The following is a 72,089-nucleotide window of genomic DNA, read 5'->3' as shown; positions in this document are numbered from 1 at the left end:
GCCATGTTGGTATTTCCTTAAATGAGCATGTGGACACTGCCACTAAGAAGGCTATCCACACTTGTCCCATTTCCTGAAAAGGCGTTTCTTATTCTGATTTCTACCCAGTCATTCGTTCCTCCATCCTTGCCAGTTGGCAGGGTTGTTGGTTGTCTGTTACTGGTAACAAACTGCGTGCTCTTAAGAGTTGTGTGTCCCTGTGGCTTCCTCCTACCACCGTAGCCAGCGGTGGACAATAGCTCTGGCAATGTTACGTATTGGTCATACACATTTAACACACGGGCACTTAATGGAGCGCCGCCCTGCTCCTTATTGTCCAAACTGCATTGTCCCTCTTATGGTCATGAATATCCTTGATGAATGTCCTGACTTCCAGGACGAATGTGTGTCTTGCTTCCCGATCGTCCCTCGCAATCACTTGTCCCACAATAGAATCTCTGGTGAATCGTATACATTTCATATCGTTCGCCTTATGCGCTTTTGTTCTCGTATTGGCAGATTTAGTGATATTTAGCACCTTTTAAGCCTTCTGTGATTTTCATGGTGCAACATTGTCTCCCCGACTTGGTGCCTTCTTTTGATAATTACTTATGCCTGATCTACTCCTAGCTTAGATAAAGTTAGACCTAACATAAGTTAAGCTCCCTGGCAGTGCCACTTTTATGGTATGCTCCCCGACAGCACCAGCTATACGGTATGCTCCCAGGCAGCACCACCTGTACGATATGCTCCCAGGCAGCGTCACCTGTACAATTTGCTCCCAGGCAGTGAAACTTTTGTAGTATGGTCTCAGGCAGTGTCACCTGTACGGTATGCTGCCTGACAACGCCACCTATACAGTATGCTTCCAGGCAGCACCACCTGTTCAGTATGCTCCCCCGGCAGCGCCACCTGTACGGCATGCTGCCTGGCAACGCCACCTGTACGGCATGCTGCCTGGCAACGCCACCTGTACGGTATACTCCCAGGCAGCGACACATGTACGGTATGCTGCCTGGCAACGCCACCTGTATGGTATGCTCCCAGGCAGCGCCACTTGTACAATACGCTCCCAGGCAGCGCCACCTGTACGGTATGCTGCCTGGCAACGCCATCTGTACAGATTCGGATACATGACCAAAGATTTATTGAGGATGGAAGATCGCACAACCCTGCTCCTGTGCCAGGTAAGTCCACTACGGGCTCACCATAGCCCATGCTACTTGCCCTTCCTGTGCCAGATAAGTCCATTACGGGCTCACCATAGCCAGTGATACCTGCCGCTCCTGTGCCAGATAAGTCCACTACGGGCTCACCATAGCCCGTGCTACTTGTCAAGTGGATTAAGGCGTCTTGTACATACCAGTTGCGTGGCTCCTGGGAGTATGGGTTCGAGTCACTTCTGGGGTGTGAGTTTTCAGTTGCATATTGTCCTGGGGACCATTCAGGCTTGTTCGCATTTGTGTTCCTCACGTGTGCCCCAAAGAATGAGGTGATTTGGTAAAATGCTATGCCCAAGATTACTATCCGAGTGCCGGCGGTGGGGTGGTTCAAATAGCCTCGGCTATCACCTCATTTTGTCCGGTCGTGATGGTCAAGTGGATTAAGGCGTCTTGTACATACCAGTTGCGTGGCTCCTGGGAGTATGGGTTCGAGTCACTTCTGGGGTGTGAGTTTTCAGTTGCATATTGTCCTGGGGACCATTCAGGCTTGTTCGCATATATATATATATATATATATATATATATATATATATATATATATATATATATATATATATATATATATATATATATATATATATATATATATATATATATATATATATATATATATATATATATGTCGTACCTAGTAGCCAGAACGCACTTCTCAGCCTACTATGCAAGGCCCGATTTACCTAATAAGCCAAGTTTTCATAAATTAATTGTTTTTCGACTACCGAACCTACCTAACCTAACCTAACTTTTTCGGCTACCTAACCTAACCTAAACTATAAAGATAGGTTAGGTTAGGTTAGGTAGGGTTGGTTAGGTTCGGTTATATATCTACGTTAATTTTAACTCCAATAAAAAAAAAATTGACCTCATACATAATGAAATGGGTAGCTTTATCATTTCATAAGAAAAAAATTTGAGAAAATATATTAATTCAGGGAAACTTGGCTTATTAGGCAAATCGGGCCTTGCATAGTAGGCTGAGAAGTGCGTTCTGGCTACTAGGTACGACATATATATATATATATATATATATATATATATATATATATATATATATATATATATATATATATATATATATATATACATAATTTTTTTTTTGGGGGGGTGACCACTATCATCATCCAAAAGTGAAACAATTTTCTTTCAAACACTTTTTTTTTTATTTCCAAATCTAATCTTATCTAATGTATATCCGTAGTTTTCTTCTTTCTAGTTGATGTTTGAATACCAGCTTGATATCCTTGTTATGCCCTCTCATTCATTATTTACCTCATACATTTATGTCCTGCTTCGGTTTAATCTTTCTCTTTCTTCACAATGTAATTTAAACTTATTTTGTCCTTTATTTTGGTCTGTGTGAGGAAGGTAGTGGACTTACCCAGTGGACCTGACAGCTCTCGGGATTTATAGTCCTTAAGTTCCGGGTTCGATCCCTGGTGGAGGCGGATACAAATGGGCAGTTTTTCACCCTGATGGCCCTGTTCACCTAACAGTAAATAGGTACCTGGGAGTTAGACAGCTGCTTCCTGGGGGTGTATAACAAAAAGGGAAGCCTGGTCGAGGACCGGGCCGGGGGGGGGGGGGGGACGCTAAACCCTGAAATCACTTCAAAAAGGTCCTAAATTTCAGGACGAACTTCGTTCTTCTCGGGGCAGTTCAAGAAAATTTAGGTCCATTTTTAGGTCTGGTATCCAAAACAGGAATTAGGAATAACAATATAATTAGCATACAAAGTTAAATATACAAGTGAACTGGTAAATAAAAAAAATATAAATGCACTACATACATTATGCTCTATTTAAGGAAGACTTGAAAAGGGACAAAGAGAAAGTGGTCCAGTGTAGCATCTTAATTGTTTTATTGCCAGGTATGAGTAGAGTATGAGTGGTGGCACCCAGGCAGCCCAGGATGGCACCCAGGCAGCCCAGGATGGCACCCAGGCAGCCCAGGATGGCACCCAGGCAGCCCAGGATGGCACCCAGGCAGCCCAGGATGGCACAGCTACGACCCCTCACACGCCACATGAGACTAGGTATAATAATGATATATTTTCTCTGTCCTGGAGGAGACCGGAGGAGTAAGGGGGTTGAGCCTTTGGTGTTAATGGTAGAGCCCGGCTTTCTGGGCTACATAGGCGGCGCCATGGTGAGCTGCGGCATTTAGAGAGGCGGCATTGGCGTGGTCCGTCAAGTAGTTAACAGTGTTGGCGATACTCGGGTCGTTAGCCTGTGCCACAACGCCATGGGCGGCGCTGGCGGCCGCCGCATCTGCGGTCTGGATAGCGTAGTTACCCCCTCCGACAGCCTTAGCAGCGTAGGGGTCTCCAGCGGCGAGGGCAGCGTGGTAGTACCACTGCTGTTGTGCTCCGTATGTTGATGGTTCGAAGGGGAAGCCTCCTGCATTGAGGACGTGAGATCTGGGTCCCGCGCTCAAGTATCCGAAGCCGCCATTACCAGCCAGCAGGACGTTGACGCCGCCGGAACCTCCACCGTAGCTGCCGGTGGAGGCGGCACCATAGCTGCCTCCGAAGCCACCTCCGTGGCTCCCTCCACGACGAACCTGCCAAGAATCACACCTCAAGACTAACAGCGGTACACAAATTGTTTGCACAATGTATATGTATAGATATATTGTATATGAATATTGTTGAATAGTGGGGGAACGTGAGAGGTAATACTCACCCTGGCGGCAGAACTCGCGCCCATCACAACAGCAACTGCGGAAGATAACAAGACACGTTACTACAGCTTAACACACCTTCTGCAAAGGGGAGGGTGCACGGGAAAGTGTGCACGTGGAAGGGTAATGGTTGAAGTAGAGGGGTGAAGGTGCTCATGGAGGGATGAGAGTGAATGTGGAGGGATGAGGGTTCACGGGGAGGGAGTGAGGGTGCACAGGGAGGAATAGGGGTGCACGTGGATGGGGTGAGGGTGCACGGGGAGGGGTGAGGATGCACGTGGATTGAGTGAGGGTGCATGGGGAGAGATGAGGGTGCACATGGATAGGATGAGGGTGCACGGGGAGGGGTGAGGATGCATGTGGAAGAGTGAGGGTGCACGGGGAGGGGTGAGGATGCTCGTGGATAGGGTGAGGGTGCACGGGGAAGGGTGATGATGCACGGGGAGGAATGAGGGTGCACGTGGGTGGGGTTAGGATTCACGGGGAGAGGTGAGGATGCACATGGAAGAGTGAGGGTGCACGGGGAGGAATGAGAGTGCACGTGGATGGGGGTGAGGGTGCACGCGGAGGGGTGAAGATGCACGTGGAAGGGTGAGGGTGCACGGGGAGGAATGAGGGTGCACGTGGATGGGGTGAGGGTGTACGGGGACGGGTGAGGGTGCACGTGGATGGGGTGAGGGTGCACGGGGAGAAGTGAGGGTGCACGGGGAGGGGTGAGGGTGGACGGGGGAGGAATGAGGGTGCACGGGGAGGAATGTGGGTACACGTGGATGGGGTGAGGGTGCATGGGGAGGGGTGAGGATACACGGGGAGGGGTGAGGATGCACGGGGAGGGGTGAGGGTGCACGGAGAGGAATGAGGGTGCACGGGGAGGAATGAGGGTGCATGGGGAGAGGTGAGGGTGCACGGGGAGGGGTGAGGGTGCACGGGGAGGGATGAGGATGCACGTGAGAGTGTAAGGGTGCACGGGGAGGAATGAGGGTGCACGTGGATGGGGTGAGGGTGCACGGGGAAGAGTGAGGATGCACGTGGAAGAGTGAAGGTGCACGGGGATGGGGTGAGGGTGCACGGGGAGGGGTGAGGATGCACGTGGAATAGTGAGGGTGCACGGGGATGGGGTGAGGGTGAACAGGGAGGAGTGAGGATGCACGTGGAAGTGTAAGGGTGCACGGGGAGGAATGAGGGTGCACGTGGAGGGGTGAGGGTGCACAGAGAGGAGTGAGGATGCACGTGGAAGTGTAAGGGTGCACGGGGAGGAATGAGGGTGCACGGGGAGGGGTGAGGGTGCACGGGGAGGAATGAGGGTGCACGTGGATGGGGTAAGGGTGCACGGGGAGGGGTGAGGGTGCACGGGGAGGGATGAGGATGCACGGGGAGGGATGAGGGTGCATCGGGAGGAATGAGGGTGCACGTGGATGGGATGAGGATGCACGGAGAGGGGTGAGGATGCACGGGGAGGTGTGAGGGGTGCATGGGGAGGGGGTGAGGGCGCAGGTTGTTTCTAACCACTGTAGTATTGGCCTCACATTAGTGGTATACAATATCTTGGATCTTTATTAATTGTTTTAAATGTTCTAATGTTTACTAGCGGCCTATCACGGGCTCACCATAGCCCGTGCTACTGGGAACTTTTTGTTCCAGCTAGCGAATCTTAAACAACAACAACAAACAAGAGCGGCCTAAATGGTGGCAGGAATCACACCTCAAGAAGCACACCTAAAGAATCACACCTCTAGAACCACTCTAGAACCTCTAGAACTAGGGCGTCTGACAGCTGGATGGACAACGCTTCGGATTCCTAATCCTGAGATTCCGGGTTCGATCCCCGGTAGAGGTGGAGACAAATGGGCAAAATGTTTCTTTCATCGTGATGCTCCTGTTCACCTAGCAGTAAATAGGTACCTGGGAGTTAGACAGCTGCTACGGGCTACTTTAACCTCAAGAATCACACGTCTACAATCACACCTCAAGAATCACCCTGGAGGAGAGAATCACACAGTATAAGATGGGCTCAAGACGAGGGGGAGGAAGACACGATACTACTCCAATATGACCCACACTGCTCCAATATGACCAACATTGCTCCAATATGACCAACACATCAGCTCATCACTTCCCAGCAGCTAATACTCGCTCACAACAGTGGGCTGCGTCCTGGCATCGTACACACAAGGTTCCAGCTTAGATTTTCGCGGCATGATTCAAGTGTTTCGACAACGTTTCTTCTCACCTGATGCTTTGTTCACCTAGTGGTAAATAGGTACTCTGGTGTAAAGCTACTTTTTTAGGTTGCTTCCTGGTGCAGGTTAGTAGTTGGCTTAGGGTAGACGTCGATAACAGGCATCCTCTCCCAGGCAATGGGAATCAATTTGTGGTCAGTTTTAAGAGCAAGAGTCATGGTAGTACATGTAGATGAGCAGTTCTGAGGGTAAGAGTCATGGTAGTACATGTAGAGGAGCAGTTCTAATGGTGACGAACTGTTGTGGGCCTCTTTAACATCTAAAGATTTAGGACCTCTTGAACACCTGTAACGCTAGGCGGTGCTTCGTAGGCTTTCTGCCTTCTTCCGATAATTACTTGTTTACTTTTAATTAAAATACTTATTTTAAAGATTTTCAATGTGATAAAGACTCATTATGGGAAGACTCGCTTAAAATACTCGAGGGTGATAAGCACATGGGAACACTCCGGGAAAGACATCCATGACTCTTGGAAAGACATCCATGACTCTTGGAAAGACATCCATGACTCTTGGAAAGACATCCATGACTCTTGGAAAGACATGCATGACTCCTGGAAAGACATCCATGACTCCTGGAAAGACATCCATGACTCTTGGAAAGACATCCATGACTCTTGGAAAGACATCCATGACTCCTGGAAAGCCATCCATGACTCCTGGAAAACATCCTTGACTCCTGGAAAGACATTCAAACACACCACTCTCAGAACACAACCCAGGACACACCACTCTCTGGACACAAGAGGGAGCTGTGGGCAGCTCTCGACCACTCTCAGGACACAGCCCAGGACACACCACTCACAGGACACACCATTCACAGGACACGGCCCAAGACACACCATTCACAGGACAGCCCAGTACACTATGCACTGCCCCAGACACTCACCAAGAAGAAGGGTCGGCCTCATGGTAGTGTTCTCAAGCTGGGAGTCTGCTCAACTGACCACAACTGGCCGAGCTGCCTGGTTTTAATGGTTCCCTAACAATGGCACGACCAGAGTTACACAACATTAAGAATGGCGGGTGGGAAAGCTAGCGACTGAATCTTTTATTCTTGTTCTCCTTTTGTGGTGCTCGGCCGCGACGCACTCTGAGGCATGGACGCCGGAAGTGCCGTCAACCCGGCCAGATGGTGGACAGCATTAGGTAATGGCATCATGTGTGGGTGTACCTAAAGCCCATAGGCAATACACCAGGAGCACAGTAAAGCGTGGGTCAGGCAGCCGGACCTCAATAGAGGCAATAATGAGCGTGGAGTAGCTGGCATTGTGGGGTCAGCTGCCCCGCCTCACACAGCTGCCCCATCACACGCAGCTGCCTAACGCCTGGCCCACCTCCTGCCCCACCACACACAGCTGCCCAGCGCCTGGCCCACCTCCTGCCTCACCACACACAGCTGCCCAACGCCTGGCCCACCTGCCCCACCACGCACAGCTGCCCAGCGCCTGGCCCACCTCCTGCACCACCACATACAGCTGCCCAACACCTGCCCCACTATACATAGCTGCCCAGCGCTTGCCCCACCACACAAAGCTGCACAGCGCCTGGCCCACCTCCTGCCCCACCACACACAGCTGCTCCGTGCCTGCCCCACTACACACAGCTGCCCAGCGCCTGCCCCACTACACAGCTGTCCAGCGCCTGCCCCACCACACACAGCTGCTCAGCACCTGCCCCACTACACATACGCCTGCCCCCCGTGGGTATGAGTGATCACAGTGTACTGTTGTTTGAATATATGGTCGAAGAAGGGTTAATGTACTGAAGGAAGGGACCAGAAAGCAAGAGGCCGGCATTCCGGAAGGGAAACTATGAATAGATGAGAAAATTCCTAACTGAAATAACTTGGGAAACAGAGCTCAGAGGAAAGACGGTTCAAGACATGATAGGCTACATCACACAGAAGTGTAAGGAGGCAGCAGACAAGTACGTCCCAGTCCGAAAGGAAAAAAAGAAAATGGAGATGAGAAACCCATGGTTTAATCAGAGTTGCAAGCTAGCAAAGCAGCTAAGTAAAAGGCCGTGGAGAAACTATAGAAACAACAGAACACTAGAGAGCAGAGAAAGATACCACAGCGCCAGGAATGAATACGTCAGGGTGAGAAGAGAGGTAGAGAGGCAATATGAAAATGACATAGCGATCAAAGTAAAGACTCAACCCAAACTGCTACATAGCCACATGTTGTGGCTATGGGGTCTGCTGTGGCCACATGTTGTGGCATAGTACAATGTTGGTCCAAACATTCAGATCTGATAGGAAAGAACTTACTGACTCCCAACGACCTGAAAGTACTAGTATAAAAAGCTATGATTTGTTCAGATCTGAAACCTACATCTATGGACAGCACAAAACGTCCACTAGACTGTGCGACACAGTGGTTGCAAGGATCAGGTTGGGTTACCGTTACCTGTGGCAGGTGGCTGCAGGTGACGGGTCTCCCAATCCTGAGCACTCCAGTTGCAAACTCTGTGAGCAGGAACTACGGCATGATCTCCCGCACTACATCACTGAATGCCCAGTTATTAGACCTTTCAGACCAGTTGGCATGAGGTACCTGGAGCTTTGCAATTACTTTATTCACTCTCGTATTCTTGAAGATATCCTCACAGTATACCCAAAATTTGCCAGTGCAGGCTATTAAACACATGGCTCTGTATGACTAACCATCCTGCGAGATGGGGACTTGTATTACCACTGCTACCTTATTCAATCTTGTGTTGTTGATATCCCCAAAATGCATCCGGAGTCTGCCAGTGCAGACCGCTTATCACATGCCTCTGTATGACTAACCATCCTGTGTGATGGGGATTTCTTAGCATCACCTAGTTAGCTTTTTTGACACACTGTACTCCACTTCATATAGTCTAGGGTAGCTGCACTAATGCAGATGTACCTAATATGTTAATAAAAAAAAAAATACATAGCCACATCAGGAGGAAAACAGTGAAGGAACAGGTAATGAAACTGAGGATAGGGGTAGAAAGATTCACTACAAACGACAAGGAAGTGTGCGAGGACCTCAATAAGAAATTCCAGGAAGTCTTCACCTCAGAGCAAGGAGAAGTCCCAGAGATAAGGGAGGGAACATCAAACCAGACACCACTAGAGGAGTTTGTGATTACCAGTGGGGAGGTGATGAAGCATCTGCTAGATTTGGACGTGACAAAGGCTATAGGCCTGGATGGAATATCACCATGGACTCTAAAGGAAGGAGCAGAAGCTCTGTGCCTACCACTCTCCATGGTGTACAACAAGTCACTGGTAACAGGTGAACTGCCAAAAATTTGGAAGACGGCCAATGTAATCCCAATATACAAGAAGGGTGATAGGTAGGAGGCACTGAACTACAGGCCAGTGTCCCTAGCTTGCATTCCATGCAAGATGATGGAAAAGATTGTGCGAAAAAAGCTAGTGGAACATCTAGAGCGGAAGAACACTGTAACACGACATCAACATGGGTTCAGAGATGACAAATCATGCCTAACATGATTAATTGAGTTCTATGACCAGGCAACAAAACTCAGGCAAGAGAGAGGACTGGGCAGACTGCATATTTCTGGACTGCCAGAAAGCTTTTGACACAGTACCACATAAGAGACTAGTGCACAAACTGGAGATGCAGGCAGGAATGAAAAAAAAGGTACTCCACTGGATAAGAGAGTACCTAAGCAACAGGACACAGCGAGTCATCGTGAGAGGTGAGGTCTCCGAGAGGCGGGGAGTCACCAGTGGAGTCCCACAGGGATCAGTCCTTGGACCTATACTGTTTCTGATATACGTAAATGATCTCCAAGAAGGAATTGACTTGTTCTTCTCGATGTTTGCTGATGATGCAAAAATTATGATGAGGATCAGGACACAGGAGGATAGTATGAGGCTACAAGATGACCTAGACAAACTGAAGAAATGGTCCGACAAATGGCTACTAAAGGTTTTGGCTACATTTACTTTTAGCCTACATTTACTTTTAGTAAATGTAGCCAACCTAAAAGGTTGGCTACATTTACTTTTACTAAGTAAATGGCTACTTACCTTACATTTACCCAAGTAAATGTAAGGTAATGAAACTAGGAGGCCAGTCACTGGATACCGAATGGGAGATGAAGTCCTTCACGTAACGGGCAGAGAGAAAGATCTGGGAGTTGATATCATGCCAAACCTGTCTCCCGAATCCCACATAATAAGAAGGCTGGCTAACATCAGAACTGCTTTCTGAAACCTGTGTAAGTAATCCTTCAGAACCTTGTATACCACATATGTAAGGCCAATCCTGGATTATGCAGCCCCAGCATGGAGCCTTTATCTAGTCAAGCACAAGAAGAAGCTGGAAAAAGTTCATAAGTATGCCACTAGGCTAGTCCCAGAACTAAGAGGGATGACTTACGAGGACAGACTACGTGAACTGCACCTCACGTCGCTGGAAGACAGAAGAGCTAGGGGAGACATGATCACCACATGCAAAATTCTCAGAGGAATTGACAGGGTGGACAAGGATGCGGGTGGTACACGCACAAGGGGACACAGGTGGAAGCTGAGTACCCAAATGAGCTGCAGAGACATTAGAAATAATTTTTTTAGTGTCAGAGTAGTTAGTAAATGGAATGCACTAGGAAGTGGTGTGGTGGAGGCTGACTCCATACACAGTTTCAAATGTAGATATGATAGAGCCCAGTAGGCTCAGGAACCTGTACACCAGTTGATTGACGGTTGAGAGGCGGGACCAAAGAGCCAGAGCTCAACCCTCGCAAGCTCAATTAAGTGAGTACAGCTGCCCAGCGCCTGCCCCACCACACACAGATGCCCCAACCCAGTCCCACCTCCTGCCCCACCACACGCAGCTGTCCACCTCCTGCCCCACCACACGCAGCTGCCCACCTCTTTCCCCACTGCACACAGCTGCCCAGCGCCTGCCCCACCACACACAGCTGCCCACAGCTGTCTGTGCGGGAGTGTGGAGGTTACTTCTCGACCCCGGACCTCTACGGGAGTGTGGAGGTTACTGCTCGACCCCGGACCTCTACGGGAGTGTGGAGGTTACTGCTTGACCCCGGACCTCTACGGGAGTGTGGAGGTTACTGCTCGACCCCGGACCTCTACGGGAGTGTGGAGGTTACTGCTCGACCCCGGACCTCTACGGGAGTGTGGAGGTTACTGCTCGACCCCGGACCTCTACGGGAGTGTGGAGGTTACTGCTCGACCCCGGACCTCTACGGGAGTGTGGAGGTTACTGCTCGACCAGGGTCTCGACAGTCCCACAGTTATAGAGAGACTTGTTATATAGAGACTCGTGCTATTAGGTTGTTAAGAGGCGGAGATGTGTTTCCCTTCAGTGTAGAGTAAGTGTCTTTGTCCATTGTTCCTCGTTACACCTACACCCAGAGTGTATACACACTGAGAAGTGTGTCTCACCTCTCAGTGTGTACATACTGAGAGGTGTCTCACTTCCCAGTGTGTACACACTGGGCACCTTACTCATGAACTATGTTCAAGGGTACAGTATTCCAGGTGGGTGGTGAGTATGGTGGTGTTGGCGTCATAACCTTCCATGGTTATGCGTCAAGCCCACCACCAAACATAGACGCAGACCCGGCTCATCGTGATACAGATTATAAGCAGTACGGTGTTTCAGGTTTGTTAATGTTATATAAACTCACATCTCAGCCTTAAACTAGCCTCTCTGCTTGCTGATTCTCTCTACAGTTAATTATTTTGACTGTCTATGATTATCTATGAATAATTTCCCTTCTTTCGATATTCTTATTTAATGAAGGAAAGTCCTCTGTTTTAACCCAGCAAGTCATTACACAGGCTGTGCCTAACTAGCCGAGAACATGATGAGAGCGAGTGGTTCACCTCTGGATGTCTATTAACCGCATTCATTTACTAGCGAACCAGCTAACCAAGTGAAGTTAAGTGAACAAGGAGGCGGTATAAGTGCGATATAAGTCTTAGAGAGTTGAGCAGGTGAAGCAAGAGTTAGGGACACAGATTTCACACACACACGATCATGCATGTGTGGGATAGTTAGGGCCAAGACCAGAATAGTTAGGGCCAAGGCCAGGATAGTTAGGGGCCAAGGCCATTATAGTTAGGGGCCAAGGCCAGTATAGTTAGGGCCAAGGCCAGGGTAGTTAGGGCCAAGGCCAGGACAGTTAGGGCCAAGGCTGGGATAGTTAGAGGCAGTGTCAGTATAGGGCCAAGGCCAGGATAGTTAGGGCCAAGGCCAGTATAGTTTGGGCCGAGGCCAAGAAAGTTAGGGCCAAGGCCAGGATAGGGCCGAGGCCAAGATAGTTAGGGCCATGGCTATGATAGAGGCCAAGGTCAGGATAGTTAGAGTCAAGGCCAGGATAGGTAATGGCAGTGTCAGTATAGGGCCAAGACAAGGATAAGGGAAGTGACAGTATAGTTGGGGCCAATGCCAGGATAGTTAGGACCAAGGCCAGGATAGTTAGGACCAAGGCCAGGGTAGTTAAGGGCAGTGTCAGTATAGGGCCAAGGCCAGGATAGTTAGGGCCAAGGCCAGGATAGTTAGGGCCAAGGCCAGGATAGTTAGGGCCAAGGCCAGGATAGTTAGGACCAAGGCCAGGGTAGTTAGGGCCAAGGCCAGGATAGTTAGGACCAAGGCTAGAACAGTTAGGGGCAGTATCAGTATAGGGCCAATGCCAGGATAGTTAGGGCCTATGCTAGGATAGTTAGGGCCACGACCAGGGTAGTTAGGGCCAAGGTAAGGATAGTTAGGGCCAAGGCAAGGATAGTTAGGGCCAAGGCAAGGATAGTTAGGGACAAGGCCAGGATAGTTAGGGCCAAGGCAAGGATAGTTAGGGCCAAGGCAAGGATAGTTAAACCCAAGGCCAGGATAGTTAGGGCGAAGGCCAGAATTGTTAGGGCAAAGGGCAGGATAGTTATGGCCAGTATAGTTAGGGCCAAGGCTAGGATAGTTAGGGCCAAGGCTAGGATAGTTAGGGCCAAGGCCAAGATAGTTAGGGCCAAGGTCAGGATAGTTAGGGCCAAGGCCAGTATAGTTAGGGCCAAGGCCAGTATAGTTAGGGCCAAGGCCAGTATAGTTAGGGCCAAGGCTAGGATAGTTAGGGCCAAGGCCAAGATAGTTAGGGCCAAGGCCAGTATAGTTAGGGCCAAGGCCAGTATAGTTAGGGCCAAGGCCAGTATAGTTAGGGCCAAGGCTAGGATAGTTAGGGCCAAGGCCAAGATAGTTAGGGCCAAGGCCAGTATAGTTAGGGCCAAGGCCAGTATAGTTAGGGACAAGGCTAGGATAGTTAGGGCCAAGGCCAAGATAGTTAGGGCCAAGGCCAGTATAGTTAGGGCCAAGGCCAGTATAGTTAGGGCCAAGGCCAGTATAGTTAGGGCCAAGGCTAGGATAGTTAGGGCCAAGGCCAAGATAGTTAGGGCCAAGGCCAGTATAGTTAGGGCCAAGGCCAGTATAGTTAGGGACAAGGCTAAGATAGTTAGGGCCAAGGCCAAGATAGTTAGGGCCAAGGCCAGTATAGTTAGGGCCAAGGCCAGGATAGTTAGGGCCAAGGCCAGTATAGTTAGGGCCAAGGCCAGTATAGTTAGGGCCAAGGCCAGTATAGTTAGGGCCAAGGCCAGTATAGTTAGGGCCAAGGCCAGTATAGTTAGGGCCAAGGCTAGGATAGTTAGGGCCAAGGCCAGTATAGTTAGGGCCAAGGCCAGTATAGTTAGGGCCAAGGCTAGGATAGTTAGGGACAAGGCCAGGATAGTTAGGGCCAAGGCCAGGATAGTTAGGGCCAAGGCTAGGATAGGGCCAAGGCTAGGATAGTTAGGGACAAGGCCAGGATAGTTAGGGACAAGGCAAGGATAGTTAGGGCCAAGGTCAGGATAGTTAGGGCCAAGGCCAAGATAGTTAGGGGCAAGGCCAGTATAGTTAGGACCAAGGCCAGTATAGTTAGGGCCAAGGCTAGGATAGTTAGGGCCAAGGCTAGGATAGTTAGGGCCAAGGCTAGGATAGTTACGGGCAGTGTCGGTATAGGGGCAAGGCCAGGATAGTTAGGGCCAAGGCCAAGATAGTTAGGGGCAAGACCAGTATAGTTAGGGCCAAGGCCAGTATAGTTAGGGCCAAGGCCAGTATAGTTAGGCCCAGTGCCAGGATAGTTAGGGCCAAGACAAGGATTATTAGGGCAATGCCAGGATAGTTAGGGCCAAGGCAATGGTAGTTAGGGCCAAGGCCAGGATTGTTAGGGCCAATGCCAGGATAGTTAGGGCCAAGGCAAGGATAGTTAGGGCCAAGGCAAGGATAGTTAGGGCCAAGGCAAGGATAGTTAGGGCCAAGGTCAGGATAGTTAGGGGCAGTGCCAGTTTAGTTTGGGCCAAGGCCAGGATAGGTATGGCCAAGGTCAGGATAGTTAGGGACAGTGCCAGTATAGGTAAGGGCCAAGGCCAGGATAGTTAGGGCAAAGGTCAGGATAGTTAGGGTCTGTGCCAGTAGTTAGGGCCATTATCAGAGGCAAGAAGGGAAACAATAAGCCCATGAGGGTAAACAAACTCATCTCCAAGAAACATAAGTTATTTATTAAATAATTAAATTATGTATATACATTGCTAGCATGTGGAAGCTGTAGCGACTCTTGTTGATAATTTGGCAACGGAGATGACCTGGACACTTCACGGAAAAGGCTCTTGAGGTATACTGTACACCCACAAGGGGACTGTACACTAGCATGTTATACTCTTTATAATATATCATTGCTAAAGACAACTCTTCGCAAATCTCAGAGATATAATTATAATTTTTGCTATTATCAGATGTCTTCATTTAACAGACGCTGTATTGTGAGGATGTGTTCTGTACCTAAGACTGTCAGCAGTCTCCAGGAAGCTCCAGGCAGACCCTAGTAGCCTTGGGAAGCCTCAGGCGGCCCCAGGCAGCTTTAAGAAGCCCCAGGCAGCTTTAGGGAGCCCCAGGCAGCTATAGTGAGCCCCAGGCAGGTATAGTGAGCTCCAGGCAGCTTTAGGGAGCCCCAGGCAGCTACAGTGAGCCCCAGGCAGGTATAGTGAGCCCCAGGCAGCTTTAGAGAGCCCCCAGGCAGCCCCAGGTAGCTTTAGGGAGCCCCAGGCAGCTTCAGGAAGTCCCAGGCAGCTTTAGGGAGCCCCAGGCAGCTTTTGGGAGCCCCAGGAAGCTTTAGGGAGCCCCAGGCAGCTTTAAGGAGCCCTAGGCAGCTATAGTGAGCCGTAGGCAGCTTTAGGGAGCCCCAGGCAGCTTTAAGGAGCCCTAGGCAGCTATAGTGAGCCGCAGGCAGCTTTAGGGAGCCCCAGGCAGCTTTAAGGAGCCCAAACGCAGCTTTAAGGAGCCCCAGGCAGCTATAGTGAGCCCCGAGCAGCTTTAGGAGCCCCAGGTAGCTTTAGGGAGCCCCAGGGAGCCCTAGGAATCCTTAGACAACTCTTGGCAACCCCGTGTTGCTTGAGACATGACCAAGGTGTGTGTTGGATAGAAGTGTTCACAGACTGAGCCGAGTATTGCCACAGCTCCCACAGGTGGATCTATCTAGGAATATCATTAAATAATTTGATTTTCTAAAAGTCAACCTGACGCTCCTTGATATGTTTTGATATAGTTTTAATGCCAAGGTTTCTTGCTACGATGACCTGCAGGTTGTCCCTGGGTGCAGCCTCATCGTTGCAACACCGTTGTCATGATGTGGTCAGTTATATTATAATCAGCTGGAGAATTTATGCAAAAAGGAAAGCACTGGTTCTGATGGAAATGTACTCTGGCCCAGAATGACGGCAAGTACCTTCAACTGCAGATACTGTTCTCGGCACCAACGAGAGGACGAGGCTGTATAATCGTTTATGAGTGGTTGTGTGTGAGCGTGTGGGCATCATTCAAGAAGTGAGGAAGTGTATGGCACCAGGGTGACGGCGGGTCCGGGTTAGTGCTTGTTGTAGTGGGGAGACGGACCGCCCCGTGCCGGGTGGGCCTTGTACAGGGCCTTGGTGGCGGCCGCCTGGGCCTGCTCCGCTGCGCCCTGGGTCCTCGCTAGCTCCGACACAGCCAGGGTTTGTTTATGTATTATTTTATTGGCTACGGATTGTGCCTGGCTTAGCATTTTGTTCTGTTGGTAGTAAGCCTCAGTGGCTGATGTCAGTACTTGCTGCGCGACCGCTGCCTGAGCCTCGGCGGCCCCCAGGGCCTGCTGCAGGATGGCCACCTGGGACAATGCCAACAGCTGAATGTTGTCGGCTGCCTGCACAGTGCGTCTGGTTTGTGCAGTCTGGGAGGCCTCTTTGAAGACAATAGCTTGTGCAAGTTGAGCGGCCTGAGTCAACTGCGCTGCCTCGGCGTATTTGGCCGCTGCGGCTGCCTGAGCTTCTTGTGCTGCTGATGACGCCTTCGCCGCTACTTTTCGTGATGCCTCTTGTGCTGCATTGTACGCTGCCTCCGCTTGTGACTCAGCAGCAGCTGTGGCCTTACCAGCGGCCCGGCTGGCCAAGTCTGCCGCTGAGTGGCCATGATGGCCCGCCTGGTGGCCCCCTAGCAGAAACTGGAGTCCGCCTCCGCCGCCAGACTGTGACGCTAGCTGCTGCAGGAGAGAGTGACCGATGCCGCCATTGAAGTCATATCCTCGCTTACCCTGTCCAATATATTACCAAGATTAAAAACAACAGTTTTGCGTAATAGAACGGACATAGGCTAGTCGGGGTACTGCTTTAAGACAAATTAGAAATTATAAACACCCCCAGCTAAGGCATTTTTATGGAGTCTTTCATAGAGTGTGATTAACCTGGAGTTGTTTGGGCAGCAATACAATGTCTTAAACCCATACAGTTGTTTCAGTGGTTCTTAATAATATATTTTCTGAGGGAAGGTGGAAAGGGGGACAACAGAGTGGGGATTAGATATAGATACTTTGATAGATAAACAACTAGATGGATAAATAGATATATGGACGGACATACAGATAGATTGATGGATAATTTGTTATACTGAATCACCAACACAATTACTGTCAAACCCAATGTACCTACTTGTATATATAAATGTATATCTTGATAGATGGACTGATACATGGTTAGATAGACGGATAAATAGATGAATGGATAGAAAGATGGGAAAGATATGGACAGATTGACTCCTGCAATCCAAAGACTTGGCTTCCACATTGCAAGCCCAAGACTTTGCTTCCACACTGCTGGTTCCTGCAAGCTTAAGACTTGGCTTCCACACTGGTGGCTCCTACAAGACTTGGCTTCCATACTGGTGGTTCCTGCAAGCTTAAGACTTGACTTCCACACTGGTGGCTCCTGCAAGACTTGGCTTCCATACTGGTGGCTCCTGCAAGCTTAAGACTTGACTTCCACACTGGTGGCTCCTGCAAGACTTGGCTTCCATACTGGTGGTTCCTGCAAGCTTAAGACTTGACTTCCACACTGGTGGCTCCTGCAAGACTTGGCTTCCATACTGGTGGCTCCTGCAAGCTTAAGACTTGACTTCCACACTGGTGGCTCCTACAAGACTTGGCTTCCATACTGGTGGCTCCTGCAAGCCCAAGAATTGGCTACTACACTGGTGGCTTCTGCAAGCCTAAGACTTGACTTCCACACTAGTGGCTCCTGCAAGCCTAAGACTTGACTTCCACACTGGTGGCTCCTGCAAGCCTAAAACTTGACTTCCACACTGCTGGCTCCTGCAAGCCCAAGACTTGGCATCCACACTGCTGGCTCCTGCAAGCCCAAGACTTGGCTTCCACACTGCTGGCTCCTGCAAGTCCAAGACGTATCCACGGCCCCCAAGACTGAAGACTCGCCCATCACGCTAACTTCAACAGTTGCCAAACTCCCGCGAACCAGTTTAGTAATAAGTGAACAGATGCATGAGGTGTAAGGCCGCCTTAGGGTAACTAGTGTTATTCCCTAGGGACTAGGGAATGTGGTGTCTAGGGAACTAGTACTATGGAACCCACAACTCCCGGGTTCTCCCGTGGGTGAACAGGTGCATGAGGTGCGACTTACCCTCCTGGGGTCGGAGACGGAGGAGGGTGTGGTGGTGATCTGCTCGTGTGGGTCCGTCAAGGGAGCAGCACTAACTACTCCTCCTGTTGGTGGGACAAACATCAGTCTCCAGAGGTCTGCTCTTGAGCCTCTCCATGCTCTCATATCTTAGTAATAATATTACAACTACTGAAGTACAAAGCAATGGAAGGTAAAGTATCCCCAAGTCACTATGTCTGAGATCAATTACAACTACAAGTTAAAGAAGAAATTCGGGCCAGATTCACGAAGCAGTTACGCAAGCACTTACGAACCTGTATCTCTTTTCTCAATTTTTGGCGGCTTTGTTTACAATTATTAAACAGTTAATGAGCACCGAAGCACCAGGGGGCTGTTTATAACAATAACAACAGTTGATTGGGAAGTTTTCATGCTTGTAAACTGTTTAATAAATGTAACGAAAGCCGTCAAAAATTGAGGAAAGATGCACACATCCGTAAGTACTTGCGTAACTGCTTCGTGAATCTGGGTCCGCCCGATGTGTATGGTAGAAAGAGCCCTACGCCTGTACACGCTGGAGTGCTCGTACTTGTCAGTGGAGGCAGCAACAAGGCAAGCACTGTCCGGGTGTCACACAACAGTACCTAAGGTGAGGCTGCCGGTCACAACACAACACCACCACATCCAGCGCCACACTCCTCTCGTCTTCCTGGTTCCCTCTCCCATGTCTGTGGTGTGTTGCGGCGAGTCTGGAGCAGCGGAGAGCGAAGCTTTTCCTTCGGCCAGTGTTGCTGTAGCTGGCCCAGCACCTCTGATGGGTCGCGCGAGGACCCCAGCCCTTATATAACTGTCACTCCCCCAGCCTGCCACGTCACTCTTCACCCCCACCACCACCCCCTCCAGTGCAGTCATTATGCACACCCCAGACACCCCCCGTGGGTATAGTGGCTGGGAGCCGAGACACATAATAGCTCCACCAACACCACTAAACAATGTTAGGGTTGAGAAATTTACACATGCATTGAATTAATTACAATGTGAAAGTTGAGATATATAACAAAGATCTTGTAGCAACACTAATACATCAGCAGGTTGTAGCAACACTAATACATCAGCAGGTTGTAGCAACACTAATACATCAGCAGGTTGTAGCAACACTAATACATGAGCAGGTTGTAGTAACACTAATACATCAGCAGGTTGTAGTAACACTAATACATCAGCAGGTTGTAGCAACACTAATACATCAGCAGGTTGTAGTAACACTAATACATCAGCAGGTTGTAGCAACACTAATACATCAGCAGGTTGTAGTAATACTAATACATCAGCAGGTTGTAGTAACACTAATACATCAGCAGGTTGTAGCAACACTAATACATCAGCAGGTTGTAGCAACACTAATACATGAGCAGGTTGTAGCAACACTAATACATCAGCAGGTTGTAGCAACACTAATACATCAGCAGGTTGTAACAACACTAATACATCAGCAGGTTGTAACAACACTAATACATCAGCAGGTTGTAGCAACACTAATACATCAGCAGGTTGTAGTAACACTAATACATCAGCAGGTTGTAGCAACACTAATACATCAGCAGGTTGTAGTAATACTAATACATCAGCAGGTTGTAGTAACACTAATACATCAGCAGGTTGTAGCAACACTAATACATGAGCAGGTTGTAGCAACACTAATACATCAGCAGGTTGTAGTAACACTAATACATGAGCAGGTTGTAACAACACTAATACATCAGCAGGTTGTAGTAACACTAATACATCAGAAGGTTGTAGTAACACTAATACATCAGCAGGTTGTAGCAACACTAATACATCAGCAGGTTGTAGTAACACTAATACATCAGCAGGTTGTAGTAACACTAATACATCAGCAGGTTGTAGCAACACTAATACATCAGCAGGTTGTAGTAACACTAATACATCAGCAGGTTGTAGCAACACTAATACATCAGCAGGTTGTAGCAACACTAATACATGAGCAGGTTGTAGTAACACTAATACATCAGCAGGTTGTAGCAACACTAATACATCAGCAGGTTGTAGCAACACTAATACATCAGCAGGTTGTAGTAATACTAATACATCAGCAGGTTGTAGTAATACTAATACATCAGCAGGTTGTAACAACACTAATACATCAGCAGGTTGTAGTAACACTAATACATCAGCAGGTTGTAGTAACACTAATACATCAGCAGGTTGTAGTAATACTAATACATCAGCAGGTTGTAGTAATACTAATACATCAGCAGGTTGTAACAACACTAATACATCAGCAGGTTGTAGTAACACTAATACATCAGCAGGTTGTAGTAACACTAATACATCAGCAGGTTGTAGCAACACTAATACATCAGCAGGTTGTAGCAACACTAATACATCAGCAGGTTGTAGCAACACTAATACATCAGCAGGTTGTAGTAACACTAATACATCAGCAGGTTGTAGTAACACTAATACATCAGCAGGTTGTAACAACACTAATACATCAGCAGGTTGTAGTAATACTAATACATCAGCAGGTTGTAGCAACACTAATACATCAGCAGGTTGTAGCAACACTAATACATCAGCAGGTTGTAGCAACACCAATTTATCAGAAAATTTTCATTTGGAGATTTCAATGCTTCACGAAGGAGTGAGACCATCCAGCGAGGGGGGGGGGGGGAGGGCCTCACCACACAGGAGACCATCAAGCGAGGGGGGGGGGGGAGGGCCTCACCACACAGGAGACCATCAAGCGAGGGGGGGGGGAGGGCCTCACCACACAGGAGACCATCCAGCTATCGGAAGACCTCACCACACAGGAGACCATCCAGTGAGAGGGGGGGACCTCCCCACGCAGGAGAGACCATCCAGCGAGGGGGGAGGGACCTCACCACACAGGAGACCATCCAGCGAGGGGGGGACCTCACCACACAGGAGACCATCCAGCGAAAGGGGAGGGACCTCACCATACAGGAGACCATCCAGTGAGGGGGGAGGGACCTCACCACACAGGAGACCATCCAGCAAGGGGGAGGGGGGGGACCTCACCATACAGGAGACCATCCAGCGAGGGGGGAGGGACCTCACCACATAGGAGACCATCCAGCAAGGGGGAGGAGGGGACCTCACCACACAGGAGACCATCCAGCGAAAAGGGAGGGACCTCACCACACAGGAGACCATCCAGCAAGGGGGAGGGGGGACCTCACCACACAGGAGACCATCCAGCGAGCGGGGAGGGACCTCACCACACAGGAGACCATCCAGCTAGGGGGGGAAGGGACCTCACCACACAGGAGACCATCCAGCAAGGGGGAGGGGGGACCTCACCACACAGGAGACCATCCAGCGAGAGGGGAGGGACCTCACCACACAGGAGACCATCCAGCGAGAGGGGAGGGACCTCACCACACAAGAGACCATCCAGCGATGGGGGTAGGAGGGACCTCACCACACAGGAGACCATCCAAGGAAGAGGGGGGGGGACCTCACCACACAGGAGACCATCCAGCTAGGGGGGGAGGGACCTCACCACACAGGAGACCATCCAGCAAGGGGGAGGGGGGACCGCTCCACACAGGAGACCATCGAGCGAGGGGGGTGGGACTTCACCACACAGGAGACCATCCAGCGATGGGGGGGAGGGACCTCACCACACAGGAGACCATCCAGGGAAGGGGGGGGGACCTCACCACACAGGAGACCATCCAGCGAGGGGGGAGGGACCTCACAACACAGGAGACCATCCTGCGAGGGGGGGGACCTCACAACACAGGAGACGATCCAGCGAGGGGGGGGGGGACCTCACCACACAGGAGACTATCCAGCGAGGGGGGGGGACCTCACAACACAGGAGACCATCCAGCGAGGGGGGGGGGACCTCACAACACAGGAGACCATCCAACGAGGGGGGGGGACCTCACAACACAGGAGACCATCCAGCGAGGGGGGAGGGACCTCACCACACAGGAGACCATCCAGCGAGGGGGGGGGGACCTCGCCACACAGGAGACCATCCAGCGAGGGGGGGGGGACCTCACCACACAGGAGACCATCCAGCGAGGGGGGGATCTCACCACACAGGAGACCATCCAGCGAGGGGGGGACCTCACAACACAGGAGAACATTCAACGAGGGGGGGACCTCACCACACAGGAGACCATCCAGCGAGGGGGGGTGGATCTCACAACACAGGAGACCATCCAGCGAGGGGGGGGGGACCTCACCACACAGGAGACCATCCAGTGAGAGGGGGAACCTCACCACACAGGAGACCATCCAGCGAGGCGGAAGGGACCTCACCACACAGGAGACCATCCAGTGAGGGGGGGACCTCACCACACAGGAGAACATTCAACGAGGGGGGGACCTCACCACACAGGAGACCATCCAGCGAGGGGGGGGGGGACCTCACCACACAGGAGACCATCCAGCGAGGGGGGAGGGACCTCACCACACAGGAGACCATCCAGCGAGTGGGGGGACCTCACCACACAGGAGACCATCCAGCGAGGGGGGAGGGACCTCACCACACAGGAGATCATCCAGCGAGGGGGGAGGGACCTCACCACACAGGAGACCATCCAGCGAGAGGGGGGACCTCACCACACAGGAGACCATCCAGCGAGGGGGGAGGGACCTCACCACACAGGCCACCATCCAGTGAGGGGGAGGGACCTCACCACACAGGAGACCAGCGAGGGGGAGGAATCTCACCACACAGGAGACCAGCGAGGGGGGGGGACCTCACCACACAGGAGACCATCCAGTAAGGGGGAGGGACCTCACCACACAGGAGATCATCCAGTGAGGGGGGGGACCTCACCACACAGGAGACCATCCAGCGAGGCGGAAGGGACCTCACCACACAGGAGACCATCCAGTGAGGGGGGGACCTCACCACACAGGAGACCAGCGAGGGGGGGTGGGACCTCACCACACAGGAGACCAGCGAGGGGGAGGGACCTCACCACACAGGAGACCAGCGAGGGGGAGGGACCTCACCACACAGGAGACCAGCGAGGGGGAGGGACCTCACCACACAGGAGACCAGCGAGGGGGAGGGACCTCACCACACAGGAGACCAGCGAGGGGGGGTGGGACCTCACCACACAGGAGACCAGCGAGGGGGAGTGACCTCACCACACAGGAGACCAGCGAGGGGGAGGGACCTCACCACACAGGAGACCAGCGAGGGGGAGGGACCTCACCACACAGGAGACCAGCGAGGGGGGGTGGGACCTCACCACAGAGGAATACAGCTGAGAAAATATAATATTGTAGTCTTGGAAGCGATGTATGTTACAAAATATGGAACTCTGTTCTTGTCTGTCTGTCAATTATTGAATTACTGTGGCATGGATCTTCTTTTTCTCTCTATTAAACTTGTGTTGAGGACTCTTATATTTTATATAATATATTTGCTGCATTCTCTGAGATGTCATAGCGAGTAGCGCAGTGCACTCCCTGGTGTTGTCTCTGGCACTCTGATGTTGTCTCTGGCACTCTGGTGTTGTCTCTGGCACTCTGGTGTTGTCTCTGGCACTCTGGTGTTGTCTCTGGCACTCTGGTGTTGTCTCTGGCACTCTGGTGTTGTCTCTGGCACTCTGGTGTTGTCTCTGGCACTCTGGTGTTGTCTCTGGCACTCTGGTGTTGTCTCTGGCACTCTGGTGTTGTCTCTGGCACTCTGGTGTTGTCTCTGGCACTCTGGTGTTGTCTCTGGCACTCTGGTGTTGTCTCTGGCACTCTGGTGTTGTCTCTGGCACTCTGGTGTTGTCTCTGGCACTCTGGTGTTGTCTCTGGCACTCTGGTGTTGTCTCTGGCACTCTGGTGTTGTCTCTGGCACTCTGGTGTTGTCTCTGGCACTCTGGTGTTGTCTCTGGCACTCTGGTGTTGTCTCCGGCACTCTGGTGTTGTCTCTGGCACTCTGGTGTTGTCTCTGGCACTTCTGGTGTTGTCTCTGGCACTCTGGTGCTGTCTCTGGCACTCTGGTGTTGTCTCTGGCACTCTGATGTTGTCTCTGGCACTCTGGTGCTGTCTCTGGCACTCTGGTGTTGTCTCTGGCACTCTGGTGCTGTCTCTGGCACTCTGATGTTGTCTCTGGCACTCTGGTGTTGTCTCTGGCTCTCTGGTGTTGTCTCTGGCACTCTGGTGCTGTCTCTGGCACTCTGGTGTTGTCTCTGGCACTCTGATGTTGTCTCTGGCACTCTGATGTTGTCTCTGGCACTCTGGTGTTGTCTCTGGCACTCTGGTGTTGTCTCTGGCACTCTGGTGTTGTCTCTGGCACTCTGATGTTGTCTCTGGCACTCTGATGTTGTCTCTGGCACTCTGGTGTTGTCTCTGGCACTCTGGTGTTGTCTCTGGCACTCTGGTGTTGTCTCTGGCACTCTGGTGTTGTCTCTGGCACTCTGGTGTTGTCTCTGGCACTCTGGTGTTGTCTCTGGCACTCTGGTGTTGTCTCTGGCACTCTGATGTTGTCTCTGGCACTCTGGTGCTGTCTCTGGCACTCTGGTGTTGTCTCTGGCACTCTGGTGCTGTCTCTGGCACTCTGATGTTGTCTCTGGCACTCTGATGTTGTCTCTGGCACTCTGATGTTGTCTCTGGCACTCTGGTGTTGTCTCTGGCACTCTGGTGTTGTCTCTGGCACTCTGGTGTTGTCTCTGGCACTCTGGTGTTGTCTCTGGCACTCTGGTGTTGTCTCTGGCACTCTGGTGTTGTCTCTGGCAGCTGGCACTCTGGTGTTGTCTCTGGCAGCTGGCACTCTGGTGTCGTCTCTGGCAGCTGGCACTCTGGTGTTGTCTCTGGCACTCTGGTGTTGTCTCTGGCAGCTGGCACTCTGGTGTTGTCTCTGGCACTCTGGTGTTGTCTCTGGCACTCTGGTGTTGTCTCTGGCACTCTGGTGTTGTCTCTGGCACTCTGATGTTGTCTCTGGCACTCTGGTGTTGTCTCTGGCACTCTGGTGTTGTCTCTGGCACTCTGGTGTTGTCTCTGGCACTCTGATGTTGTCTCTGGCACTCTGGTGTTGTCTCTGGCACTCTGATGTTGTCTCTGGCACTCTGGTGTTGTCTCTGGCACTCTGGTGTTGTCTCTGGCACTCTGGTGTTGTCTCTGGCAGCTGGCACTCTGGTGTTGTCTCTGGCAGCTGGCACTCTGGTGTTGTCTCTGGCAGCTGGCACTCTGGTGTTGTCTTTGGCAGCTGGCACTCTGGTGTTGTCTCTGGCAGCTGGCACTCTGGTGTTGTCTCTGGCAGCTGGCACTCTGGTGTTGTCTCTGGCAGCTGGCACTCTGGTGTTGTCTTTGGCAGCTGGCACTCTGGTGTTGTCTCTGGCAGCTGTCACTCTGGTGTTGTCTCTGGCAGCTGGCACTCTCGTGTTGTCTCTGGCACTCTGGTGTTGTCTCTGGCAGCTGGCACTCTGGTGTTGTCTCTGGCAGCTGGCACTCTGGTGTCGTCTCTGGCAGCTGGCACTCTGGTGTTGTCTCTGGCACTCTGGTGTTGTCTCTGGCAGCTGGCACTCTGGTGTCGTCTCTGGCAGCTGGCACTCTGGTGTTGTCTCTGGCACTCTGGTGTTGTCTCTGGCAGCTGGCACTCTGGTGTTGTCTCTGGCAGCTGGCACTCTGGTGTCGTCTCTGGCAGCTGGCACTCTGGTGTTGTCTCTGGCACTCTGGTGTTGTCTCTGGCAGCTGGCACTCTGGTGTCGTCTCTGGCAGCTGGCACTCTGGTGTTGTCTCTGGCACTCTGGTGTTGTCTCTGGCAGCTGGCACTCTGGTGTTGTCTCTGGCACTCTGGTGTTGTCTCTGGTTGTCTCTGGCAGCTGGCACTCTGGTGTTGTCTCTGGCAGCTGGCACTCTGGTGTTGTCTCTGGCAGCTGGCACTCTGGTGTTGTCTCTGGTTGTCTCTGGCAGCTGGCACTCTGGTGTTGTCTCTGGCAGCTGGCACTCTGGTGTTGTCTCTGGTTGTCTCTGGCAGCTGGCACTCTGGTGTTGTCTCTGGCAGCTGGCACTCTGGTGTTGTCTCTTGCAGCTGTCACTCTGGTGTTGTCTCTGGCAGCTGGCACTCTGGTGTTGTCTCTTGCAGCTGTCACTCTGGTGTTGTCTCTGGCAGCTGGCACTCTGGTGTTGTCTTCGGCAGCTGGCACTCTGGTGTTGTCTTCGGCAGCTGGCACTCTGGTGTTGTCTCTGGCAGCTGGCACTGACTGGTGTTGTCTCTTGCAGCTGTCACTCTGGTGTTGTCTCTGGCAGCTGGCACTCTGGTGTTGTCTCTGGCAGCTGGCACTCTGGTGTTGTCTCTGGCAGCTGGCACTGACTGGTGTGCGTACCTTTGATTTTAAGGAAAAGAAGGTTGTTTTTGAACTGTATAAATCTCTGGTGCGCCCCCCTTCCCCTTCTGGATTATTATTTCCAAAGAAGGAGACCTCGTCTTCAAAAGGACGCAGCTGCTCTGGAGAAAGTGCAACACCGGGCAATAAAAATCATTCTAGAGCTAAGTCATCTCTCGTACCAGGAACGGTTGAGGGCCACAGGGCTAACAACACTTCAAACCATACATGACATGGCGGATCTCGTCGAAGTGTTCAATATACTGAACAATATGGAGGATGTTGACAATTTCTTCTAAAAGGTCAGATGTAACACAGACAAGGAACAACGGGTTCAAGCTCATCAAACCACAATGTAGGACTGAGAACTGGAGATGCTTTTTCACCCATGAAACCGCCTACCCGCAGAAGCCGAAAATGCCAAATCTCTGTTAAATTTTTAAATCTAGCTGGAAAATCTTCAGGGCAAATTTTACAATCCGGCGGCTCCCTGTCCTCGTCGAAGCCACTAGAGTGTATATAGCCCACAGGTAAATTCAGGTAAATAACAAAAAACATGGAACACCATTTCCCAGATATTAGGGTTAAGTAAAAACTTTAAAAACAAAACTATTTTTCATGATGGAACTTGTATAATGTTATCTGCTACTCAATTCAATAGTTTCTTCGCCTCCATTGCAGGGTTGCCAGAATCCGAATTGCTGAAAGTAGCAAGCTTCAGTACTAAAAGTCGTGAATTTATAATTAAAGTAACTAAACAGTTTTTTTAGCGATTGACGTGCTTGTCAGAGTTCATAGCCCATCTTATTTAAAAAGTAGCCCAACAAATTGAAAATAGCGACATACGTAGCTGACTTTTTAATTGGGCTATAAGTAACCCAATCAGGCTATAATGAGCCCCAATTAGACTATGCGTAGCCCAATTGGGCTAGGTGTAGCAGAATTTGGTTTCGTGTAGCCCAATCTGGCAATCCAGCTCCATTGGTACATCCCGTCCAAATGAGATCCCAGACTCCCTAACTAACCTAGATTACTGCCTCTCTAGCAGCTATCCAGAGTCTCTGTACTGATCCCCCTACAAGCTCCACACATGCCAATCACATTATCCTCTCACTTAAAATTAAATCAAGTAACCTTTCTTAGATAACAACCTTAACTCAGACACACACAGTTACAGCCCCGCTCCTGTGCCAGGTAAGTCCTCTACGGGCTCACCATAGCCCGTGCTACTTGTCCCGCTCCAGTGCCAGGTAAGTTCACTACGGGCTCACCATAGCCCGTGCTACTTACACCGCTCCTGTGCCAGATAAGTCCACTACGGGCTCACCATAGCCCGTGCTACTTGCCCCGCTCCTGTGCCAAGAAAGTCCACTACGGGCTCACCATAGCCCGTGCTACTTACCCCGCTCCTGTGCCAGATAAGTCCACTACGGGCTTACCATAGCCCGTGCTACTTGGAACTTTTCGTTCAGAGTTGCTGAGTCTAAACAACAACAACCCTAATTTAACAAAAAACTCTAGGTATTAGGCTCCTATCATAACATTGCTCTTCAACAAATCCATTGAACTCCGATACTTCTCTGATATTCTTAAGAAGACTAGAGTAATCCCAGTTCATAAAAGTGGTCATCTCTCCGAAATCAAAAATTTTAGACTTATATCAATCCTCCCCCATACTTTCCAAAATATTTGAAAAACTATTGTTCAAACAACTTTACTTCTGCTTAGACAAATATAATAATACTTAGTTCATACCAATATGGGTTCATACCCCTTAAAAGCATCAACGATACTATAATTAATATGTTTAACCTGATACATGCAGCTCTTGATAAAAATGAGTACCCCATAGCTTTATTTGTTGATCTACGTAAGGCTTTTGACACAGTTAACGACGGTAAACTACTTTTAAAACACTGAAATCAGAGGTCATGCTCTTCAATACTTACGATCCTACTTTAGTGAAAGGCTCCAGAATGTTTATATGAATGATGCTAACTCTTCCACTCTGCCAGTTAACATTGGTGTTCTACAGGGGAGTATTCTTGATCCACTCCTCTTTCTCATTTACTTCAATGATCTTCCTAATGCTACTCAGCACTGGAAACTAGTTCTATTTGCTGATGACACAACTTCCACTTTCTCTAATGCTTACCCACATATTATAAATGGCACAGTGAACACATATGTGGAGAGCTAGTGTCACAATTTATATGTTTGTCCTGCACACCGCCCCCCATCCAGTGGGCAGCGGTGGATAGGTTACAATCACTTAGTTACTACCTACAGTTAGCAAACTGGGGATATTTGGCTAAAATTTCTGGTAGCAGATAATTTTGAATAAAAACTTTACACATCGTTGGAACATTGGTTATAGAATTGCATATGTCTGTTGCTTAATTTAGAACCTGTACTTGAGGTCGATCTCGAACCCATTGTTGATGTGACGACTTTTATTGAATTTTGTAACTAGTTCATCAAGATTGTAACTTGCTTAGCTAAATGAATTGTGGGGTTCAGTCCCTGAGCCCATTATGTGCCTCTGTAACCCTTTCCACTACCGCCCACAAGATGGGTATGGGGTGCATAATAAATGAACTAAACTAACTAACAGTGAACACTGTAACGCCCGAAACGCTATGCATATTATTGGCTTTAGGTATTGTATGTACTAGCTCTATCTTTAAATCGAACATTGTGTTTGTAATTCTTCATCAATGTATGTACTTTTACCTGAATAAAAATTTGAATTTAAAATTGAATTTGAATTGAACTGAACAAAGTCCACCAGTGGTTGACAGTTAACACACTTACCTTTAACATTGACATATTATATGGTAACAAGTCTTCAAATCAGATTAACATAAGTATTAACAATTTCTAAATAATGAGCAAATTAGGAGTAAATTCCTTGGAGTTCACATTGACAACAAGCTGAACTTACATTACCAAATATAAAAATGCAATACAAAAGTCTGTGAAACAGTAGACATTCTCTACAAGATCAGATACCACGTACCTCGCTCTGCCTTGGTAAGGCGTCATTACTCTCATCTCTCATGTCTCTCTTATGGTATCTGTGCCTGGGGCTCCTACAACCCAAAATTCTCGTACCAGCTACTTAGACAAAGGACTTCCAGTTGATGTAGTATACATGGATTTTGATAAAGCATTTGATAGGTACACCATGAAAGACTGGCAAGGAAATTACAGACACATGGAATAAATGGAAGCATACTATAATGGATATAGTAGTAGGCATCCTTCAGTCTCGGGAGACGATGGAGTTGCGCGCTGGTTGCTCTCCAGGGGCCCAAAGCCTGGGTAGGTCAATATGGAGAAGCTGTTACCCATGCAGCAGGTCCCCCCCTTTCCCCTCTCCACGTTGCTGTAATTATCAGATATTATGTACCTAACTCTGCTCTCATCTCTATATTATGCACTAATCTATCCCTATCTTAATTATGGTATCTGTGCATGGGGTTCAACCACTGCAAACCACCTCAAGTCCATCATCACCCAGCAAAAATCTCCTTTCAGAATAATAACAAATTTTGCTTTCAGACAACACTCAGCCCCCTTGTGTAACTCCCTAAACATGCTAAACATAATCTCACTCCACAAATTCTCTTGTGTCAACAAAATCCTGTTCTTAAATGCAAATCCTGCTCTGAAACTCTCCCTGGACAGATGTAATAGGACCCATTATCACCACACCAGAAATAAATATCTCTTTGATATCCCCAGAGTCAAACTTAATCTGTGTAAACACTCTATGCAAATTAAGGGACCCAGTCTATGGAACTCACTCCCTTTTGAATAGAAAGGCTATCCAACTTTTGCGTCATTCAAAAACAATATTAAAAAGTACCTAATTTCATCTTCATAGTTTTTTACCTTTTGCTTAAAATTGCACTGTATCTATTGCTACCTAATCTCCCAATCTTTATGTACCCAATCCGAACATCTTTACCATTGTGATCATTGCTGTCTTCTTATATGTACTGTCAATCTGCTGTATGGTGTCTATTAATCTTGTTTAAATTACCAATCAAGCTGTCAATGTAATCAATCAGAGCTTTATTATGCCAATGTGCTTTAATATACTTACTAATCTCTCTCATCTCATTTTTTTTCTTGCAATGTATTTGTTATCATTTTATTAATTTTGATAGAATTTACCTACTTAAAATTATCTGTTAGATTAAGGACCTGCCCGAAACACTGCGCGTACTAGTGGCTTTACAAGATTGTAAATACTATGCTATGTATTCTCACAAACTCAATGTACCTTCTTGTATATAAACAAACAAATAAATAAATAAATAAATAAATAAATAAATAAATAAATAAATAAATAAATAAATAAATAAGTAAATAAGTAAATAAGTAAATAAGTAAATAAATAAATTATCCAATAGAAAGGCGACGCCAATACACATGGTTCCAGCACCGTCGCAGGAGCTGCCAGAACGAGGTCGACGTCGACAACGAACTACCTTAGGGGCTCCAACTCCGGATTTTTCCTTGAGGTTGACTCATGAAGCCTTTCTCTAAAGAGGGGTATGGCCGGAAGGCAGCGGAGTTTTAGAATCAGGGTTTCCTTCCCCCTAGATGAGCTGCCTTCCCAGGCTGACGAGTCCCATCTACCCGGAAGAAGAATGGATAGCACAATGGTTAAAACAACGAAAACAAAGAGTCGTGCTAAATGGGAATGAATCTGATTGGAGAAATGTGGTAAGTGGGGTACGACAGGGACCATCTTTGGGCCAACCCTTTTTGTCATGTACATCAATGACATAGATGAGAATATTACAAACAACATCATCAAATTTGCAGATGACACAAAGATTTATGGGAAAGTGGGAAATGATAATGATGTTGAAGCTTTACAAAAAGATTTACATGAACTCCACCAATGGTCGGAAGACTGGCAAATGCTTTTAATATAGAAAAATGCAAGACCCTGCATGTGGGGCATAACAACCCACGCCACAACTACCAAATAAATAACAGTACATTACAGCAGTTTGATGAAGAAAAGGACCTTGAAGTCAAAATCCACCATTCACTGAAAGTTGCACAGTAGGTAGGGGGCAGCAATCAAAAAGCTAACCAAACCCGTGGAATAATCAAGCGTACCTTCGACTTTAAGAAAAAGAAGGTAGTTATTTAATTGTATAAATCTCTGAAGCGCCCCCACCTGGATTATTGCATCCAGGCATGGAGACCTCATCCTCAAAAATACACACCTGTTCTGGAGAAAGTGCAACACCGGGCAACAAAAATCATTCCAGGGCTAAGTCAACTCACGTATGAGGAACGGTTGAGGGCCACAGGGCTAACAACATTGCAAACTAGATATGACAGGGCGGATCTCACTGAAACTTTTAAAATACTGAACAATTTGGAGGATGTCGATTCGGACAATTTCTTCAAAAGGTCAAATGTAACACAAACAAGGAACAACGGATCCAAGCTCATCAAGCCATAGTGTAGGACTGAGAACAGGAGATGCTGTTTCACCTACAGGGTTATTAATCCATGGAACCGCTTACCCGCCGAAGCCGTAAATGCCAAAACTCCTTTAACCTTTAAAGTAAAGCTGGAAAAAATCCTCAAGGCAAATGGGAGGAGCTTCGACAAGCCGCCGGCTTCCTGTCCTCATCGAGACCACTAGTGTTGGTGGCTCTCAGGTAAACTCAGGTAAGATCGAGACAGAGATAGGAAGTTAATGGTAATTAAACAATTAAGGTAACAGTATATTTAAGTAGGTAACTTCCAGCAAAATATGTTTACAGGAACATTGTAAGAACAATTGTCACGATACACAAAGCTCAGATTAACACACAATAACGACTAAGATTAGTACATTACCGTATGTCAGTACATTACGGTAAAATTTTGGGGTTATCAACTGGTTCATTGTAGCACAATTTGTGGATCATTTCAAGGAATAATGCAGTAAATGTGCACTCAATAAATATCTCTTTGATATCCCCAGAGTCAAACTACATCTGTGTAAACACTCCATGCATATAAGAGGACCCAGTCTATGGAACTCACTCCCTGATGAATTAACAAATTGTCCAACCTATGCCCTGTTCAAAAGTAAAATAAAAAAGTACCTAATTTCTTCCTCATAGTTTTAATTTCTAATTTCTTTCTCATGGGGCATAACTGGCCGACCCCTCACAGTGTTCAAGAGAGAACTGGATAAGCACCTCCAAAGGATACTTGATCAACCAGGCTGTGACTCATACGTCAGGCTGCGAGCAGCCGCGTCCAACAGCCTGGTTGATCAGTCCGGCAACCAGGAGGCCTGGTCGACGACCAGGCCGCGGGGACGCTAAGCTCCGGAAGCACCTCAAGGTAACCTCAAGGCAAGGTAGTTTCCTACCTTGTGCTTCAAACTCACACTGTATCTTGAACTACCCACTTCCCCAATATTAATACTTAGACTAATTAATTACTTAATCTTTACCAGTGTAATCCCCTCTGTCAGCATATATTATTGATATAAAAACCTTGCTACAATGTACCTTTTCACGATATGTTAGATTAAGGACCTGCATGAAACGCTATGCGTGTTAGTAGGTTTACATGAATGTACAAATATCAATCTTATGTAATCTCACCAACCCATTCTAACCTGCACCAACATTCTTGCATATAAATTATTATTATTATTATTATTATTATTATTATTATTATAAAGCCACTAACACGCATAGCGTTTCGGGCAGGTCCTTAATCTATAAGGACCTGCCTATATAATTTTAAGTATGTAATTTTAAGTAGATAATTTTAAGTAGGTAATTTTAAGCAAAATTTAGAAATATTAACAGGTACATTGCAAGAAAATTTGACAAAGATTAGTAGGTACATTAACGTATAATTTGAGGGTTATCAACAGCTACAGTGTAGCATAATTTGAGGATTATTTCTAGGTGTAATGTAGTAAAATATGCGTTCATTATAACAACCATGATATATAAGATGATAGAAATGATTAGAATGGTGAAGTTGTATGACTTAGGCATATAATGGGGGGGATTGGGTAGCACAAGATACAGTGCGAGTTTAAGGCACTAGGAAGGAAACTATGAGGATGAAATTAGGTACTTTTTGGTTATATTTTTGAATAAGACGTAGGTTAGACAGCTTTTCAATTCGTTAGGGAGTGAGTTCCATAGACTAGGTCCCTTTATTTGCATAGAGTGTTTACACAGATTTAGTTTGACTCTGGGGATATCAAAGATATATTTATTTCTGGTGTGGTAATTATGTGTTCTATTATATCTGTCCAGGAAGAGTTTCAGAACAGGGTTTGCATTTAGGAACAAGGTTTTGTATATGTAGATAGCACATAATAATATGTGGAGTGAGTTTATGTTGAGCATGTTTAGGGATTTAAATAGGGGGCTGTGTATTGTCTGAAGACAGAGTTTGTTATTGTTCTGATAGGAGATTTTTGCTGGTTGATGATGGGCTTGAAGTAGTTTGCAGTGGTAGAACCCCATGCACAGCTACCGTATGTAAGATAGAGATAGATTAGCGCGTAGAATAATGAAAGGAGTGCAGAGTTTGGAACATAATATCTGATTTTAGAAAGTATACCAATCGTATACTACGTTTTGAGACTTTCTTGGTTATGCTGCGGCCCGTGTGGCACCCGTACTGTCAATGGTAGAGTGGGGGAGGTTGTGCTATTGGTGGTTATATATTGGTGTCTGTCACTGAGATAGCAACTAATAGTTCAGAGCAAGGCCTCGGATACCATAGTTGTGAAGTTTAAGTAAGAGGTAGTTATGGTTTATAGTATCAATGGCCTTTCTCAGGTCAATGAAGAGGCTAACTGGGAACTCGTTTTTGTCAAGGGCTGAGTAGATTATATTAAGCAGACTAGTAATGGCATCATTGGTACTCTTTTGGGAGCAGAAGCCAAACTGGCAGGGACTTAATATGTGGAGTTTAACAAAGTAAGAATAGAGCTGTTTGTAAATTTGTTTTCAAATATTTTTGATAGTATAGGTAGATTTGATATTGGCTTGTAATTGTTAATGTCAGCTTGTCTCGCCTCCTTTGTGAACTGGCGTCAATCTTGTTCTGAAATGTTGTGATGAAAACTAAATGACTTTCCGATCCCGAGTTAATCACTTACAAGAAACTGGTATATAATAAAGGTGCCCCGTTGTTGCCAGAAAGAGAGAAAGTAGAGGAGACAGAGGAGGCTTGCACCACAGTGGTCGCTCAATGACACATTGTCGACGGTGAAGAACCGACCATTACACAACTCTCTCGCTCACTCGCACAGTTTCTTGTTTACATCAACACTATATAACTTGAGATCATGTATCGAGGAAATGGCCAGAAAATATTCAACCCTTCCACTCGTGTATATCGAACCACTCCCCCTCGTGTTATTTATTTATTTATTTATTTATTTATTTATATACAAGAAGATACATTGGGTTTGTGAGACAAGGTAGCTAAAACTGCATGTGATAAGCCTGAAATTGAGTGGGATATGGGCATCAATCTCTGCTGTAAAAGCAACAATATTTCTGGAAATTAGGGGACACAGAGGAGCAGTCACTGACACACAAAGGCCAGAAAGCACGAGTATAAAGAGCTATGACATGTTTAGAACCGAGAATTATATGTCCGGGCAGCATAAAACATCCACTAGACAGTGTGACATTGTAATTGCCAGAATTAGGCTTGAATATTAATATCAATGACAAGTGGCTGCAGGTAATGAATCCCCCAAATGGGGAACATTCCAATTGTAAACTATGTGAACCAGAGCTGAGACATACTCTCCAACACTATATATGTGATTGTCCTGTTATAAGTGACTTCAGACCAATTGATATGAGGCACTTTGAGCTCTGCAATTACTTCATACACTCACGAATATTATAAGATATTTTATGCTGTACCCAGATTTTGCTAGTGAGGGCTAATAGGTCAGCCTGTGAAGAGAGCAGAGTGGGGAACATAATATCTAATTTTACGGAGTATACAGTCAGTTTTTTTATACTTTTTTGGCTGTGTTGTATGTGGGTACTGAAGTTGAATTTCTTGTCTGTGTATAAACCAAGGAACTTTCCATCATTTTAATGCTAATGTTAACATTGTCTATCTGAAACTGAGTTTGGTTTGATGATTTATTTCTAAATAAAATGAAGGACGTATTTTTTTATGTTTAGTGTGAGTCTGTTGGTTGACATCTATGCGTGTACTTTCTTAAGTCATAAGTCAGCCAAATTCAAATTCAAATTCAAATGTTTATTCAGGTAAAGTACATACATACAAGAGGTTATACAAAAGTTGATAGATTTATAGATAGAGCTGGTACATACAATGCCTAAAGCCACTATTACGCAAAGCGTTTCGGGCATGAAAAACATTAATGACTAAAACTTAATACTAATTGAGATTAAAGTATAAAATGTGTTGAGAATAAAAAAAAAAGGGGGAACATGGCAGAAAAAACAGCACAAATACAATTAGGTCGACAAACAGCGTTTTTAAAAAATAACAGACATGGGTTGACAATATAGGGGTAAGGTAGGTTACAGGGAATTTATTAGGTAGTGCTTCGTTTTTATCTTAAACTGGTTGAGAGAGGTACAGTCTTTAACATGGTTGGGAAGGTCATTCCACATTCTATGTCCCTTGATATATATATATATATATATATATATATATATATATATATATATATATATATATATATATATATATATATATATATATATATATATATATATTATTAAATATGACCGAAAAAGTAAGATCTTTCTCGATCTTTCGTACGTTTCTTTTCACTGTTGGTGGTAATTCAAAAATCAATTCTCCAAAATTCATCTTTATTTCTAGTCTGACGCGACACTTCAGCGCGTTTCGTAAAACTTATTACATTTTCAAAGACTTTTAGCTTACACATACCCAACAGTGTAAGCCAATATATGCCAATATACGTCATTCTTAAAAAAGACGAATATCTGGCAAAAATGAACCTCATACTCTCTGACCAAACTAAATTCCAAAGGGTAACGAAGGACACTACAGCCGAATTGAAAGCAAAGGTCAACAAACTGATCGAAACTGTGAACGCCAAGAAATCCGGACTCCACCTGCCAAAGATTATTGGGGAATATAAACCTGGATATGCGTATGGAAATGTCAAGACACACAAGCCTGGAAACCCACTTTGGCCAATCATCAGCCAGATACCCACACCCACGTACAGACTGGCGAAGCGACTCAACGGCCTGCTGACTCCTTATGTCCCTTGCGCCTGAAGTCTCCAAAGGAATTTGTTGATTTACTGCGGGGCACACGGGCCACAGGGATAAGAGCCTCGTTGGACGTAGAATCACTGTTTACCAACGTACCTGTGGACGAGACAATCGGGATGATAGCCGACAGAGTGTATCGTGATCCGGCCTGCACTCCTCTTGACATACCAGAAAACATCCTAAGGAAACTACTCCAAGCTTGTACTAAAGAGGCACCCTTCTTGAGCCCGGATGGGCACATGTATAAGCAAGTAGATGGGGTCGCCATGGGTTCTCCCCTAGGTGTCCTGTTTGCAAACTTCTACATGGGTACCATCGAGCAAAAAGTCTTAGTCGAAATGAACTTGAAACCGGCCATATACTGCAGGTATGTTGACGACATTTTTACACAGGTACCTGATGTCAGACATCTGCAGGAGCTGAAGGAGGCATTTGAGCAGAGTTCCGTGCTGCGTTTCACTTACGAGATGGAAAAGGATGGGAAGCTGCCCTTTCTAGATGTAACAGTCATGGAAAAGAGCGGAGGTTTCCACACTGCAGTCTACACTATGGAAACGAACATAGGAATGTGCCTAAATGCCAACAGCGACTGCCCAGACAGGTACAAGAGGAGTGTTGTTAACGCTTATGTCGACCGTGCTCTCAGCCACAGCTCAGAATGGAAGCAAGTCGACGAAGAACTCTGTAGGGTAAGGCAGGTCCTAGTCAACAACGGCTTCTCCAATGGTTTCGTCGAAGACATCATAAGAAGGAAAGTGAAACGGCATGCAACCTCTGAAGAGACAACTAACACAACACCTATATCCCCTATTAGACTATTTTACAGGAACTTCTTTTCCACAGCTCATAAAACGGAGGAAAGGGTCCTGAAAGATATTGTTAATAGAAACGTTATCCCTACAGACAAAAATCAGAGGATACAACTGACGATTTACTATAAAACCAGAAAAACGGCCAGCCTACTCATGAGAAACTCTCCAGACACAAAGCAGAACGCTTTGAAAGAGACCAACGTCGTTTATGCCTTCAAATGCCCTCTTGGGGACTGAAAGCTCCAAAAAACCCAGTATATAGGCAAGACAACAACATCTCTTTCTAGGCGTTTAACGATGCATAAGCAACAGGGCTCCATTAAGGAACATATAATCTCTTTCCACAACCAAACCATCGCCAGAGAAATCCTAGTAAACAACACAGAAATCATCGATAGATACAGCGATAGCAGGCGTCTTGACATTTGCGAGGCACTACACATTAAGAAGTCAACACCAGCAATCAACAGCTAAGTAATGCACAACTATATTCTACCCACCTCAAGACTCTGCTCCAATATAGAAGCATCAAGAAATATGGACTAATAGGCTTTCTACAATCACTTCCATTCAATACCCATTGTTTCGTGTTTTGTCTTGTGTTGATGAAATTAATACCCTATTAATACCACGTCACCCCATCCACCTCACTCAAATGTAGATATAAACAAATCGGAGATGTGTAAGTTCTATTCAGTTGTGTATGTGTAAAGTCTTTGAAAATGTAATAAGTTTTACGAAACGCGCTCAAGTGTCGCGTCAGACTAGAAATAAAAATGAATTTTGGAGAATTAATTTTTGAATTACCACCAACAGTGAAAAGAAATGTACGAAAGATCGAGAAAATTCGTGTTAGAATTATTAATCTTACTTTTTCGGTCATATTTAATAATATATATATATATATATATATATATATATATATATATATATATATATATATATATATATATATATATATATATATATATATATATTGTGACGGTAACGCGTTGGTGTTCGGCTGTTTAAGGCTAGGGGTATGGCCTCGTCACATAGTTATAAAAAAAAATATAGAAAAACTGGAACTTCGTCTGTGGTAAGGTAAGGAGAAGACACAAAACACAAGTAAATTTTAACAATGAAATTTTAATTACGTTAAATAAATCAAAACATAAATAAAAGGGACAAACAAATTCGTATAATAAAATCAATCAATCAAAATAATAAGAATAATTAAATGACACAATGAAAAGTTACGTTAAGGCAAAATAACAAGAAGTGCAATACAAAAATAAAGGAAGGTGCTGGAATATTGGCTTTAAGCTACCACCTCTCTCAGTATACGCTAACGTCTAGCCGGGAGGAGTGGTAACCGCGGAAGCACAGAATATTCTGAGGTCTGAGGTCGTGGCGACCCCAGACATCAAGTAGTATGGGGGGGGGGCGAGTGCAGTTGCAGCCAGACCGGCGACCAATCAGCGGAGCCGGTAGTAAGACAGGTAGTTTGGCGGTTTGAGTCTGAGCAGGTGTCTCTGGCTGCATACATTTTGCTCTCTGGCAAACCTTGCTGGTGTTGTTGTCGTTGTTGGACATTTCTTCCATAGTAGTTTTATATAATTTTAACGACGTAATTGTGGAGGGAAGAGCAGGCTCAATCTCTTGAAGGAGATTATCGTCACAACTCTCCCCCGAAGCCTGCGGTTCTGGAAGAAGTACGTCGTTATGTGGTGGAGTATTAGATGGAGTTGCTTCTACTTCATAAACTCTGGAGAGATCATGGGCTAAGATGTTGTCAGACTCTTGGTATAGCGTGTCTCCAGGTTGAATTTCTGCAGGTAGCAAGCCCATAGTAGAAGACGTTGAGATGAGAAGTGGGCGTGCTGCAGGAGATGTAGGGTGGTGTGGTCCGTATTGATGGTGGACCGAGCACTTTTCAGGTGTGGAGTGAAGTGCTGAAGCTTCAGGATGAGGAAGAGTAGCTCCTTGCCAATTGTTCCGTAGTTCCTTGTAGCAGTAGTCGCTGACAGGTGTATTCTTCTCGCCTCGTTGCTGCATCACGACACCACCAACGTCGGTACCATTGGCGTCGACATGGAGGATGAAGGGCTTATCTGACGAGGTGAGAGTGGAATTAGAAGAGGGCAAAGGAGCACGATTATTATCCTGAAAGCATTTGGGAAGATCATTAAGGATTTCGGAATTAGAAAGCGCTGACTCCTTGTCAGTGCTTTCGGGAGGAGAAGCTGGGATGGTCTCACTGTGGATGTAGGGTTCTGTGAAGGTAGAACAATTAGTCAGGACAGTGGGAGGAGTACCATTATATTGCTTCAGGAGGTTGACGTGGCACAGCTGGGTCTTCCGCCGCCTATCTGGAGTCTCTATTACGTAGTTGTTATTATTCCTGCACTCTTTGATGCAGTAGGGTCCTGAAAACCTGTTTTGTAAAGGTGAACCTGGGATAGGGAAATATGCAAGGACGAAGTCTCCCGGCTTGAATTTTCTTACTTTGCTGGTCTGGTTGTAATGAGTCTTCATTCTCACCTGGGCTTTCAATAGATTATCATGGGCAAAACGGTGGACTCTCTCTAGAATGTGTTGAAGGTTTTGAAGAAACTGGGGCACATTCTGATGCTCACTGAAGGTGGCATCTCGGAGAGTCTTTGAAAGCCTTAAGGGGAGTACGGCACTTACGGCCGTAGAGCATCTCATAAGGAGATACTCCTAGGGACTCATTGGGGAGACTTCTGAAAATACACATTATAAGGTCAATCTGCTTATCCCAATCCTTCGAGGTTTCACTACAAAACTTTTTCAAGAGTGCTTTGATGGTCTGATGACTACGTTCAAGAGAACCCTGTGAAGCAGGATGATAGGGGCTGGACAATACCTGTTTGATGTTGAACTCCTCCAGTGTCCTTTTGAAGAGATCACTGGTGAAGTTGGTACCACAGTCGCTTTGAATCTCCCTGGGAAATCCGTATTGAGTGAAGATCTTCAATAGATGTTTTATAACCGTAGCAGCCGTGATGTTCTTCACTGGAACTGCTATGGGAAATCTGGTGGTAGGACACAGGATGGTTAGGATGTAGGCGTTACCTGAACTGGTCCGAGGTAAAGGACCAACACAGTCTATTATGAGTCTGTGGAAAGGTTCCGCAGGCACCTGTATGGGAATCAGTGGCGCTCTGGGAATGGAGATGTTCGGTTTGCCTGCCATCTGACATGTATGACACTGTTTTACGTACTGTTTGACGCTATTTACCATACCTGGCCAGTAGTAGTCTTGACGAATCCCATGGTAAGTCTTGTTGAAGCCGTAGTGGGAGAGTACTCCGTGGGCCATGTGTAGAATAGTGGGCCGCAGGCTGGTGGGAATCACAAGTTGTTCGATGTTGGCCCAATCGTCCTCCTCCTTCAGTTTACTGGGTCTATATCTGCGGTAGAGCAGGTCGTTCTCTAGGAAGAACCCAGGAATACTGTCGGGCTGAGTCTCAGCCTGGAAAAACAATGGTGTTAAAGTAAGATCTTCCCTCTGCAACTTACGGAACTCCAACTTGGTCAGATGCGGGGGGAGTTTCTGAGGGTCTTGAGGGACAGCGGTAGCAGTAGAGTCAGCTGGCTGTGGACGTGCGGCTTGTGCACGGGTGGTCACGACAACCGGAGGAGAAACTTCATCACTCTCTTGAACCTCTGCTGGAACATACTCTAGAATAGGGTTTATTGGCACAGAGTTACACACCTGGGGTTTGTCCATGACGATCAGGTTGGTCGGTTGCAGGTCTTCTGCCAAGTCGTTGCCTAGGAGAAGTTGCACTCCAGGCATGGGAAAAGGCTTTTCCCTGACGGCGACTTGGACTTCCCCGTTCACGTAGGGACAATCCAGGTGGACTCTGGCGAGAGGGTATGGAGTGGTAGCAGTGAGGTCAGTGATGAAGACAGTTTCTCCGGTGTAGGTGATGTTGGGCACAGCCGACTTCAAGATGATCGATTGTAAAGCCGCTGTGTCCCTCAAGATCTTCAATTTGAAACGTCCCTCCGGATTTGAACCGTTGGCAGAGACAGTTCCAGTATACAGGTGGTTACTGAAAAGAGAAAGATCATTAACCTTAACACCAACATTCATCACAGGCTTACCGGACTTAGGAGGAGTTGGTTTGGGTTTTTGTTGGTCAGTGGTTCCCTTGTATTGAGACTTACCACACTTGTCTATGGTATGTCCATAGAGTCTACAATACTTGCAGTACAGTTGTGAACCAGCTTGATCGGGGCTCACCTTCTCGTAACTGTACCACGACTTCTTACTGGAGGATGGTTCGGGTGTCAGCCGGTGGATGAGGCTGTAAGTGTCAGCCGACTTAGCACACTTCAGGTAGTCGGTTTCTTCTTTATCTGCTAAGTAGAGGCGGACAGGAGGCGGCACACGTCTCAAGAATTCTTCAACAAGCATCAGGTTGACGAGTTCTGTAAAAGTAGAGACATGTGCTGCTTCCAGCCATTTCATGAAATACCTCCGTTTCGTGTTAGCAAACTCAAGGAAGGTAGTGGTACTTGCCTTCAGGTGGTCATGGAATTTCCTTCTATAACTTTCGGTGGAAAGTAGGTAGGCGTCCAACACTGCTTGTTTCAGAGTGTGGTAGTCATTCTCAGACGCCAGAGTACTGAGTGTGACTGCAGCTCTACCTGTAAGATGGACTCTGAGAAGTGTGGCCCATTGGTCGACAGGCCAACTGAGTTGATTAGCAAGGGTTTCAAAGGTGGTGAAAAACACATCAACTTCTGCTTCTACAAAGGATGGCATTAACTTACTTGCATGTGATATATTAAAACTGACGGGAAGATTGGCAGTAGCTTGCTGGCGTTGAGTGAAGTGTGAAGTTTCCAAGGCGATTTCACGTTGAAGACACTCTAGAGCCAGAGTTGCTTGTTGCTTGTCATGTTCGCGTTGCATCTCCAACTCGCGTTGTTTGGTTTCAAGCCGTACGCGTTCCCGCTCTTGGAGTAAGGCAATCTCACGTTCTTGTTCTTCCCTTCGTATGGCAGCAGCTCGTTCTTGTCGTTCGAGGGTTTCCCTTTGCTGTTCGCGTTCAATCTTGGCCAGCTCTAGTTTGAGTTTCAGCGTTGCCAAGTCAGATTTATCTGCAATATAGTAAGTTTCATGAGTTTCAGAGTCGATCTTACCTTGCTCTAAATAGTAATCCAGCAACAGGTTGTATAGGTCATTTTTGTTGGCTTGGTAGGGAACTTCTAGTTGATACTCATGTGCAAGAGTTTGTAATTCAGTCCTCTTGGCACGACTTAAAGTCCCTATTTCACCTGCTGGATTTGCACGGAAAGCTTGGAGACGAAACATGGTGAAATTAGCAAATAAAGGTACACGAATATTCAATAGTGAATGTCAGAAACAGGACAACGTGGCAACTGGTACCTATCCTGTGAGATCTTTAACAATTAAAGTTAAGTAAAAGATGTTAAATGATTAAATTAAATCAAGGGCGCAGGAAATCTTGTACCCGGTACTCATGTAAGAGGATAAGGGCAAGAAAATCCTACTAACAAATGAAACAGAGTTTCGAAAACAAATGAAACAGTAAATTGTCTCAAAAGTAAAATTGGTAGTCCAAGGATGTAGGCATACCTTGCCACGTCTCTATAGGACATAAAGCAAGTTTTTCCTACTGAATTTAATATGTTACTTACAGAATTAGCGAACTTTTGTGCTCTGAAAAAGTAAGCTAATTCCCTACCGTTGTATGTATCATCATCTCTGACTGACGTGTAGGGGTGCGAGGTGTCAACTGGTGACGAGAACTGCTGCTGAGGTCCCAATTCAGCAACTAAAGTTCGAGCTAGAGGAACTATGGCCCTCTTTGTCCTCCTACAGTCAGATTGCAGAAGATTGGGTACTCTTGACCCGGGGCAGACCACAGTACCAGGGTACCAATATGATGATCTGTCAAAATGAGAAATATTCAAGGGACATAGATGGTAAACACGAGTAATAACACGGAGGGAGAGATGACCAATTAAGAGTATGACTGAGGCCTACAGTCACCACGTAATCCAAAGTTGTCTCACCTTCACCATATGTTACTCTCGTAATGCACAATACACCGCACCTTATAAAAAATGAAATTGAATATGAAAAATAGTAAAGCTACGTTAACAAAGTTAAATACGCTTACCATAAATTACCACTTGGCACCAGTACCTGAGTGAAGCTCCCGGACAGGCCCCCATATAACTTGTGACGGTAACGCGTTGGTGTTCGGCTGTTTAAGGCTAGGGGTATGGCCTCGTCACATAGTTATAAAAAAAAATATAGAAAAACTGGAACTTCGTCTGTGGTAAGGTAAGGAGAAGACACAAAACACAAGTAAATTTTAACAATGAAATTTTAATTACGTTAAATAAATCAAAACATAAATAAAAGGGACAAACAAATTCGTATAATAAAATCAATCAATCAAAATAATAAGAATAATTAAATGACACAATGAAAAGTTATGTTAAGGCAAAATAACAAGAAGTGCAATACAAAAATAAAGGAAGGTGCTGGAATATTGGCTTTAAGCTACCACCTCTCTCAGTATACGCTAACGTCTAGCCGGGAGGAGTGGTAACCGCGGAAGCACAGAATATTCTGAGGTCTGAGGTCGTGGCGACCCCAGACATCAAGTAGTATGGGGGGGGCGAGTGCAGTTGCAGCCAGACCGGCGACCAATCAGCGGAGCCGGTAGTAAGACAGGTAGTTTGGCGGTTTGAGTCTGAGCAGGTGTCTCTGGCTGCATACGTTTTGCTCTCTGGCAAACCTTGCTGGTGTTGTTGTCGTTGTTGGACATTTCTTCCATAGTAGTTTTATATAATTTTAACGACGTAATTGTGGAGGGAAGAGCAGGCTCAATCTCTTGAAGGAGATTATTGTCACAATATATATATATATATATATATATATATATATATATATATATATGGCACAACTCTCCTAAACACGAGAGTTAAGTATACAACTTTAGAACACTTTCCCACCAGGAGACTCGAACCCTAGCCAGCACAGAAGCCTTCCAGCAACTGGCATAACTGGTACGCCTTAACCCGCTCCACCACCCGCTCAGACCCTTAAAAGAGATGGTAATTTCGGAGTATTTAAATACCCCAAAGATCAACACCTCCCAAGAGCACCAGAGCAAGTGAGGGGTCATTTATACGTTAATTTCATCAAGTCCCTGTTAATATGGGAAGACACAGTGTCTCTGCTTAAGGCACAACTCTCCTAAACACGAGAGTTAAGTATACAACTTTAGAACACTTTCCCACCAGGAGACTCGGACCCTAGCCAGCACAGAAGCCTTCCAGCAACTGGCATAACAGGTACGCCTTAACCCGCTCCACCACCCGCTCAGACCCTTAAAAGAGATGGTAATTTCGGAGTATTTAAATACCCCAAAGATCAACACCTCCCAAGAGCACCAGAGCAAGTGAGGGGTCATTTATACGTTAATTTCATCAAGTCCCTGTTAATATGGGAAGACACAGTGTCTCTGCTTAAGGCACAACTCTCCTAAACACGAGAGTTAAGTATACAACTTTAGAACACTTTCCCACCAGGAGACTCGAACCCTAGCCAGCACAGAAGCCTTCCAGCAACTGGCATAACAGGTACGCCTTAACCCGCTCCACCACCCGCTCAGACCCTTAAAAGAGATGGTAATTTCGGAGTATTTAAATACCCCAAAGATCAACACCTCCCAAGAGCACCAGAGCAAGTGAGGGGTCATTTATACGTTAATTTCATCAAGTCCCTGTTAATATCGGAAGACACAGTGTCTCTGCTTAAGGCACAACTCTCCTAAACACGAGAGTTAAGTATACAACTTTAGAACACTTTCCCACCAGGAGACTCGAACCCTAGCCAGCACAGAAGCCTTCCAGCAACTGGCATAACAGGTACGCCTTAACCCGCTCCACCACTCGCTCAGACCCTTAAAAGAGATGGTAATTTCGGAGTATTTAAATACCCCAAAGATCAACACCTCCCAAGAGCACCAGAGCAAGTGAGGGGTCATTTATACGTTAATTTCATCAAGTCCCTGTTAATATGGGAAGACACAGTGTCTCTGCTTAAGGCACAACTCTCCTAAACACGAGAGTTAAGTATACAACTTTAGAACACTTTCCCACCAGGAGACTCGAACCCTAGCCAGCACAGAAGCCTTCCAGCAACTCGCATAACAGGTACGCCTTAACCCGCTCCACCACCCGCTCAGACCCTTAAAAGAGATGGTAATTTCGGAGTATTTAAATACCCCAAAGATCAACACCTCCCAAGAGCACCAGAGCAAGTGAGGGGTCATTTATACGTTAATTTCATCAAGTCCCTGTTAAGGGACTTGATGAAATTTAAGAAAGTTAAGGGACTTAAGGTGCCAATGTGGGGACCCACATACATATATATATATATATATATATATATATATATATATATATATATATATATATATATATATATATATATATATATATATAAGGTACAAACAAAAAGGTACATTGGGTAACACGCATAGCGTTTCGGGCAGGGCCTTAATCTAACACATAATTTTAAGTAAGTAATTTCTAGCAAAATTTAAAAACTTTTTACAGGTACATGGTAAGAAAATTTGACAAAGATTAGTAGGTTCATTAAAGTGAAATTTGAGGATTATCAACAGGTACATTGTAGCATAATTTGAGGATTAATTCAAGGTATTATGCAGTAAAATATGCGTTCAATATAACAACCAGGATTTAAGATGAAAGCAATGATTACAATGGTGAAGTTGCATGGCTTAGGTTGCTTGCCACCTAATGTTGGAAATTTCCAACACTTATTTACTAATCCTTAGTACAACAGGATGTATTTTTTGTACTAGGTGTCATAATTAACTAACATTACTAATCAGTAGTTTAGTGATACTGAATTCATTTCATTAAGACGTAAACCGTCATATATTTCCCTAGAACCATGGCCACAGTGTTGCATCAGTCAACTAGCCACAGGGAATCATTTCATATATTAACAGATCAAGTAAAATCTAGCTTTATTTTGCCCTTTTATTAAGGATAATCGTTTATTGATAGATTCCTATCCACCGCTGCCCACTGAATGGGAGGTGGTGTAACCTATCCACCGCTGACCAATGGATGGGGGCGGTGTTACCTATCCACCGCTGCCCACTGGATGGGGGGCGGTGTAACCTATCCATCGCTGTCCACTGGATGGAGGGCGGTGTAACCTATCCACCGCTGCCCACTGGATGGAGGGCGGTGTAACCTATCCACCGCTGCCCACTGGATGAGGGGCGGTGTATCCAAAGCCCTTCTACACCAGAGGGTAGTAGAAGGTTCGCCCTCTGCAATATGGTAACCTCTGGCAACCAAGTTAGAAAGGTTAAACATCCCATTAGGAGGGGGGGGGGTAGAAATAGCAGTTCAGTTATAAAGACTACGTCTAGGTTACAGATGCAACTGGAAGATTGGTGAACCTCGACAGTGAATGCATCTTCTGCCAAACAATCACAGACAAGTCCCTACTTATTTATTTATTTATTTATGTACAAGAAGGTACATTGGGATTGTGAGGATGCATAGCATAGTAATTACATTCTTGTAAAGCCGCTAGTACGCGCAGCGTTTCGGGCAGTGTTATGGTTGTGGTAAAGAAACAATCTTTGTCCTCATGGTTTTATTCTCTCTTTTTTTTTTTTTTTTTTTTTTTTTTTTTGAGATATATACAAGAGTTGTTACATTCTTGTACAGCCACTAGTACGCACAGCGTTTCGGGCAGGTCCCTGGAATACGATCCCCTGCCGCGAAGAATCGTTTTTTCATCCAAGTACACATTTTACTGTTGCGTTAAACAGAGGCTACAGTTAAGGAATTGCGCCCAGTAAATCCTCCCCGGCCAGGATACGAACCCATGACATAGCGCTCGCGGAACGCCAGGCGAGTGTCTTACCACTACACCACGGAGACTGGCGGAGTTCTCCGCCAGTAACAACAACAAAACAATTATCAGGTACATGAAATATTATTAACAAGATCATAAACAAAAGAGCATCTGCTCCAAACATGCTACCTCCAACATCTGTAGTACTCAATCCCAACATTCCTCCCCTTTTAAATAAACTATATCCCTACAAGTTAAGTCTATTAGGCGGCCGTATGACTCTTCCTGATTTTCTCAACTGGGAGTCCTGACCTGTTACTTCTGGGAAACATTATTCTGAATTATTCCTTGTAGAGTCCATAGAGTTAACTGTATCCCCATTACCCTCTACTGCCCCTTGCTCTGCATCCCGGTCTCCTGCAGGTGCTGCTATCCCTTCATTATAAGGATGGATATCACTAGTTGCCCCACCCCCACCTGAAGGGTCTTCAACATTCCCAGTGAACCTTGGCATGAGCTGATCTACATGCCTTTTCCAATTAAAAGTCTCCGTGGTGTAGTGGTAAGTCTCCGTGGTGTAGTGGTAAGACACTCGCCTGGCGTTCCGCGAGCGCTGTCATGGGTTCGTATCCTGGCCGGGGAGGATTTACTGGGCGCAATTCCTTAACTGTAGCCTCTGTTTAACGCAACAGTAAAATGTGTACTTGGATGAAAAAACGATTCTTCGCGGCAGGGGATCGTATTCCAGGGACCATAGGATTAAGGACTTGCCCGAAACGCTACGCGTACTAGTGGCTGTACAAGAATGTAACAACTCTTGTATATATCTCAAAAAAAAAATTAATGTTCCCAAAACTCTGCACTTGCAAAGTGAAATTCCTGCGGCCCAGGACTTCCCTAATTTTCCCTTCCACCCAGGGCTTTCCACTTCCAAAATTCCTTGCATATACTGCATCCCCCTCATTAAACAACAATTCCTCTCCCTGAGCCAACTGACTGGCCAAGCTAGTTACCGATTTCTCTTTATCGGGATCTGTCTTTACTGCTTCCATGTGCACTTTAAAGTGTCTATTAAACAGTAATTCAGAAGGAGATTTACCAGTAGTAGAATGAACAGTTTTCCTTTGATTATATAAAAATCTACAAAGTCTTGTATTAATAGTACCTCCCGTAAACCGCTTTAACCCTTCTTTCAAGGATCTCACTGCTCTCTCTGCTAGACCATTTGAAGAAGAATTATAGGGGGCAAGTGTTACATGTTTAATACCTTTTTTCGAAAAAATCTTCCATTTCCACAGAAACAAAATAAGGAGCATTGTCTGAGACAATTATGTCTGGCAATCCAAAATTACAAAATGTTTTCCTTAGTAATTCACAAGTTACAGATGATGTGGTGGAATTACACACATGCACATCCAGAAATTTGGTGTATGAATCCACCACCACTAGGTAATATTTATTATCCATAGGTCCCGCATAATCTACATGAAGTCTAGACCAGGGTTTTCCAGTGCATGGCCAAGAAAGTACTGGGGCCTGGGGTTTCTGATAATTCTTAAAGCAAATATGACAATTTTGTGTTACCTCAGCAATATCCTGGTCTATTTTTGGCCACCAAACCCAACTTCCAGCTTCTGCTTTCATAGCATTTATGCCATTATGGCCTACATGCAGCTGTTCCAAAATCTTACATCTCAGTCCCCCAGGCACCACCACTCTATTCCTATACAACAGTACATCCTGGTGAATACTAAGGTCAGCCTTTACTGCAACATACTCTGACAATAATAAATTATCATTCCAACCATATATGACATATTTCATCAACAGACTTAATTTGGGATCTCTACCAGTTTCCTTCCTAATAGTCTGGAATGAAATATCCTCAAAAGACATAGATTCCATCAGGTTAACATACTCCACTGGAATACTGGAATTTAATTTATTTATTTATTTATTTACTTATTTATTTATTTATATACAAGAAGGTACATTGGGTTAGAGAGAATACATAGCATAGTATTTACAATCTTGTAAAGCCACTAGTACGCGCAGCGTTTCAGGCACGTCCATAATCTAACAGATAATTTTAAGTAGGTAAATTCTAGCAAAATTAATAAAATGATAACAGATACATTATAAGAAAAAAATGAGATGAGAGAGAATAGCAAGTATATTAAAGTACATTGGTATATTAAAGCTCTGATTGATTACATTGACAACTTGATTGGTAATTTAAACAAGATTAACAGACACCATACAGCAGATTGATAGCACATATAAGGAGACAGCAATGATCACAATGGTAAAGATGTTCGGATTGGGTACATAAAGATTGGGAGATTGGGTAACAATAGATGCAGTGCAATTTTAAAGCAACAAGGTAAAAAAAACTATGCAGATGAGATTAGGTACTTTTTAGTTTTGTTTTTGAATGACGCAAAAGTTAGACAGCTTTTCAATTCACTAGGGAGTGAGTTCCATAGACTGGGTCCCTTTATTTGCATAGAGTGTTTACACAGATTAAGTTTGACCCTGGGGATATCAAAGATATTTATTTCTGGTGTGGTGATAATGGGTCCTATTACATCTGTCTAGGGAGAGTTTCAGAGCAGGATTTGCGTTTAAGAACAGGGTTTTGTAGATGTAATTGACACAAGAAAATTTGTGGAGTGAGATTATGTTTAGCATGTTAAGGGAGTTAAACAAGGGGGCTGAGTGTTGTCTGAAAGCAGAATTTGTTATTATTCTGATAGCAGATTTTTGCTGGGTGATGATGGACTTGAGGTGGTTTGCAGTGGTTGAACCCCATGCACAGATACCTTAATTAAGATAGGGATAGATTAGTGCATAATGTAGAGAGATGAGAGCAGAGTTAGGTACATAATATCTGATTTTGGAGAGTATCCCAACTGTTTTAGAGACTTTCTTAGTTATATATTGTATGTGGGTGCTGAAGTTAAGTCTCTTGTCTAAGTATAGGCCAAGAAACTTTCCATCATTTTTATTGCTAATGTTTACATTATCTATCTGAAGCTGAATTGCATTTGTAGATTTGCATCCAAATAAAATGTAGTAGGTCTTTTCTATGTTAAGTGTTAGTTTATGGGTTGACATCCATAAGTGGACTTTTTTTAGTTCATTATTAACATTATTTAGTGTATGTGGGTTGGGGTTAGAGTAGATGAGGGTAGTATCATCAGCAAACAAAATAGGTTTCACAATGTTAGAGACATTAGGCAGATCATTGTTTATTTATTTATTTATTTATTTATATATATACAAGAAGGTACATTGGGTTTGTGAGAATACATTGGATAGTACAGTATTTACATTCTTGTAAAGCCACTAGTACGCGCAGCGTTTCGGGCAGGTCCTTAATCTAGCAGATAATTTTAAGTAGGTAATTTCAATCAGAATTGATAAATGAAAGATACATTACAAGAGAAAAATGAGATGAGAGAGATAAGTAAGTATATTAAAGCACATTGGTATATTAAAGCTCTGATTGATTACATTGACAGCTTGATTAGTAATTTAAACAAGATTAATAGACACCATACAGCAGATTGACAGCACATATAAGACAGCAATGATCACAATGGTAAAGATGTTCAGATTGGGTACATAAAGATTGGGAGACTGGGTAGCAAAAGATACAAATAAACAAGATTTATAAACACCATACAACAGATTGGCAGCACATATAAGAAAACAGCAATGATCACAATGGTAAAGATGTTCAAATTGGGAACATAAAGGTTGGGAGATTGGGTAGCAATTGATACAGTGCAATTTTAAGGCAAAAAGTGAAAAACTATGAAGATGAAATTAGGTACTTTTTAGTATTGATTTTGAATGATGTAAAAGTTGGACAGCTTTTCAATTCAGTAGGGAGTGAGTTCCATAAACTGGGTCCCTTTATTTGCATAGAGTGTTTACACAGATTAAGTTTAACTCTGGGGATATCAAAGAGATATTTATTTCTGGTGTGGTGATAATGGGTCCTATTACATCTGTCCAAGAAGAGTTTCAGACAAGGATTTGCATTTAAGAACAGGGTTTTGTAAATGTAGTTGACACAAGAGAATTTGTGGAGTGAGATTATGTTTAACATGTTTAGGGAGTTAAACAAGGGGGCTGTGTGTTGTCTGAAAGCAGAATTTGATATTATTCTGATAGCAGATTTTGGTGGATGATGATGGACTTGAGGTGGTTTGCAGTGATTGATGTATTGATGTATATAAGAAATAGGAGAGGTCCCAAAATGCTGCCCTGTGTCACTCCAACGGTTATTGGTAGAGTGGGAGAGGTTATATTATTGATAGTTACACATTGGAGTCTTTCACTAAGATAGGATTGGATATAGTCCAGTGCATGGCCTCGGATTCCATAATGAAGGAGTTTACGTAAGAGGTAATTGTGATTAACAGTATCAAAGGCCTTTCTCAGGTCAACGAAGAGTCCAATCGGAAACTCATTTTTGTCAAGGGCTGAGTAAATTATATCAAGAAGACTAATAATTGCATCGTTGGTACTCTTTTGGGAGCGGAAGTCAAACTGACAGGGGCTAAGAATGTCGAAATTTACGAGATAGGAGTAGAGCTGTTTGTAGATAATTTTTTCAAATATTTTTGATAGGATGGGTAGGTTCGATATTGGTCTATAATTGTTTATGTCTGCCGGATTACCTCCTTTATGATCTGGCGTTACTCTTGCTTTTTTAAGAATATCAGGGAAGGTATGACACTCAAGGGATTAGTTGAACAGCAGAGCTATAGGTGGCGCAAGGGCATGGGAGGCGCTCTTGTATACAATGGATGGTATTTCACTGATGTTCGCAGCTTTGGTTTTTAGTGAGTGTATGATGGACACAACATCTGTCGGGCTGACTGGTGAGAGGAGAAGAGAGTTTGGATAACTGCCTGAGAGATATGTGTTGATATGTGTCTGAGTCTGTGGGATTTTACTTGCAAGGTTAGCACCAACCGATGAAAAGAAGCTATTAAATTCATTTGCCATTTCTAAATCAGTTGACGGTGTAAAGCCATCCTTAGAGAGTGTTATCTGGTTGTGGGAGTGTTGTTTTGTTCCTTGGATATTAGAGATGGTATTCCATGTGCTTTTCATATTGCCTTTTGCTTCTTTGAATCTAGTCTCATAATATGGATACCTGGTTGATGGGGTTCTGGGAGTTCTTCTACCCCCCAAGCCCGGCCCGAGGCCAGGCTCGACTTGTGAGTCTGGTCCACTAGGCTGTTGCTTGGAGCGGCCCGCAGGGCCACATACCCACCACAGCCCGGTTGGTCCGGCACTCCTTGGAGGAATAAATCGAGTTTCCTCTTGAAAATGTCCACGGTTGTTCCAGCAATATTTCTTATGCTTGATGGGAGGGTGTTGAACAACCGTGGACCTCTGATGTTTATACGGTGTTCTCTGATTGTGACTATGGCACACCTGCTCTTCACTGGACCTCTGATGTTTATACAGTGTTCTCTGATTGTGCCTATGGCACCCCTGCTCTTCACTGGTTCTATTCTGCATTTGCTTCCATATCGTTCACTCCAGTACTGTGTAGATTTGGTACTTGGCCCTCCAGTATCTTCCAGGTGTATATTATTTGATATCTCTCTCGTCTTCTTTCTAGTGAGTACATTTGGAGGGCTTTGAGACGATCCCAATAATTTAGGTGCTTTATCGCGTCTATGCGTGCCGTATATGTTCTCTGTATTCCCTCTATTTCAGCAATCTCTCCTGCTCTGAAGGGGGAGGTGAGTACTGAGCAGTACTCAAGACGGGACAACACAAGTGACTTGAAGAGTACAACCATTGTGATGGGATCCCTGGATTTGAAAGTTCTCGTAATCCATCCTATCATTTTTCTGGCTGTCGCAATATTTGCTTGGTTATGCTCCTTAAACGTTAGGTCGTCAGACATTATTATTCCCAAATCTTTTACATGCTGTTTTCCTACTATGGGTACATTTGATTGTGTTTTATACCCTGTATTATGTTTAAGGTCCTCATTTTTACCGTACCTAAGTACCTGGAATTTACAACTGTTAAACATCATGTTATTTTCTGATGCCCAGTCGAAAACTTTATTAATATCAGCTTGAAGATTTTCAATGTCTTCAGCCGAGATAATTTTCATACTGATTTTTGTGTCATCTGCAAAGGATGATACGAAGCTGTGACTTGTATCTTTGTCTATATCTGATATGAGAATAAGGAAAAGCAGCGGTGCAAGGACTGTACCCTGAGGTACAGAGCTTTTAACTGCACTTGGACTAGATTTTATATGGTTGACCGTTATTCGCTGAGTCCTGTTTGACAGAAAACTGAGTATCCAGCGTCCTACTTTACCGGTTATTCCCATTGACTTCATTTTGTGTGCTATCACGCAATGGTCACATTTATCGAAAGCCTTTGCGAAGTCCGTGTATATCACATCAGCATTCTGTTTTTCTTTTAATGCCTCAGTGACTTTGTCGTAGTGCTCAAGTAGCTGTAAAAGGCACGATCTTCCCGCTCGAAATCCATGTTGGCCTGGGTTGTGAAGGTCATTGTTCTCCATGAAATTGGTGACCTGACTCCTAATCACTCTCTCAAATACTTTTATGATGTGCGATGTTAGTGCAACTGGTCTATAATTCTTTGCCAATGCTTTGCTCCCTCCCTTGTGTAGAGGGGCTATGTCTGCTACTTTAAGTGCATCTGGTATCTCCCCCGTGTCCAAGCTCTTCCTCCACACTATACTGAGTGCCTGTGCTACCGGCACTTTGCATTTCTTTATAAATATTGAATTCCATGAGTCTGGACCTGGGGCCGAGTGCATGGGCATGTTTTCAATTTCTCTTTCAAAATTTAGTGCACTCGTGTTGATATCAGTTATATTTACAGGGGTTTGAATATCCCGCATAAAGAAATTGTCTGGATCTTCCACATTCATGTTGTTTATTGGAGTGCTAAACATGTCCTCATACTGCTTTTTTAGGATTTCACTAATTTCTTTGTCATCCTCCGTGTATGAACCTTCACTTGTACGAAATTAGAAACCTTTCATATGAAGAAAGATCAACAAAGCTTAAATTGCATTCACTGGAAAGGCGAAGAGTTAGGGGTTGACATGATAGAGGTTTACAAGTGGATGAATGGACATAACAAAGGAGATATTAATAGGATATTAAAAGTATCAACACAAGACAGAACACGAAACAATGGGTATAAATTGGATTAGTTTAGATTTAGGAAAGACTTGGGTAAATACTGGTTCGGTAACAGGGTTGTTGATTTGTGGAACCAATTACCGCATAACGTGGTGGAGGTGGGGTCCCTCGATTGTTTCAAGCGCGGGTTGGACAATTATATGAGTGGGATTGGGCGGTTATAGAGAGGAGCTGCCTCGTATGGGCCTATAGGCCTTCTGCAGTTACCTTTGTTCTAATGTTCTTACGTTCTTATCGCTGGGTTTATGTCTCGCTAAATTTTAAGTCCACCGTTCCCTGATCAATTTTGCTGTTTCGAGTTCAATTAAGATGAATGAGTTTCGTTGCTTTATGACCAAATCATAACATACGCTACTGTAATTTTCCTTAATGTTTCAGATTAACGAGATTTTTTAATGAGCAAACTTTTGGGGGAAATAATATAAACTTTATTATACCTTATTTATTGCAAATATTGTGAAATTATACATTGTAAGTATGTGGCATATATGTGACTATCAAGCATGAAATACATTAACAAATTTGGTCAGAGGACACGAGAGACAGGACAGGCTGCCGAAACGTGGAGCAGCCTGCCTCTTAGTAAAGCAGGCTGCATTTTTCTCACTGAAGCAGTCTGCGTTTTTCCCACTGTAGCAGGCTGCACGTCAATCTGGAAAATCATATCACAAAAGCAGGCCTGTCACTGAATCAAACTGATTGCGACTCGCTGAGTCAGGCTGACTGCGACTCGCTGAATCAGGCTGAATGCGACTCGCTGAAGCAGACTAAATGCGACTCGCTGAAGCAGACTAAATGCGACTCGCTGAAGCAGACTGAATACGACTCTCTGAAGAAGGCTGAATGCGACTCTCTGAAGCAGGCTGAATGCGACTCTCTGAAGCAGGCTGAATGCGACTCTCTGATGCAGGCTGAATATAACTCACTGACGAGGTCTGGGCCCAACGTACTGAAACAGGCTGGACGCATCTCCCTGAAGCAGGCTGGACATAACTTACTGACGAGGTCTGGGCTAAACTTAATGAAGCAGGCTGAACGTATCTCCCTGAAGCAGGCTGGACATAACTTACTGACGCAGTCCGGGCCAAACTTACTGAAACAGGCTGGACGCTTCTCCATGAAGCAGGCTGGACGTATCTCCCTGAAGCAGGCTGGACATAACTTACTGACGAAGTCTGGGCCCAACTTACTGAAGCAGGCTGGACACGTGCCTGTACGTAACTTATTGGAGCAGGCCGGAAGCAACCTACTGAAGTAGCTTCAACAGAATCTACCGAAACAGCCTGCACGTAATTGAATGAAGATGGAACGTAGCGTACTGAAGCATGGTTGACGCATCTCACTGAAGTAGGTTGAAAGTATCTGCCTGAAGCAGGCCGGACGTAAGACTGCACGTCTCTCACTGAAGCAGGCTGGACGCAAGGTTCCATGAGTCGAGTTGAACCTCAAGCCTGACCGTCACTTGGCCAAGAAGGCTAAACTAAGAGGGACTGAGTGCCAGTTGGACTTGATGTTATATAATCAAGACCACCACACTCTGAACAGTCACGTGAACAGTTTCCTAGAACACACAAACACAGGAAACTGTACAAGGCCTTTTTTGTCACATTCGAGGCTCCTGTTTTAAATTCCTCCCAAACTCTTGCATATATTTGTCTAACCTAAGCTTAAAATAATCTAGTAATACCTGGGAAATTTAATACCACTTATTATCTTACTGCATAGTTTGTTCCAAAGATCAAATCTGGTACACATAATTTTAGTCTAGTCAACATAATTTAGCCACGTTATTGTGACTCATCGCCTGCATCAACCATCTACTTCCAACCCAGAATTTGCCCCAGAACTTTCCTGAATCTTGAATTAATAAGAACATAATAAAATAAGAACTTATAAAATAGGAACACAATAAAATAAGAACATAAGAACATACGTAAGAACATTTAACATCCTTCACTGGACGCTTTTTCACTAAATTCTAGTGAATTTAAATCCATTCTGTAGTATGTTATTAATTTGTGTCTCCCTGTTATTTATCACCAATTTTACAATATTATTTTTCCCAGTTGGTTCCTTAATGTGTTGCTTAAGGAACCAATCGTCATTAGGGTATGGTATTGTGGGTGCTATATTATGTTGGATTAAGGCATGGCTATACCAAAGGAAATAAACATAAGAACATAAGAACAAAGGTAACTGCAGAAGGCCTATTGGCCCATACGAGGCAGCTCCTATTCTATAACCACCCAATCCCACTCATATACTTGTCCAACCCGTGCTTGAAACAATCGAGGGACCCCACCTCCACAATGTTACGCGGCAATTGGTTCCACAAATCAACAACCCTGTTACTGAACCAGTATTTACCCAAGTCTTTCCTAAATCTAAACTTATCCAATTTATATCCATTGTTTCGTGTTCTGTCCTGTGTTGATACTTTTAATACCCTATTAATATCCCCCCGGTTATGTCCATTCATCCACTTGTAAACCTCTATCATGTCACCCCTAACTCTTCGCCTTTCCAGTGAATGCAACTTAAGCTTTGTTAATCTTTCTTCATATGAAAGATTTCTAATTTGGGGAATTAACTTAGTCATCCTACGCTGGACACGTTCAAGTGAATTTATATCCATTCTATAATATGGCGACCAAAACTGAACTGCATAATCTAAATGGGGCCTAACTAGAGCAAGATATAGCTTGAGAACCACACCAGGTGTCTTGTTACTAACGCTGCGATTAATAAATCCAAGTGTCCGATTTGCCTTATTACGAACATTTATGCATTGATCCTTTTGTTTTAAATTCTTACTAATCATAACTCCCAGATCCCTTTCGCAATCCGACTTCGCAATCTCAACACCATCTAGCTCGTATCTTGTAACTCTATCATCATTACCTAACCTCAGAACTTTACATTTATCAGCATTAAACTGCATCTGCCAATCCTTTGACCATTTCAAAACCCTATCTAGATCAACTTGAAGTGATAGTGAGTCCTCCTCCGAATTAATTTCCCTACCGATTTTCGTATCATCGGCAAATTTGCAAATGTTGCTACTCAAACCTGAATCTAAATCATTTATATATATTATAAACAACAGAGGTCCCAGGACAGAGCCTTGAGGCACTCCACTTACAACATTTTCCCACTCTGACTTGATTCCATTTATACTAATTCTCTGTTTCCTTTGGTATAGCCATGCCCTAATCCAGCTTAATATAGCACCCCCAATACCATGAGACTCTATTTTTTTAATCAGTCTTTCATGTGGCACTGTATCAAAAGCTTTGCTAAAGTCAAGGTATACAACATCGCAATCCTTACCACTATCAACTGCCTCAACAATGCTAGAATAAAAAGATAACAAATTTGTTAAACATGAACGGCCATTTATAAAACCATGTTGCGACTCAATTATTAATTTATGTTTTTCAAGATGAAGACGAATTTTATTTGCTATTATAGATTCGAGTAACTTTCCCACAATAGACGTTAGGCTAATTGGTCGATAGTTAGACGCAAGTGATCTATCTCCTTTCTTAAAAACTGGTATCACATTAGCAACTTTCCAAAACTCTGGCACTCTGCCTGACTCTATTGATTTATTAAATATGGTTGACAGTGGGTCACAAAGCTCCTCTTTGCATTCTTTAAGCACCCTAGCAAACACTTCATCCGGCCCTGGGGATTTGTTTGGTTTGAGTTTTACTATTTGTTTAAGAACATCCTCCCTGGTAACTGCTAAACTCGTCAACCTGTCCTCGTCCCCACCCACATAGACTTGTTCGGCTGAAGGCATATTGTTAAGTTCCTCTTTAGTAAATACAGATACAAAATATTTATTAAAAATACTACTCATCTCTTCATCACTATCTGTTATTTGACCTGTCTCAGTTTTTAATGGACCTATCCTTTCCCTAGTCTTAGTACGATATAACTGAAAAAACCCTTTAGGATTTGTCTTTGCTTGCCCTGCTATGCGAACTTCATAGTTTCTTTTTGCTTTCCTTATCTCTTTTTTAACATTTCTAACCAGTTGTACGAATTCCTGTTCTAAAGTGACCTCCCCATTTTTAATCCTTTTGTACCAAGCTCTCTTTTTACCTATAAGGTTCTTCAAATTCTTTGTTATCCACTTTGGGTCATTAGTATACGATCTATTCAATTTGTATGGTATACTACGTTCCTGTGCTTTGTTTAGAATATTCTTAAATAAGTTATATATTGAATCCACATCGAAATCCCCATTTAAGTCACCTATCGCTGGGTTCATGTCTCGCTCCAAGACCGGCCCACACCCCATACCCAAGCCTTTCCAATCAATTTGACCCAAAAAATTTCTTAGGCTATTAAAATCAGCTTTTCGAAAATCTGGCACTTTAACAGAATTTTCTCCTACTGGTCTATTCCATTCTATGCTAAATCTAATTTCTTTGTGATCACTGCTCCCTAGCTCACTCCCTATTTCGATGTCATTAATTTGCGTTTCCCTGTTAGTTAACACTAAATCTAAAATATTATTTTCCCGTGTTGGTTCCTTAATGTGTTGCGTAAGAAAGCAATCGTCAATTAATTCTAGAAAATCTTCTGCTTCACTATTCCCTGTTTTGTTCAACCAGTTTATTCCGCTAAAATTAAAGTCACCCATGACATAAATACTGTTAGATCTAGATGCTCTAGATATTTCATCCCATAGATGCTTTGCTTCCATTCTGTCTAAATTTGGTGGCCTATATATTACTCCTATTATAATATTATTAGCTTTTTCGTTTAATTCAATCCAAATAGTTTCTGTGTGTGGCTCTGTTTTGATTCCCTCTTTGAGACTACATTTCAAATTGTCCCTATAAAGAGTTAGTATACATAAGAAGATGGCAACTGCAGAAGGCCCATACGAGAAAGCTCCTATCCATAACAATTGCCGCGTAACATTGTGGAGGTGGGGGTCCCTCGATTGTTTCAAGCATGGGTTGGACATGTATATGAGTGGGATTGGGTGGTTATAAATAGGAGCTGCCTCGTATAGGCCAACAGGCCTTCTGCAGTTGCCTTTGTTCTTATATAACCACCCAATCCCACTCATATACATGTCCAACCCGCGCTTGAAACAATCGAGGGACCCCACTTCCACCACATTACGCGGTAATTGGTTCCACAAATCCTGTTACCGAACAGGATTACGCGGTAATTGGTTCCACCCTGTTACCGAACCAGTATTTACCCAGGTCTTTCCTAAATCTAAATTTATCCAATTAATACCCATTGTTTCGTGTTCTGTCTTGTGTTGATACTTTTAATACCCTAGAAATATCCCCTTTGTTGTGTCCATTCATCCACTTGTAAACCATTTTATCATGTCACCCCTAACTCTTCGCCTTTCCAGTGAATGCAATTTAAGCTTTGTTAATCTTTCTTCATATGAAAGATTTCTAATTTGGGGAATTAACTTAGTCATCCTACACTGGACACGTTCAAGTGAATTTATATCCATTCTATAGTACGGCGACCAAAACTGAACTGCATAATCTAAATGGGGCCTAACCAGAGCAAGGTATAGCTGAAGAACCACACCAGGTGTCTTGTTACTAACGCTTCGATTAATAAATCCCAGTGTCCTATTTGCCTTATTACGAACATTCATGCATTGATCCTTTTGTTTTAAATTCTTACTAATCATAACTCCCAGATCCCTTTCGCAATCCGACTTCGCAATCCGTCTAGCTCGTATCTTGTAACTCTATCATCATTACCTAGCCTCAGAACTTTACATTTATCAGCATTAAACTGCATCTGCCAATCCTTTTGATCATTTCAAAATCGTATTTAGATCAACTTGAAGAGATAGTGAGTCTTCTTCCGTGTTAATTTCCCTACCGATTTTTGTATCATCTGCAAATTTGCAAATGTTGCTACTCAAACCTGAATCTAAATCATTTATATATATTATAAACAACAGAGGTCCCAGGTATAAATATGGTTAAGTCAGACTTGGAAAATGTTGTAAGTGGAGTGCCTCAAGGATCTGTCCTGGGAGTTCTGTTATTGATAAAATATATATAAGTGATTTAGATTCAGGTTTGAGCAGCAACATTTGCAAATTTGCCGATGATACAAAAATTGAGAGAGAAATTAACACAGAAGAAGACTCACAATCACTTCAAGTTGATCTAAATAGGGTTTTGAAATGGTCAAAGGATTGGCAGATGCAGTTTAATGCTAATAAATGTAAAGTTTTGAGGCTAGGTAATGATGATAGAGTTACAAGATACGAGCTAGATGGTATTGAGATTGCGACGTTGAATTGCGAAAGGGATCTGGGAGTTATGATAAGTAAGAATTTAAAACAAAAGGATCAATGCATAAATGATCGTAATAAGGCAAATAGGACACTGGGATTTATTAATCGAAGCGTTAGTAACAAGACACCTGGTGTTGTTCTTCAACTATATCTTGCTCTGGTTAAACCCCATAAGAACATAAGAACATAAGAACAAAGGTAACTGCAGAAGGCCTATTGGCCCATACGAGGCAGCTCCTATTCTATAACCACCCAATCCCACTCATATACTTGTCCAACCCGCGCTTGAAACAATCGATGGACCCCACCTCCACCACGTTACGCGGCAATTGGTTCCACAAATCTACAACCCTGTTACTGAACCAGTATTTACCCAAGTCTTTCCTAAATCTAAACTTATCCAATTTATACCCATTGTTTCGTGTTCTGTCCTGTGTTGATACTTTTAATACCCTATTAATATCCCCCTTGTTATGTCCATTCACCCACTTGTAAACCTCTATCATGTCGCCCCTAACTCTTCGCCTTTCCAGTGAATGCAACTTAAGCTTTGTTAATCTTTCTTCATATGAAAGATTTCTAATTTGGGGAATTAACTTAGTCATCCTACGCTGGACACGTTCAAGTGAATTTATATCCATTCTATAATATGGCGACCAAAACTGAACTGCATAATCTAAATGGGGCCTAACTAGAGCAAGATATAGCTTAAGAACCACACCAGGTGTCTTGTTACTAACGCTGCGATTAATAAATCCAAGTGTCCGATTTGCCTTATTACGAACATTTATGCATTGATCCTTTTGTTTTAAATTCTTACTAATCATAACTCCCAGATCCCTTTCGCAATCCGACTTCGCAATCACAACACTATCTAGCTCGTATCTTGTAACTCTATCATCATTACCTAACCTCAGAACTTTACATTTATCAGCATTAAACTGCATCTGCCAATCCTTTGACCATTTCAAAACCCTATCTAGATCAACTTGAAGTGATAGTGAGTCCTCCTCCGAATTAATTTCCCTACCGATTTTCGTATCATCGGCAAATTTGCAAATGTTGCTACTCAAACCTGAATCTAAATCATTTATATATATTATAAACAACAGAGGTCCCAGGACAGAGCCTTGAGGCACTCCACTTACAACATTTTCCCACTCTGACTTGATTCCATTTATACTAACTCTCTGTTTCCTTTGGTATAGCCATGCCCTAATCCAGCTTAATATAGCACCCCCAATACCATGAGACTCCATCTTTTTAATCAGTCTTTCATGTGGCACTGTATCAAAAGCCAAGGTATACAACATCGCAATCCTTACCACTATCAACTGCCTCAACAATGCTAGAATAAAAAGATAACAAATTTGTTAAACATGAACGGCCATTTATAAAACCATGTTGCGACTCAATTATTAATTTATGTTTTTCAAGATGAAGACGAATTTTATTTGCTATTATGGATTCGAGTAACTTTCCCACAATAGACGTTAGGCTAATTGGTCGATAGTTAGACGCAAGTGATCTATCTCCTTTCTTAAAAACTGGTATCACATTAGCAACTTTCCAAAACTCTGGCACTCTGCCTGACTCTATTGATTTATTAAATATGGTTGACAGTGGGTCACAAAGCTCCTCTTTGCATTCTTTAAGCACCCTGGCAAACACTTCATCCGGCCCTGGGGATTTGTTTGGTTTGAGTTTTACTATTTGTTTAAGAACATCCTCCCTGGTAACTGCTAAACTCGTCAACCTGTCCTCGTCCCCACCCACATAGACTTGTTCGGCTGAAGGCATATTGTTAAGTTCCTCTTTAGTAAATACAGATACAAAATATTTATTAAAAATACTACTCATCTCTTCATCACTATCTGTTATTTGACCTGTCTCAGTTTTTAATGGACCTATCCTTTCCCTAGTCTTAGTACGATATAACTGAAAAAACCCTTTTAGATTATGCAGTTCAGTTTTGGTCGCCGTACTATAGAATGGATATAAATTCACTTGAACGTGTCCAGCGTAAGATGACTAACTTAATTCTCCAAATTAGAAACCTTTCATATGAAGAAAGATCAACAAAGCTTAAATTGCATTCACTGGAATGGCGAAAAGTTAGGGGTGACATGATAGAGGTTTACAAGTGGATGAATGGACATAACAAAGGAGATATTAATAGGATATTAAAAGTATCAACACAAGACTGAACACGAAACAATGGGTATAAATTGGATAAGTTTAGATTTAGGAAAGACTTGGGTAAATACTGGTTCGGTAACAGGGTTGTTGATTTCTGGAACCATGAATTACCGCATAACGTGGTGGAGGTGGGGTCCCTCGATTGTTTCAAGCGCGGGTTGGACAATTATATGAGTGGGATTGGGCGGTTATAGATAGGAGCTGCCTCGTATGGGCCAATAGGCCTTCTGCAGTTACTTTTGTTCTAATATTCTTACGTTCTTATCGCTGGGTTTATGTCTCGCTAAATTTTAAGTCCACCGTTCCCTGATCAATTTTGCTGTTTCGAGTTCAATTAAGATGAATGAGTTTCGTTGCTTTATGACCAAATCATAACAAACGCTACTGTAATTTTCCTTAATGTTTCAGATTAACGAGATTTTTTAATGAGCAAACTTTTGGGGGAAATAATATAAGCTTTATTATACCTTATTTATTGCAAATATTGTGAAATTATACATTGTAAGTATGTGGCATATATGTGACTATCAAGCATGAAATACATTAACAAATTTGGCCAGAGGACACGAGAGACAGGACAGGCTGCCGAAACGTGGAGCAGCCTGCCTCTTAGTGAAGCAGGCTGCATTTTTCTCACTGAAGCAGTCTGCGTTTTTCCCACTGAAACAGGCTGATTTTTTTCCACTGAAGCAGGCTCCATTTTCCCACTGTAGCAGGCTGCACGTCAATCTGGAAAATCATATCACAAAAGCAGGCCTGTCACTGAATCAGACTGATTGCGACTCGCTGAGTCAGGCTGACTGCGACTCGCTGAATCAGGCTGAATGCGATTCGCTGAAGCAGACTAAATGCGACTCGCTGAAGCAGACTGAATGCGACTCTCTGAAGAAGGGACTCTATCTATCTTCATTACCTAGCCTCAGAACTTTACATTTATCAGCATTAAACTGCATCTGCCAATCCTTTGATCATTTCAAAATCCTATTTAGATCAACTTGAAGAGATAGTGAGTCTTCTTCCGTGTTAATTTCCCTACCGATTTTTGTATCATCTGCAAATTTGCAAATGTTGCTACTCAAACCTGAATCTAAATCATTTATATATATTATAAACAACAGAGGTCCCAGGTATAAATATGGTTAAGTCAGACTTGGAAAATGTAAGTGGAGTGCCTCAAGGATCTGTCCTGGGAGTTCTGTTATTGATAAAATATATATAAGTGATTTAGATTCAGGTTTGAGCAGCAACATTTGCAAATTTGCCGATGATACAAAAATTGGGAGAGAAATTAACACAGAAGAAGACTCACAATCACTTCAAGTTGATCTAAATAGGGTTTTGAAATGGTCAAAGGATTGGCAGATGCAGTTTAATGCTAATAAATGTAAAGTTTTGAGGCTAGGTAATGATGATAGAGTTACAAGATACGAGCTAGATGGTGTTGAGATTGCGACGTCGAATTGCGAAAGGGATCTGGGAGTTATGATAAGTAAGAATTTAAAACAAAAGGATCAATGCATAAATGTTCGTAATAAGGCAAATAGGACACTGGGATTTATTAATCGAAGCGTTAGTAACCAGACACCTGGTGTTGTTCTTCAACTATATAAGAACATAAGAACATAAGAACAAAGGCAACTGCAGAAGGCCTATTGGCCCATACGAGGCAGCTCCTATTCTATAACCACCCAATCCCACTCATATACTTGTCCAACCCGTGCTTGAAACAATCGAGGGACCCCACCTCCACAATGTTACGCGGCAATTGGTTCCACAAATCAACAACCCTGTTACTGAACCAGTATTTACCCAAGTCTTTCCTAAATCTAAACTTATCCAATTTATATCCATTGTTTCGTGTTCTGTCCTGTGTTGATACTTTTAATACCCTATTAATATCCCCCCGGTTATGTCCATTCATCCACTTGTAAACCTCTATCATGTCACCCCTAACTCTTCGCCTTTCCAGTGAATGCAACTTAAGTTTTGTTAATCTTTCTTCATATGAAAGATTTCTAATTTGGGGAATTAACTTAGTCATCCTACGCTGGACACGTTCAAGTGAATTTATATCCATTCTATAATATGGCGACCAAAACTGAACTGCATAATCTAAATGGGGCCTAACTAGAGCAAGATATAGCTTGAGAACCACACCAGGTGTCTTGTTACTAACGCTGCGATTAATAAATCCAAGTGTCCGATTTGCCTTATTACGAACATTTATGCATTGATCCTTTTGTTTTAAATTCTTACTAATCATAACTCCCAGATCCCTTTCGCAATCCGACTTCGCAATCACAACACCATCTAGCTCGTATCTTGTAACTCTATCATCATTACCTAACCTCAGAACTTTACATTTATCAGCATTAAACTGCATTTGCCAATCCTTTGACCATTTCAAAACCCTATCTAGATCAACTTGAAGTGATAGTGAGTCCTCCTCCGAATTAATTTCCCTACCGATTTTCGTATCATCGGCAAATTTGCAAATGTTGCTACTCAAACCTGAATCTAAATCATTTATATATATTATAAACAACAGAGGTCCCAGGACAGAGCCTTGAGGCACTCCACTTACAACATTTTCCCACTCTGACTTGATTCCATTTATACTAACTCTCTGTTTCCTTTGGTATAGCCATGCCCTAATCCAGCTTAATATAGCACCCCCAATACCATGAGACTCTATTTTTTTAATCAGTCTTTCATGTGGCACTGTATCAAAAGCTTTGCTAAAGTCAAGGTATACAACATCGCAATCCTTACCACTATCAACTGCCTCAACAATGCTAGAATAAAAAGATAACAAATTTGTTAAACATGAACGGCCATTTATAAAACCATGTTGCGACTCAATTATTAATTTATGTTTTTCAAGATGAAGACGAATTTTATTTGCTATTATAGATTCGAGTAACTTTCCCACAATAGACGTTAGGCTAATTGGTCGATAGTTAGACGCAAGTGATCTATCTCCTTTCTTAAAAACTGGTATCACATTAGCAACTTTCCAAAACTCTGGCACTCTGCCTGACTCTATTGATTTATTAAATATGGTTGACAGTGGGTCACAAAGCTCCTCTTTGCATTCTTTAAGCACCCTAGCAAACACTTCATCCGGCCCTGGGGATTTGTTTGGTTTGAGTTTTACTATTTGTTTAAGAACATCCTCCCTGGTAACTGCTAAACTCGTCAACCTGTCCTCGTCCCCACCCACATAGACTTGTTCGGCTGAAGGCATATTGTTAAGTTCCTCTTTAGTAAATACAGATACAAAATATTTATTAAAAATACTACTCATCTCTTCATCACTATCTGTTATTTGACCTGTCTCAGTTTTTAATGGACCTATCCTTTCCCTAGTCTTAGTACGATATAACTGAAAAAACCCTTTAGGATTTGTCTTTGCTTGCCCTGCTATGCGAACTTCATAGTTTCTTTTTGCTTTCCTTATCTCTTTTTTAACATTTCTAACCAGTTGTACGAATTCCTGTTCTAAAGTGACCTCCCCATTTTTAATCCTTTTGTACCAAGCTCTCTTTTTACCTATAAGGTTCTTCAAATTCTTTGTTATCCACTTTGGGTCATTAGTATACGATCTATTCAATTTGTATGGTATACTACGTTCCTGTGCTTTGTTTAGAATATTCTTAAATAAGTTATATATTGAATCCACATCGAAATCCCCATTTAAGTCACCTATCGCTGGGTTCATGTCTCGCTCCAAGACCGGCCCACACCCCATACCCAAGCCTTTCCAATCAATTTGACCCAAAAAATTTCTTAGGCTATTAAAATCAGCTTTTCGAAAATCTGGCACTTTAACAGAATTTTCTCCTACTGGTCTATTCCATTCTATGCTAAATCTGATTTCTTTGTGATCACTGCTCCCTAGCTCACTCCCTATTTCGATGTCATTAATTTGCGTTTCCCTGTTAGTTAACACTAAATCTAAAATATTATTTTCCCGTGTTGGTTCCTTAATGTGTTGCGTAAGAAAGCAATCGTCAATTAATTCTAGAAAATCTTCTGCTTCACTATTCCCTGTTTTGTTCAACCAGTTTATTCCGCTAAAATTAAAGTCACCCATGACATAAATACTGTTAGATCTAGATGCTCTAGATATTTCATCCCATAGATGCTTTGCTTCCATTCTGTCTAAATTTGGTGGCCTATATATTACTCCTATTATAATATTATTAGCTTTTTCGTTTAATTCAATCCAAATAGTTTCTGTGTGTGGCTCTGTTTTGATTCCCTCTTTGAGACTACATTTCAAATTGTCCCTAACATATATGGCTACTCCACCTCCTCGTCTAATATATCTATCTGTGTGAAATAGTTTAAATCCATATATTTGATATTCAGCTAATAGTTCTCTATTTTCTACATTCATCCACGTTTCGGTAAGTGCAATAATATCTATTTTTTCTGTGCAGACAAGAGCATTTAATTCGTTAATTTTATTTCTTAGACTTCTAATATCTTGCTCTGGTTAAACCCCATTTAGATTATGCAGTTCAGTTTTGGTCGCCGTACTATAGAATGGATATAAATTCACTTGAACGTGTCCAGCGTAAGATGACTAACTTAATTCTCCAAATTAGAAACCTTTCATATGAAGAAAGATCAACAAAGCTTAAATTGCATTCACTGGAAAGGCGAAAAGTTAGGGGTGACATGATAGAGGTTTACAAGTGGATGAATGGACATAACAAAGGCGATATTAATAGGATATTAAAAGTATCAACACAAGACTGAACACGAAACAATGGGTATAAATTGGATAAGTTTAGATTTAGGAAAGACTTGGGTAAATACTGGTTCGGTAACAGGGTTGTTGATTTGTGGAACCATGAATTACCGCATAACGTGGGGTGGAGGTGGGGTCCCTCGATTGTTTCAAGCGCGGGTTGGACAATCATATGAGTGGGATTGGGCGGTTATAGATAGGAGCTGCCTCGTATGGGCCAATAGGCCTTCTGCAGTTACCTTTGTTCTAATATTCTTACGTTCTTATCGCTGGGTTTATGTCTCGCTAAATTTTAAGTCCACCGTTCCCTGATCAATTTTGCTGTTTCGAGTTCGAATGAGTTTCGTTGCTTTATGACCAAATCATAACATACGCTACTGTAATTTTCCTTAATGTTTCAGATTAACGAGATTTTTTAATGAGCAAACTTTTGGGGGAAATAATATAAGCTTTATTATACCTTATTTATTGCAAATATTGTGAAATTATACATTGTAAGTATGTGGCATATATGTGACTATCAAGCATGAAATACATTAACAAATTTGGCCAGAGGACACGAGAGACAGGACAGGCTGCCGAAACGTGGAGCAGCCTGCCTCTTAGTGAAGCAGGCTGCATTTTTCTCACTGAAGCAGTCTGCGTTTTTCCCACTGAAACAGGCTGATTTTTTTCTACTGAAGCAGGCTCCATTTTCCCACTGTAGCAGGCTACACGTCAATCTGGAAAATGTCTATCATATCAAAAAAGCAGGCCTGTCACTGAATCAGGCTGACTGCGACTCGCTGAATCAGACTGAATGCGACTCGCTGAAGCAGACTAAATGCGACTCGCTGAAGCAGACTGAATGCGACTCTCTGAAGAAGGCTGAATGCGACTCTCTGAAGCAGGCTGAATGCGACTCTCTGAAGCAGGCTAAATGCGACTCTCTTAAGCAGGCTGAATGCGACTCTCTGAAGCAGGCTGAATATAACTCACTGACGAGGTCTGGGCCCAACGTACTGAAACAGGCTGGACGCATCTCCCTGAAGCAGGCTGGACATAACTTAATGGCGAGGTCTGGGCCAAACGTAATGAAGCAGGCTGGACGCATATCCCTGAAGCAGGCTGGACGCATATCCCTGAAGCAGACTGAACATAACTGACGAGGTCTGGGCTAAACTTAATGAAGCAGGCTGAACGTATCTCCCTGAAGCAGGCTGGACATAACTTACTGACGCAGTCCGGGCCAAACTTACTGAAGCAGGCTGGACGTATCTCCCTGAAGCAGGCTGGACATAACTTACTGACGAAGTCTGGGCCCAACTTACTGAAGCAGGCTGGACACGTGCCTGTACGTAACTTATTGGAGCAGGCCGGAAACAATCTACTGAAGTAGCTTCAACAGAATCTACCGAAACAGCCTGCACGTAATTGAATGAAGATGGAACGTAGCGTACTGAAGCATGGTTGACGCATCTCACTGAAGTAGGTTGAAAGTATCTGCCTGAAGCAGGCCGGACGTAAGACTGCACGTCTCTCACTGAAGCAGGCTGGACGCAAGGTTCCATGAGTCGAGTTGAACCTCAAGCCTGACCGTCACTTGGCCAAGAAGGCTAAACTAAGAGGGACTGAGTGCCATTGATGAAGATTAAGCCACCCAAAAGGTGGCACGGGCATGAATAGCCCGTTAGTGGTGGCCCTTTTAAGCCATTACCAGTATCAAGAGCTGATACTGGAGATCTGTGGAGGTGCGAATGCACCCTGCATGACGGGAGATGTCTCCCTTACGAATGTGTTTTAAGATGAAGATGAAGCAACCCAAAAGGTGGCACGGGCATAAATAGCCCGTAAGTGGTGGCCATTTTAAGCCATTACCAGTATCAAGAGCTAATACTGGAGATCTGTGGAGGAGCGAATGCACCCTGCATGACGGGAGATGTCTCCCTTGTGAATGTGTTAAGATGAAGATGAAGCCACCCAAAAGGTGGCACGGGCATAAATAGCCCGTAAGTGGTGGCCATTTTAAGCCATTACCAGTATCAGGAGCTGATATTGGAGATCTGTGGAGGTGCGAATGCACCCTGCATGACGGGAGATGTCTCCCTTGTGAATGTGTTAAGATGAAGATGAAGCCACCCAAAAGGTGGCACAGGCATGAATAGCTCGTAAGTGGTGGCCCTTTTGAGCCATCACCAGTATCATTAGATGATACTGGAGATCTGTGGAGGTGTGACTGCACCCTGCGTGACGGGAGATGTCTCCCGGACCAAATGGTGACCAGATGGTCACGCTGAGTGCCAGTTGGACTTGATGTTATATAATCAAGACCACCACACTCTGAACAGTCACGTGAACAGTTTCCTAGAACACACAAACACAGGAAACTGTACAAGGCCTTTTTTGTCACATTCGAGGCTCCTGTTTTAAATTCCTCCCAAACTCTTGCATATATTTGTCTAACCTAAGCTTAAAATAATCTAGTAATACCTGGGAAATTTAATACCACTTATTATCTTACTGCATAGTTTGTTCCAAAGATCAAATCTGGTACACATAATTTTAGTCTAGTCAACATAATTTAGCCACGTTATTGTGACTCATCGCCTGCATCAACCATCTACTTCCAACCCAGAATTTGCTCAGAACTTTCCTGAATCATGAATTATTAATAAGAACATAATAAAATAAGAACTTATAAAAAAAGGAACACAATAAAATAAGAACATAAGAACATACGTAAGAACATTTAACATCCTTCACTGGACGCTTTTTCACTAAATTCTAGTGAATTTAAATCCATTCTGTAGTATGTTATTAATTTGTGTCTCCCTGTTATTTATCACCAATTTTACAATATTATTTTTCCCAGTTGGTTCCTTAATGTGTTGCTTAAGGAACCAATCGTCATTAGGGTATGGTATTGTGGGTGCTATATTAAGTTGGATTAAGGCATGGCTATACCAAAGGAAATAAAGAGTTAGTATACATAAGAAGATGGCAACTGCAGAAGGCCCATACGAGAAAGCTCCTATCTATAACAATTGCCGCGTAACATTGTGGAGGTGGGGTCCCTCGATTGTTTCAAGCATGGGTTGGACATGTATATGAGTGGGATTGGGTGGTTATAAATAGGAGCTGCCTCGTATGGGCCAACAGGCCTTCTGCAGTTGCCTTTGTTCTTATATAACCACCCAATCCCACTCATATACATGTCCAACCCGCGCTTGAAACAATCGAGGGACCCCACTTCCACCACATTTCGCGGTAATTGGTTCCACAAATCAACAACCCTGTTACCGAACCAGTATTTACCCAGGTCTTTCCTAAATCTAAATTTATCCAATTTATACCCATTGTTTCGTGTTCTGTCTTGTGTTAGTACTTTTAATACCCTAGTAATATCCCCTTTGTTGTGTCCATTCATCCACTTGTAAACCTCTATCATGTCACCCCTAACTCTTCGCCTTTCCAGTGAATGCAATTTAAGCTTTGTTAATCTTTCTTCATATGAAAGATTTCTAATTTGGGGAATTAACTTAGTCATCCTACGCTGGACACGTTCAAGTGAATTTATATCTATTCTATAGTACGGCGACCAAAACTGAACTGCATAATCTAAATGGGGTTTAACCAGAGCAAGATATAACTGAAGAACCACACCAGGTGTCTTGTTACTAACGCTTCGATTAATAAATCCCAGTGTCCTATTTGCCTTATTACGAACATTCATGCATTGATCCTTTTGTTTTAAATTCTTACTAATCATAACTCCCAGATCCCTTTCGCAATCCGACTTCGCAATCCATCTAGCTCGTATCTTGTAACTCTATCTTCATTACCTAGCCTCAGAACTTTACATTTATCAGCATTAAACTGCATCTGCCAATCCTTTGATCATTTCAAAATCCTATTTAGATCAACTTGAAGAGATAGTGAGTCTTCTTCCGTGTTAATTTCCCTACCGATTTTTGTATCATCTGCAAATTTGCAAATGTTGCTACTCAAACCTGAATCTAAATCATTTATATATATTATAAACAACAGAGGTCCCAGGTATAAATATGGTTAAGTCAGACTTGGAAAATGTTGTAAGTGGAGTGCCTCAAGGATCTGTCCTGGGAGTTCTGTTATTGATAAAATATATAAGTGATTTAGATTCAGGTTTGAGCAGC

The 72,089-nt window shown here is 44.1% G+C and overlaps 3 protein-coding genes across 3 annotated transcripts; 2 read left to right on the top strand and 1 right to left on the bottom strand.

Annotated features, from left to right (window-relative positions):
* Positions 1-3,083: 3,083 nt before the first annotated feature.
* Positions 3,084-3,989, bottom strand: LOC138350931 (keratin, type I cytoskeletal 9-like). The gene is made up of 2 exons (XM_069302387.1): positions 3,884-3,989; positions 3,084-3,761 (listed from the first exon to the last, which is right to left on the bottom strand). Exons 1-2 carry the CDS (start codon positions 3,905-3,907, stop codon positions 3,303-3,305), a joined length of 483 nt encoding a protein of 160 aa, XP_069158488.1. The 5' UTR covers positions 3,908-3,989; the 3' UTR covers positions 3,084-3,302.
* A 9,039-nt stretch (positions 3,990-13,028) lies between these two features.
* LOC138351196 (glycine, alanine and asparagine-rich protein-like) lies at positions 13,029-13,919 on the top strand. The gene has a single exon (XM_069302839.1). It carries the CDS (start codon positions 13,029-13,031, stop codon positions 13,917-13,919), a length of 891 nt encoding a protein of 296 aa, XP_069158940.1.
* A 17,283-nt stretch (positions 13,920-31,202) lies between these two features.
* LOC138351195 (A-kinase anchor protein 5-like) lies at positions 31,203-69,080 on the top strand. The gene is made up of 3 exons (XM_069302838.1): positions 31,203-31,339; positions 55,310-55,886; positions 68,622-69,080. Exons 1-3 carry the CDS (start codon positions 31,203-31,205, stop codon positions 69,078-69,080), a joined length of 1,173 nt encoding a protein of 390 aa, XP_069158939.1.
* Positions 69,081-72,089: the final 3,009 nt, after the last annotated feature.

Source organism: Procambarus clarkii, chromosome 48 (assembly GCF_040958095.1).
Source record: "Procambarus clarkii isolate CNS0578487 chromosome 48, FALCON_Pclarkii_2.0, whole genome shotgun sequence".
In the NCBI taxonomy this organism is placed as follows: domain Eukaryota; kingdom Metazoa; phylum Arthropoda; class Malacostraca; order Decapoda; family Cambaridae; genus Procambarus; species Procambarus clarkii.
The sequence above is the reverse complement of the archived record's forward strand: the minus strand, read 5'-3'. Positions and strand labels throughout refer to the sequence as shown.

Excerpts from the sequence above, each read along its gene's own strand:
- LOC138350931 (XM_069302387.1), bottom strand. The coding sequence starts at position 3,907 with ATGGGCGCGAGTTCTGCCGCCAGG. Across the intron at positions 3,762-3,883 it reads GCGCGAGTTCTGCCGCCAGG|GTTCGTCGTGGAGGGAGCCA; the intron begins GTGAGTATTACC and ends GATTCTTGGCAG.
- LOC138351196 (XM_069302839.1), top strand. The coding sequence starts at position 13,029 with ATGGCCAGTATAGTTAGGGCCAAGGCTAGGATAGTTAGGGCCAAGGCT.
- LOC138351195 (XM_069302838.1), top strand. The coding sequence starts at position 31,203 with ATGTACATCAATGACATAGATGAGAATATTACAAACAACATCATCAAA. Across the intron at positions 31,340-55,309 it reads TTACATGAACTCCACCAATG|CAGGCTGCACGTCAATCTGG; the intron begins GTCGGAAGACTG and ends TTCCCACTGTAG. Across the intron at positions 55,887-68,621 it reads AGCAGGCTGGACACGTGCCT|GCTCCATTTTCCCACTGTAG; the intron begins GTACGTAACTTA and ends CTACTGAAGCAG.